At 45.8% G+C, this 71,129-nt stretch overlaps 1 protein-coding gene across 6 annotated transcripts; it reads right to left on the bottom strand.

Moving 5' to 3' along the window:
• Positions 1-42,557: 42,557 nt before the first annotated feature.
• Positions 42,558-53,693, bottom strand: RPP40 (ribonuclease P/MRP subunit p40; the record flags this gene model as incomplete). 6 transcript variants are annotated; one of them, XM_079713973.1, is made up of 8 exons in its annotated part: positions 42,558-42,777; positions 44,112-44,246; positions 44,374-44,572; positions 46,860-46,985; positions 48,287-48,382; positions 49,742-49,810; positions 51,099-51,243; positions 53,556-53,693. In XM_079713973.1, the coding sequence occupies 8 exons, from the start codon at positions 53,676-53,678 to the stop codon at positions 42,579-42,581; spliced, it is 1,092 nt and encodes a 363-aa protein (XP_079570099.1). In that variant the 3' UTR covers positions 42,558-42,578. The 6 variants fall into 6 exon arrangements, with proteins under 6 accessions (XP_079570099.1, XP_079570101.1, XP_079570100.1 ...); XM_079713975.1 differs by having other exon boundaries at positions 44,115-44,246; positions 53,556-53,678; XM_079713974.1 differs by having other exon boundaries at positions 44,374-44,563; positions 53,556-53,678.
• Positions 53,694-71,129: the final 17,436 nt, after the last annotated feature.

Below are 71,129 nucleotides of genomic sequence, written 5' to 3'. Positions count from 1 at the left end.
CAGGGACTCAGGTGTGCTTCGTTCCATAGGGTTTTCACTCCCATCCCCCATCTCTCAATTTCCAATTTTCCCAGGAGGGAGGGAGGACCGTCCCATTACCTCTGAGGAGGACGGAAATGCTGGTCGTGGGCCCTGCAGATTTTAAAGTTCAAGTCACAGGCTCCGGCGACTGCGTGTGTAGTAGCTTGTAGGGGCGCGGGAGATGCGGGATTGTGCCTTTCCTACTATGTATGTCCGGCTAAGGCCTCTCCTTGGCTTGGACCTTCCTGGAACCCTGACACATAAAAGTGGTGTCGGCAATAACACTGAAGCTCCTGAATCAGCCTCTAGGTGTTGGTCTCTTATGACCAGGACACTTGGAAGAACCTACAGCTCCTGTAAGGGAACAGGTTTGGGGAGAAAAGCGTGTACCCAAGTGACTGAAGTTTAGCTTGAACCACTTCATTGCAAACTACCTGTACCTGTGTTAGGAGGTTTAACTGCTTCAAGGGGTAATTGACATGCAATCAACTGCACGTTTCAAGTGTAGGACTTGATGCGTTTTCACACCAGCTTTGGTTTGTTTTTGTTTTTAGATTCCACGTATGAGTGAGATCATACAGTATTCGTCTTTCTCTGACATATTTCACTTAGCATGTACACCGGGGACATCATCACCTTAATCAAGTGTGACCATCTCCATCACCGCAAACTTTCCTTGAGCCTCCTTGTAACCCACCCTCCTGCCCGTCCCCACCCTACCTCTCCCTCAGAAGCCACTGATGCGCTTTCTGTCACAAATAAGCAGATTTGCGGGCTTCCCTGGTGGCGCAGTGGTTGAGAGCCCACCTGCCGATGCAGGGAACACGGGTTCGTGCCCCGGTCCGGGAAGATCCCACATGCCACGGAGCGGCTGGGCCCGTGAGCCATGTCCACTGAGTCTGCGCGTCCGGAGCCTGTGTTCCGCAACAGGAGAGGCCACAGCAGTGAGAGGCCCGTGTACCGAAACAAACAACAAAAACAAAAACCAAAAATAAGCAGATTTGCAACCACGTATCATACCAGTTCTGAGCCTAGCAGGTAAATACGTACCTTCTTTCTGTAGGATGAGCCTTGCATGGCGTGTTTAAAATTCTCAATTCCCGGAGAGCAAGAAAAACAAGAGACAAACGCAGATGAAAGGCTAGTGCGGGGCCACCTCCCGGGAGTCTCCCCCAGAACAGCCCTACCTGCAGGCCAGCCCGACCAGCCTCTGCCCACGTGACGGCAACCCTCCCCTCCTTTCCCGGCAGGCTCTGGGGGGGGGGGGGCGTGGGACTCCTGGCCGGTTCTGGCCCCCAAACAACCAACCCCAGCAAGAGGACGCCGGGAGCCGGCCGCTGCAACCTGCCTCTCGCTCCTGCATCGCTTAGCTGCTCAGCAGGCCGTCCTTCCCTTCTCCCGCCTCTCCCGAAGCTTCGTCTCGGCAGCTCTGCCCCTCCGCTTGCTACATCTTACCTCCACCCGCCCCCGTTACTGCACCACGTCCGTCTGGCCCGAGGCGCAGCAAAGCCAAGACGCTAAGGCGCCAAGTTCTGCAGCAAAGAGGGTTCACTCACCAAGCAGCCAAGCGAGGAGACGGCAGCACAAACCTCCAACGCGCCTCCCGAAACGCCAGCGGCTGGGCTATTTATGGGATGCGGAATAAAGAAGCCCGGGCGGTAGAGGCGCGGGGAGCGTGGGGAGAGGATTGGAAAAAACTGCGGAACCGAGGTTCTGCGCAGGCGTAACTAGGCTACAGGCCTCTGCACGATCAAGGGGTCATCGAGCGGACACTCGCGCATGCCCACTGGAGGGCCGGTGGTCCCATCCAGCCTTAACCAGCTGAGCTCAAACTAGACACAGGTGACTCCAAGGTTCTGGAAAACAACTCAGGCCAACATCTTTCTTTTTAGGCTACGTGCTGCGTGGAGAACACGCCAAGCCTTAAAGCGACCTTGATTAGCGACGGCGGCAGGTGAAATGGGTTTGACTCATCACCCGCGGTTTCACCCCTTTCCCAGTGCCCGCGGCCCCTGGAGCTCCAGGTCAGTGTAAACAGATTCTTCTCCACCCTCAATCGGTTTGCACAAGGATGTCGCTGGCTTGGCTCTGCCCCGAGCACATCACGCCTGTTCCCACCGGCGCCCCACGCTTGCAGGATGCAGGTGGGGCCGGGCACGGGTGCCGCCTGGCTCCCCCTGCTGTACCCCAGGCCCATCCTCTCCAATGCAGGAAGGCTGTCCGGACGCGTGGTGGCCGTGGAAATGGTCCAGCATATGGTTCGTGCCCGGGTTTGGGCTAATGATGAGGAAGATAGTGTTTTCCCACAAAATAAGAAATTACACCTGTGAAAGGCCTAGTTCGCTTCTGACACAAACAAGCATTAGAGCGTTACGGCTCGTTTAGAAGATGTCTATAGCAGGTTTCCTGGTCCACACTGGAAAACCAAGGGGAAAGAAAAAGCATCAGAAAAGTAGGGTTTGACGGCTGTCACCTTCTTAGACGGACAACATTCTGCCTATGTAATGTGTCTCTCTCTCAATAAACCTGCTTTCCTTAGAAAAGAAAGAAACAAAGTAGGGCTTGATAGGCATGTGCAGATTTTAAAAACTCCTTAGGAGACAGGTAAGGATTTCTTCAACGGGACACAAAAAAGACTAACCCAAAAGGGAAAGATCAATAAAAATTTCTTTTTTCCCCCAGTTTGATTGAGATGTGATTGAGACATAACATTGTATAAGCTTATGGTATACAACGTAATGATTTGATACATGCATATGCTATGAAATGATCACGTTGAGTTAACATCCGTCACCACAGGTACATTTTTTTTCTTGTGATGAGAATTTTAAAGATCTAGTCTCTTAGCAACTTTCAAATATGCAATACAGTATTGTTAACTATAGTCACCATGCTACACATTACATCCCCAGCAGTTATTTATTTTATAGTAGAAACAGGCACCTTTTGAATCCCTTTACCCCTTTCTCCTCTGCACACACTACCCACCTCCCTCACCTCTAGCAACCACCAATCTGTTCTTTGTAGCTATGAACTTGGCTTTGGTGTTTTGGTTTTTTTTTTAGATTCCACGTATAAGAGAGACCATGCAGTATTTGTCTTTCTCTGACATATTTCACTTAGCATGCCCGCAGGGTCCATCCATGTTGATACAAATGGCAGGGTTTCCTTCTTTTTTATGACTGAATGATATTCCATTGTATGTTTGTTTGTTTATGACATCTTCCTTACCCATTAATTCACTGATGGACACTTAGGTTGTTTCCATGTCTTGGCTATTGTAAATAATGATGCAATGAACATGGGGGTGCAGATATCTTTTTCAGTTAGTGTTTTTATTTCCTTAAGATAAATACTGAGAAGTCGAATTGCTAGATGATATGGTAGTTCTATTTAAATTTTTTGAGAAACCTCCATACTGTTCTCCATAGCGGCTGCACCAGTTTACATTCCCACCAACAGTGCAGGAGGGTTCCCTTTTCTCCACACCCTCTCCAGCACTTGTTATCTCTTTTCTTTTGATAATAGCCATTCTAACAGGTGTGAGGTGATAGTTCATTGCGGTTTTGATTCGCATTTCCTGACAATGAGTGATGTTGAGCACCCTTTCCCCTGTACCTGTTGGAACCTGTATGTTTTCTTTGAAAAAAAAATGTCTATTCAGATTCTCTGCCCATTTTTTAAATGAATTATTTGTTCATTGCTGTTGAGTTGTATGAGTTCCTTATATATATATTAATTATTTATTTTTGGCTGCATTGAGTCATCATTGCTGTGCGTGGGCTTTCTCTAGTTGCGGCGAGCGGGGGCTAATCTTTGTTGCGGTGCGCGGGCTTCTCATTGCGGTAGCTTCTCTTGTTGCAGAGCATGGGCTCTAGGCGCACAGGCTTCAGTAGTTGTGGCACGCAGGCTCAGTAGTTGTGGCTCCTGGGCTCTAGAGCGCAGGCTCAGTAGTTGTGGCGCACGGGCTTAGTTGCTCCGCAGCATGTGGGATCTTCCTGGACCAGGGCTCGAACCCGTGTCCCCTGCATTGGCAGGCAGATTCTTAACCACTGTGCCACCAGGGAAGTCCTCCTTATATATTTTGGATATTAGTCCCTTATCAGATGTGTGTTTTGCAAATATTTTCTCCCATTCCATAGGTTGCCTTTTCATTGGTTGATCATTTCTTTTGCTGTGCAGAACCTTTCCAATTGTAAAATTAGGAATTCTTTTCATCCATAAGAGTGAAAAGGTAATTCAGAGGAAGGAGCATTTCATAATATATATAAAACAGACAAAGGACTGGTATCCAGGATATGTAAAGGATTCCTACAAATTAATAAGAAAAAGGCTGATAACCCAATTGAGAAAAGGGCATAAAAGACAAACAGCTGGAAATGGATGGTGGTGATGGTTACAGCATAATATGAATATACTAATACCACTGAACTGTACACTTAGCAATGACAAACTTGATGTTATGTATATGTTACCACAATAAAGTAACATAGTCAAGTTAATTGAAGAAAGAAAAGAGCAGGGACTTCACCAAAAAAGAAATACAAATGGCCAAGAAATATACAAAAAATGCCCAACCTCACAAGTCATCAGACAAATTTAAACCACGGCAAGAAATCAATGCACACCTACCAGAATGGCTAAAATTAAAAAGACCGTTAATGCCAAGTGTTGGGGAGAATCTGGAGTAACTGAAACACTCATCCACTGCTGGTGGGAATGTAAAATAGCACAACCACTTTGGAAAACTCTTTGGCAGTATCCACTAAAGCCGGGCATATCCTCCTACCCAGAAACCCACTCCTGGGCATAGACCCAACAGGAATGTGTACGTACTGCCACCAATGATGTGTACTAGGACATCCACAGCAGCGCTCATTCCAATAGCCTCAAATGTCCATCAACAGGAGAATGGTGGACGCATACCTCATAATATATCTATAAAAGGGATTCTTACAGCAATGAAAATGGATTAACAACAGCTATGCATAGCTGATGAATCTCACCAACATAATGTTGAGCAAATGAAGCCAGATTCAAAAGAATGAATACTACATGATTCCATTTACATGACATTAAAACCAGGCAAAACGAACCTATGGTGTTAGGAGTCAGTATAGCGATTACCTTAGCGCTCGGAGGTGGGTGCCTGGGGGGAGGGGCTGTGGTAGCACTCCATCTCTTGACCTGGGGGCCAGTGATCCAGATGTGCTCACTTCGTGACAAGACATCAAGCTGTACTCTATCTGTGGCTTTTCTGTATGTACGTTACACTTCCACTTTTTTAAAGTTTATTGTAAAAACCTCCTACTGGGCTTCCCTGGTGGCGCAGTGGTTGAGAGTCCGCCTGCCGATGCAGGAGACGCGGGTTTGTGCCCCGGTCCGGGAAGATCCCACATGCCGCGGAGCGGCTAGGCCCGTGAGCCAGGGCCGCTGAGCCTGCGCGTCCGGAGCCTGTGCTCCGCAACGGGAGAGGCCACAGCAGTGAGAGGCCCGCGTACCGCAAAAAAAAAAAAAAAAAAACAAAACAGGATATGACAGAAAAGGAGGAGAGCCGTCGGGACGGACAAGCGAGTCCCGGGACTGAGAGGCAGCGCAGCCCCCAGGGTCCCAGGGGGGCTGGAGGGTGGAGCTTGGAGCTGAGGCGAAGGGACCTGCAGTGCGGTCTTGGAGGGCCTTGGCACCAAGTTCATGAGCTAGAGTTTCATCCTGTAACACGGATGGGATTTTTCTTTTTTCCTCCGGTATGCGGGCCTCTCACTGCTGTGGCTTCTCTCGTTGCAGAGCACGGGTTCTAGGCACACGGGCTCAGCAGTTGTGGCTCGCGGGCTCTAGAGTGAAGGATCAGTAGTTGTGGCGCACGGGCTTAGTTGCTCAGCGGCATGTGGGGTCTTCCCGGACCCATGTCCCCTGCGTTGGCAGGCAGATTCTTAACCACTGCGCCACCACGGAAGCCCACTTGTTCGCTTTACACATGAGGAAACAGGTTCAGAGGGGCCAAGGGCCCGCCCATCATCACAGAGCCTGTGAGTGTCTGGGCCCAGGAGCAGCTAATGCTCCCCAGACGCCACCGCTCCGCCCCCAGCACCCTGACTCACCAACACCAAACTGAGATAGAAACGGGCCATGGGGAGTGCAAAGCAGTGGCTGCCGGACTTCGTTGCATATTAGAATCATCTGGAGAGCCTGGAAAACTCTGGATGCCCACAAAACCATTTAAATCAGCACCTCAGGGCTGAGACTCAAGCATCTAGGGTATTTGGCCCAGGACAAGTAGCTTGGCTCTTCTATGCGTGGAGTGGGGATGGGCAGGAGGCTGACCTGGAGAATCCAGTCCATTCTGCACCCTGGGAGCCCACAATCCTGTGCGTGGAAGTGGTGGGTGGGGGTGGTGGGGTTGACTGAGGCTGCTGGGCAGCTCGGGATTTAGGGCTTTTTCAAGCAGAGGCTGGACCTACCCCAGAATTTTGATGGTCCACAAACTCTTCTGCATCTGGACGAGCTGGACCAGTCCACCAAGCGATCTCTGTGCTAACACGTAGAAATAAACATCCTCAAGGAGGTCAGCCAGGACAGTGGAGTAGAGAGACCCTGAGCTCACCTCTCACAGTCAGGCCTAAAATCAAAACTACTTGCAGAACCACCATCAGTGAAAAAGCCCAGAACCTACCAGAAAACATCTTCTACAACTAAAGATACGAAGAACAAGCGACACGGGTAGGAAGGGCCGAGTCGCGACGTCGTCGAGTCCCACACCCCAGGCGGGCCACCCACAAACGTGAGAACCACCACAGCTGCAGAGATTCTCCCAAAGGATACCGGGTCTGAGCCCCACCGTCAGGCTCCTCAGTCTGCGACTCTGTGCCAGGAACACAAGCCTCCAGAACCTTCGGCTTTGAGGGCAGCAGGGCTTTCAAGAGTCCCAGAGGGCGGGGGAAAAAGACTTCACTCTTAACGGAACACACGAAACCTCACGAGGGCCCTGGTGATGGCAAGTGACACTTTGGATCTCCCTCCAGCTTACTGGCCTCAGGACCCAGCCCCTCCCCCCCCCACCAGCCTGCAGGCACCAGGACTGAGGTGTGTCAGGCCACGCGACTAACTGGGTGCACACACAGGCTGCCTTAAGACCCCCTTGAGCCCACAGCCATCCCTGGACATGGCCCTGCCCCTCCAGAGGGCCCAGGACCCAGTCCCACATGCCAGCGCAGGCACTACGCCACAGACACCCAGGGCCCTGCGGCCAGAGACCCCAAGGCCCATCTCTACCCATCAGTGGCCAGGTACCAGCCCCAGAATCCCCAGCCCCGCTCACCAGCAAGCCTCAGGACCACCCACCAGCAGGCAGACCTAGACACAGGACATCCACAGCCCCTCAACCTGCAAAATCAGCACACTCACCAGCAGGCCAGCAGCTGTCCTGGGACCAGCTGGGCCCTGATTCGGCCCACTAGCAAATGAAAATAATAACAATGATCCAAAAATCTATGGGACACAGCTCTAAGAGGGAAGTTCATAGCAATACAATCTTACATCAGGAAACGAGAAATCTCAAACAACCTAACCTTACACCTAAAGGAACTAGAAAAAGAACAAAGAAAACCCAAAGTTAGCAGAAGAAAGAAATCATAAAGATCAGAGCAAAAATAAATGAAGTAGAAAAAAAAACAATAAAAAAGATCAGTGAAACTAAGAGCTAGTTCTTTCAAAACAAAATTCATAAACCTTTAGGCAGACTCATTAAGAAAAAAAGGGCCCAAATCAAGAAGATCAGATATGAAAAAAGAGAAGTTACAACCGATACCATAAACACAAAAGGATAACAGACTACTATGAACTATAGTATATACGATACTATATAGTTATATCCCAATAAAATGGACAAACTTGAGGAAATTGACAAATTCCTAGAAAGGTACAACCTCTCAAGACTGAACCAGGAAGAAATAGAAAATATGAACAGACCAATTACCAGTAATGAAACTGAATCAGTAACTTTTAAAAAGCCTCCCAAACAAAAGTCCAGGGCCAAATGGCTTCACAGGTGAATTCTTCCAAACATTTAAAAAACACTTAACACCTATCCTCCTCACACGATTCCAAAACAATTGCAGAGAAAGGAACACTTTTGAACTCATTCTGTGAGTCCAGCATCACCTTGATACCAAAACCAGACAAAGAAACCACAAAGAAAGAAAATTAGATGCCAACATCACTGATTAACATACTTGCAAAAATCCTAAACAAAATATCAGCAAACCAAATGCAGCTACATTAAAAGGATCATACCATGATCAAGTGGGATTTAACCCAGGGATGCAAGAAATTTTCAATATCCACAAATTAATCAATGTTATGTACTACATTAAAGAATAAAAACCATATGATCATCTCAATAGATGCAGAGAAAGCACTTGATAAAATTCAACATCCATTTATGATAAAAACTCTCCAGAAAGTGGGTACAGAGGGAACATACCTCAACATAATAAAGGCCATATATGATAAGCCCACAGCTAACATTATATTCAGTGGTAAAAAGTTGAAAGCATTTTCTCTAAGATCAGGAACAAGACAAGGATGCCCACTCTTGCCACTTTTATTCAACACAGTATTGGAAGTCCTAGTCACAGCACTCACACAAGAAAAAAAAAAAAAGTTAAAAGAAAAAAAAAAAGTAAAAGGGGGCTACCCTGGTGGCGCAGTGGTTGAGAATCTGCCTGCTAATGCGGGGGACACGGGTTCGAGCCCTGGTCTGGGAGGATCCCACATGCCACGGAGCGGCTGGGCCCGTGAGCCACAACTACTGAGCCTGTGCGTCTGGAGCCTGTGCTCCGCAACAAGAGAGGCCGCGACAGTGAGAGGCCCGCGCACACGATGAAGAGTGGCCCCCACTCGCTGCAACTAGAGAAAGCCCTCACACAGAAACGAAGACCCAACACAGCAAAAATTAATTAATTAATTAATAAACTCCTACCCCCAACATCTTTAAAAAAAAAAAAAAAAGGAAGCAGGCAACTATGGAATCAGTCGGCCCAACTCCAAGGCCGTCGTCCCCCTCAACACCAGTCTGTTGCCTTAGCTCTCAGTCTTATTAAAAAAAAAAAAAAAGTAAAAGGAATCCAAATTGGAAAGGAAGAAGTAAAAATGGCATTGTTTGCAGATTACATGATACTATACATAGAAAATCCTAAGGACACCACCAGAAAACTACTAGCACTCATCAATGAATTCAGTAAATATGTAATTAATACAAAATTAATACACAGAAATCTGTTGAATTTCTATACACCCAATGAACTATCAGGAAGAGAAATTAAGGAAACAATTCCATGTACAACTGCATCAGGAAAGAATAAAATACCTAGTAATAAACCTACCTAAGGAAGCTAAAGACCTATACTCAGAAAGCTATAAGATACTGATGAAAGAAATTAAAGATGACACAAACGTATGGAAAGATACATCATATTCATGGATTTAAAGAATATTGTTATAATGACCATATTACCCAAGGCAATCTACATATTCAACGCTATCCCTATCAAAATACCAATGGTATTTTTCACAGAACTAGAATAATTAAAAAATTTGTATAGAAACACAAAAGATTCTGAATAGCCAAAACAATCTTGAGAAAGAAGAACAGAATTGGAAGAATTGTATAGACTTCAGACTATACAGTGCTGCAGTAATCAAAACAGTATGGTACTGGCACAGAAACAGACACCTAGATCAATGGAACAGAATAGAGAGCCCAGAAATAAACCCATGCACTTACGGTCAATTAACCTATGACAAAGGGGACAATATACAGTGGAGAAAAGAGTCTGTTCAATAACTGGTGCAGGGAAAACTGGACAGCTACACATAAAAGAATGAAATTAGTACATTTCCTAATACCATATACAAAAATAAACTCAAAATGGATTGAAGACCTAAATATAAGATCAGAAACCATAAAGCTCTTAGAAGAAAACACAGGCAGAACACTCTTTGACATGAATCATAGCAATATATTTTTTGGATCTGTCTCCTAAGGCAACAGAAATAAAAGTAAAAGTAAACAAATGGGACCTAATTAAACTTAGAAGCTTTTGCAGAGCAAAGGAAACCACTGACAAAATGAAAAGACAACCAAAAGGAATGGGAGAAATTATTTGAAAATGATATGATCGATAAGGGGTTAATGTATGAACTTTTTATGTATTTTGGACAACTCAACATCAAAAATATAAACAACCCCATTTAAAACATGGGCAGAAGACCTGAGTAAGTATTTTTCCAAAGAAGACATACAGATGGCCAACAGGCACATAAGATGCTCAATATCGTTAATCAGAAAAATGCAAATCAAAACCATAATGAGATATCATCTCACACTTGTCAGAATGGCTATCATCAAAAAGACCATTAAGGGATGTCCCTGGTAGTCCAGTGGGTAAGACTCCACACTTCCACTGCAGAGGGCACCGGTTCAATCCTTGGTCGGGGAACTAAGATCTCATATGCCACATGGCACAACCAAAAATAAAAAAAGACTAATAGCAAATGTTGGTAAAGATGTGGAGAAAACGGAACCCCAATACACTGCTGGTGGGAATGTAAATTGGTACAGCCACCACGGACAAAAGTATGGAGGTTCCTCAAATAACTAAAAACAGAACAACCATATGATCTAGCAATTCCACTCCTGGGTATATATCCAAAGAAAATGAAAACACTAACTGGAAAAGACACATGCACTCCAATGTTCACAGCAGTACTGTTTATAACAGCCAAGATATGAAAGCAACCTAAGTGTCCATCGACAGATGAATGGATAAAGATGTGGTATCAGCATATAATGAACTACTACTCAGCCATAAAACAGAATGAAATTTTGCCATGTGCAGCAACTTGGAGGTCATTATGCTTAGTGAAATAAGACAGAAAGACAAATGCTATAGGATATCACTTATATATGGAATCTAAAATATAAAACAAATTAGTTAATACAACAAAAGAAACAGACTCACACATATAGAGAACAAACTAGTGGTTACCCGTGGGGGGAGGGGCAAGATAGGGGCAGGGGATCAAGAGGCACAAACTACTATGTATAAAATAAACTACAAGGATATACTGTACAGTGCAGGGAATATACCCAATTTTATAATAACTATAAGTGAAGTTATTTAAAGGTTTAAATTTGTGAGTAACTGTTGTCTACATGAAACTTACATAATATTGTAAATCAACTATACCTCAATTTAAAAAATGAAGATAAAATATCACCCCTCAGGGCTTCCCTGGTGGCACAGTGGTTAAGAATCCACCTGCCAATGCAGGGGACACGGGTTCGAGCTCTGGTCCGGCAAGATCCCACATGCCGCAGAGCAACTAAGCCCACGCGCCACAACTACTGAGCCTGTGCTCTAGAGCCCGCGAGCCACAACTACTGAGCCCACGTGCCTAGAGCCCGTGCTCTGCAACAAGAGAAGCCACCGCAATGAGAAACCCATGCACAGCAACGAAGAGTAGCCCCCACCTGACGCAATTAGAGGAAGACCATGCACAGAAACAAAGACCCAACGCAGCCAAAAAATAATTAATTAATTTTAAAAAATCACCCCTCTATTAAAAAATAAATAAATACACAAACAGCTTAACTGCTTGGCAACAGGGGAAGGACTGACAATATTCCAGAAAACTCCTCCCTGTGCTCCAGGGAACATTATGATGGTGTCTCTGAAGATGCAGACAAATATCTGCTTCGTAAAAATGGCAGTGGATGATTTGAACATTGGTTTAAAAGTTACCTTTTGCTGTGATTGAAAGACTAAACTTTCCTAAAAGTTGACTTTATGATCTTAGAGCCATGTTATATCCGTAGGTGACTTTGTTTCTTTAAACAAATGCCTGTAGTAAACAAAGGCTAAGGTCTAATGAGTTTTAACATTAATTCCTATTTCCCCCTAAATTTTATGTCATATTCTAAAACTGAACGTAAAAGGATTGAAGTCATACAAACTATGTCCTTCAACCACAATGGAATGAAATTAGATATCAATAACAAATTTAGGAAAGTAATAAATAAGAGGACATTAAAAGGTTAAATTCCTAAACAAAGAATAAACTTTTACAAGAGAAATTAGAAAATATTCAGAGATAAATGAAAATGAAAAACATATTCAATAAATTATAACAAAACACCTATGTTAAAAAGAAAAGTAAACAGATATTAAGTCAATAACATTACACCTTAAGAAACTAGAAAAAAGAAGAGCATACTAAACCCATAGCAAGCAGAAGGAAATGAAACAAAGATTAGAGCAGAAATAAGTAAAATGGAGAATATAAAAACAGTAGAGAAAAATCAAGTAAACCACATGTTAGTTCTTTGAAAAAATTAGACTGATTAAGGAAAAAATACTCAAATTACTAATAGCAGGAGTGAGAGAGAGGACAGTAGTACCAAACTTACAGAAATAAAAGGAACATAAGGCAGCACTATGAGCAACAGTATGCCAACAAACTAGATAAGTGACATGAGATGGGCTAATTCCTAGAAAGAAACAAATGACTGAAACTGACTCAAGCAATAGACAACTTGAAAACACCTATAACAAGTAAAGAGACTGAGTCAGTAATCAAAAACTTCCCACAAAGAAAAGCCCTGGACCAAATGGCTCCACTCATGAATTCTATCAAACACTTAAGGAGGAATCAGTACCACATTCACAGAAAGACAAAATGAAAAGGCAGAGACCTATGTACCAGATGAAGGAACAAGATAAAACCCCAGAAAAACTAAATGAAGATAGGCAACCTTCCAGAAAAAGAACTCAGAATAATGATAGTGAAGATGACCCAGGACCTCGGAAAAAGAATGGAGGCAAAGATCAAGAAGATGCAAGAAATGTTTAACAAAGACCTAGAAGAATTAAAGAACAAACAAAGAGACATGAACAATACAATAACTGAAATCAAAAATACACCAGAAGGAATCAATAGCAGAATAACTGAGTCAGAAGAATGGATAAGTGACCTAGAAGACAGAATGGTGGAATTCACTGTCATGGAACAGAATAAAGAAAAAAGAATGAAAAGAAATGAAGACAGCCTAAGAGACCTCTGGGACAATATTAAATGCACCAACATTCGCATTAGAGGGGTCCCAGAAGGAGAAGACAGAGAGAAAGGACCGAGAAAATATTTGAAGAGATTATAGTTGAACACTTCCCTAACATGGGAAAGGAAATAGCCACCCAAGTCCAGGAAGTGCAGAGAGTCCCAGGCAGGATAAACCCAAGGAGAAACATGCCAAGACACATAGTAATCAATTTGATAAAATTTAAAGACACAGAAAAGTTATTAAAAGCAGCAAGGGAAAAACGACAAATAACATACGAGGGAACTCCCATAAGGTTAACAGCTGATTTCTCAGCAGAAATTCTACAAGCCAGAAGGCAGTGGCATGATAAAGTGATGAAAGGGAAGAACGTACAACCAAGATTACTTTACCTGGCAAGGATTTCATTCAGATTCAATGGAGAATTCAAAAGCTTTATAGAAAAAGGAAAAGCTAAGAGAATTCAGCACTACCAAACCAGCTCTACAACAAATGCTAAAGGAACTTCTCTCAGTGGGAAACACAAGAGAAGAAAAGGATCTAACAAACAAACCCAAAACAGTTAAGAAAATGGTAATACGAACATACATATTAATAATTACCTTAAATGTGAATGGGTTACATGCTCCAACCAAAAGACACAGGCTCACTGAATGGATACAAAAACAAGACCCATATATATGCTGTCTACAAGAGACCCACTTCAGACCTAGGGACACATACAGACTGAAAGTGAGGGGATGGAAAAAGATATTCCTTGCAAATGGAAATCAAAAGAAAGCTGGAGTATCAATACTCATATCAGATAAAAGAGACTTTCAAATAAAGAATGTTACAAGAGACAAGGAAGGACACTACATACTGGTCAAGGGATCAATTCAAGAAGGAGATATAACAATTATAAATATATATGCACCCAACATAGGAGCACCTCAATACAATAAGGCAACTGTTAACAGCTATAAAAGAGGAAATCAACAGTAACACAATAATAGTGGGGGACTTTAACACCTCACTTACACCAATGGAAAGATCATCCAGACAGAAAATTAATAAGGAAACACAAGCTTTAAATGACACAATAGACCAGTTAGATTTAATTGATATTTATAGGACATTCCATCCCAAAACAGCAGATTACATTTTCTTCTCAAGTGTGCAATGAGCATTCTCTAGGATAGATCACATCTTGGGTCACATATCAAGCCTCAGTAAATTTAAGAAAACTGAAATCATATCAAGCATCTTTTCTGGCCAAAACACTATGAGATTAGAAATCAATTACAGGGAAAAAAAACGTAAAAAACACAAACACATGGAGGCTAAACAATACGTTACTAAATTCAAGAGATCACTGAAGAAATCCAAGAGATCACTGAAGAAATAAAAGAGGAAATCAAAAAATACCTGGAGACAAATGACCATGAAAACACGACGATCCAAAACCTATGAGATGCAGCAAAAGCGGTTCTAAGAGGAAAGTTTATAACAATACAATCCTACCTCAAGAAACAAACATCTCAATCTAACCTCACACCTAAAGGAACTAGAGAAAGAACAAACAAAACCCAAAGTTTAGTAGAAGGAAAGAAATCATACAGATCAGAGTAGAAATAAATGAAATAGAAACAAAACAACAGCAAAGATCAGTAAAACTAAAAGCTGGTTATTTGAGAAGATAAACAAAATTGATAAACCATTAGCCAGACTCATCAAGAAAAAGACAGAGAGGACACAAATCAATAAAATTAGAAATGAAAAAGGAAAAGTTACAACAGACACCACAGAAATACAAAGCATCCTAAGAGACTACTAAAAGCAACTCTATGCCAATAAAATGGACAACCTAGAGGAAATGGACAAATTCTTAGAAAGTTATAACCTTCCAAGACTGAACCAGGAAGAAAATATGAACAGACCAATCACAAGTAATGAAATTGAAACTGTGATTAAAAATCTTCCAACAAACAAAAGTCCAGGACCAGATGGCTTCACAGGTGAATTCTATCAAACATTTAGAGAAGAGCTAACACCCATCCTTCTCAAACTCTTCCAAAAAATTGCAGAGGAAGGAACACTCCCAAACTCATTCTATGAGGCCACGATCACCGATACCAAAATCAGACAAAGGTACTACAAAAAAAGAAAATTACAGACCAATATCACTGATGAACATAGATGCAAAAATCCTCAACAAAATACTAGCAAACAGAATCCAACAACACATTAAAAGGATCATATAGGGCTTCCCTAATGGCACAGTGGTTGAGACTCCGCCTACCGATGCAGGGGACATGGGATCGTGCCCCGGACCGGGAATATCCCACATGCCGCAGAGCAGCTGGGCCCGTGCACCATGGCCACTGAGCCTGCGCGTCCAGAGCCTGTGCTCCGCAATGGGAGAGGCCACAACAGTGAGAGGCCCACATACCACACACACACACACACACACACACAAAAAAGGATCATACATCATGATCAAGTGGGATTTATCCCAGGGATGAAAGGTTCCTCAATATATGAAAATCAATGTGATACACCATACTAACAAATTGAAGGAGAAAAACCATATGATCATCTCAATAGATGCAGAAAAAGCTTTTGACAAAATTCAACACCCATTTATGATAAAAACTCTCCAGAAAGTGGGCATAGAGGGAATCTACCTCAACATAATAAAGGCCATATACGACAAACCCACAGCAAACGTCATTCTCAGTGGTGAAAAACTGAAAGCATTTCCTCTAAGATCAAGAACAAGACAAGGATGTCCACTCTCACCACTATAATTCAACAGTTTTGGAAGTCCTAGCCACACAGCAATCAAAGAAATAAAAGGAATACAAATTCGAAAAGAAGTAAAGCTGTCACTCTTTGCAGATGACATGATACTATAGAGAATCCTAAAGATGCCACCAGAAAACTACTAGAGCTAATCAATGAATCTGGTAAAGTTGCAGGATACAAAATTAATGCACAGAAATCTCTTGCATTCCTATACACTAATGATGAAGAATCTGAAAGAGAAATTAAGGACACACTCCCATTTACCATTGCAACAAAAAGAATAAAATACCTAGGAATAAAGCTACCTAGGGAGACAAAAGACCTGTATGCAGAGAACTATAAGACACTGATGAAAGAAACTAAAGATGATACAAACAGAAGGAGAGATATACCATGTTCTTGGATTGGAAGAATCAATATTATGAAAATGACTATACCACCCAAAGCAATCTACAGATTCAATGCAATCCCTATCAAATTACCAATGGCATTTTTTACGGAACTAGAATAAATCATCTTAAAATTTGTATGGAGACACAAAAGACCCCGAATAGCCAAAACAGTCTTGAGGGAAAACAATGGAGCTGGAGGAATCTGACTCCCTGATATCAGACTATACTACAAAACTACAGTAATCAAGACAATATGGTACTGGCACAAAAACAGAAACATAGATCAATGGAACAAGATAGGAAGCCCAGAGATAAACCCACGCACTTATGGTCAACTAATCTATGACAAAGGAGGCAAAGATATACAATGGAGAAAAGACAGTCTCTTCAATAAGTGGTGCTGGGAAAACTGGACAGCTACATGTAAAAGAATGAAATTAGAACACTCCCTAACACCATACACAAAAATAAACTCAAAATGGATTCGAAACCTAAATGTAAGTCTGGACACTATAAAAGTCTTAGAGGAAAACATAGGAGAACACTCTTTGACATAAACCACAGCAAGATCTTTTTTGATCCACCTCCTACAGTAATGGAAATAAAAACAAAAATAAACAAATGGGACCTAAAGAAACTTCAAAGCTTTTTCACAGCAAAGGAAACCATAAACAATATGAAAAGACAACCCTCAGAATGGGAGAAAATATTTGCAAACAAATCAACAGACAAAGGATTAATCTCCAAAATATATAAACAGCTCATGCAGCTCAACATTAAAGAAACAAACAACCCAATCCAAAAATGGGCAGAAAACCTAAATAGACTTTTCTCCAAAGAAGACATACAGATGGCCAAGAAGCACATGAAAAGGTGCTCAACATCACTAATTATTAGAGAAATGCAAATCAAGACTACAATGAGATATCACCTCACACCAGTTAGAATGGGCATCATGAGAAAATCTACAAACAACAAATGCTGGAGAGGGTGTGGAGGAAAGGGAACACTCTTGCACTGTTGGTGGGAATGTAAATTGATACAGCCACTATGGAAAACAATATGGAGGTTCCTTAAAAAACTAAAAGGAATTACCATATGATCCAGCAATCCCACTACTGGGCATATACCCAGAGAAAACCGTAATTCAAAAAGACACATGCACCCCAATGTTCATTGCAGCACTATGTACAATAGCCAGGTCATGGAAGCAGCCTAAACGCCCATCGACAGACAAATGGATAAAGAAGTAGTGGTACATATATACAGTGGAATATTACTCAGCCATAAAAAGGAATGAAATTGAGTCATTTATTGAGACGTGGACGGACCTAGAGACTGTCATACAGAGTGAAGTAAGTCAGAAAGAGAAAAACAAATATCGTACATTAACATATATATGTGGAATCTAGAAAAATGGTACAGATGAACTGGTTTGCAAGGCAGAAATAGAGACACAGATGTAGAGAACAAACGTATGGACACCAAGGGGGGAAAGTGGGGCGGAGGGTGGTGGTGGTGGGATGAATTGGGAGATTGGGATTGACATGTATACTCTAATATGTATGAAATAGATGAATAAGAACCTGCTTTATAAAAAATAAATAAAATTAAAAAAAGAAAAAGGAGGAATCAGTTCCTTCAAAAATGCTTCCAAGAAATAGAACACTTTTTAACTTATTCTATGAGGCCAACATTACCCTAATACCCAAATCACACAAAGACATCACAGGCGAAGGAAACTATAGATCAACATTAACATAAGTGCAAAAATTCTCTATAAACTAATCTGGCACCATATAAAAATCATATACCATGACCAAGTGCGATTTATTTCATGAATGCAAGCTTAGCTCAACACACACACACACAAAAATCAATATACAATATGGATAAAATGAAGGATAGAACTACATGATCATCTCAAATGCAGAAAGAGCACTTGAAAAATCTGACAGTCATCATAATAAAAACACTCAACAAACAGGGATAAGGACATCCCTGGTGGCTCAGTGGTTAAGAATCCTCCTGCCAATGCAGGGGACATGGGTTCGAGCCCTGGTCTGGGAAGATCCCACATGCCGCAGAGCAACTAAGCCTGTGTGCCACAACTGAGCCTGCTGCGCTCTAGAGCCCACAAGCCACAACTACTGAGCCCACGTGCCACAACTACTGAGGCCACGTGCCACAACTACTGAAGCCCATGCACTTAGAGCCTGTGCTCCAAAACAAGGGAAGCCACCACAATGAGAAGCCCATGCACCACAATGAAGAGTAGCCCCCCCGCTCGCTGCAACTAGAGAAAGCCCGCGTGCAGCAACGAAGACCCAACGCAACCAAAAAATAAAATTTAAAAATAAAAAAAAGCAGGGATAGAAGGGATATCCTTAACTTGATAAAGGGCATCTATGAACAACCCATAGCTAACATCATACTTAATAGTGTGAAAGCTTTCACCCAGAAATCAGGAACAAGAGAAAGATCTTTGCTCTTGCCACTTCTATCTATCCAACGTTTTATTGAAGGTTCCAGCCAGGACAATTACACAAGGAAAATGGAATATTACTCAGCCAGAAAAAACAATGAGATCTTGCCATTTGTGACAATATGGATAAACCTCAAGGGCATTTGCTAAGTGAGATGAGTCAGAGAAAGACGAACACTGTATGATCTCACTTACATGTGAAATTCAAAATAAAACAAACCCACCAAGGTCACAGATACAGAAAATAGATGGGTGGTTGCCAGAGATGGGGGTGGGAGGGGTGGGTGAAATGGACAAAGAGGATCAAGAGGTATGAACTTTCAGGTATAAAATAAATGAGTCATGGGGATGTGATGTACAGCAATGGCAACTTAGAGTTAGTGCTGTGTTGTACATCTATCTGCAAGTTGCCAAGAGTAGATAAGGTTGCAGGATACAAGATCAATATACAAAAATCAACTGTATTGCTAGCTATGTATACACTAGCAATAAACAATCTGAAAATTAAATTAAGAAAGCAATTCCATCTACAAAAGAATCAAAAATAATAAAATTATTAGGAATAAATTAACCAAAGCACAAGACCTGTGCACTGGAAACTACAAAACACTGCTGAAAGAATTAAAGGTGACCTAAATAAATAGAAAGACATTCATGTGGATTGGGAGACTTAACATTGTTAACCTGGCAAAATTAAATTTGTCTACAGATACAGTGAAATCCCTATCAAAATTCCAAGTGCCTTTTTTTTTTTTTTTTTTTTTTTTTTTGCAGAAATGGATGAGCTAGTCCTAAAATTCATGTGAAAATGCAAGGGATCCAGGATAGCCAATTCAATCTTGAAAGTAAAGACAACGTTGGAGGTCTCACACTTCCCAATTTCAAAACTTACTGCAGGGCTGCAGCAATCAAGACAGCGTGGGACTAGCATAAGGAAAGACATTGGATCAATGGAATAAAACTGAGAGTCCAGAAGTAAACCCTTACCTCTATAATCAATTGATTTTCAACAAGGATGCCAAGGTCACTCAATGGGGATAGAATAGTCTTTTTCACAAATGATTCTGGGACAACTGGATATCTACATGCAAAAGTATCAAGTTGGACTCACCATCAACAAAACTCAAAATGGATTAAAAATGAAACTAAATCTAAGACCTACAAATATAAAACTTTCAGAAGACATAAGTATAACTTCTCATGATCTTGGATTAGGCAATAATTTTTTTTAGGTATGACACTAAAAGCATAACCAAAGAAAAAAATAAGTTGGACTTCATCAAAAAAAATTTTTTTTAACTTTGTACTTCAAATAACACTACCAAGAAAGTGAAGACAACTCACAGACTAAAGGAAGTTTTTGCAAATTATAAATGTTATGAGGGTCTAGTGTCCAGAATATATAAAGAACTCTTACAATTCAACAGTAAAGAGACAACACAACTTAAAAATAGGCAAAGGATCTGAATAGACATTTCTCCAAAGATACACAAATGGCCAGTAAGCACATGAAAAGATATTCAATATATCATTAATCATTAGGGAAATGCAAATCAAAACCTTAATGAGGAACTTCCCTGGTGGTCCAGCAGTTAAGACTCCGTGCTCCCAACGCAGGGGGCCCAAGATCAATCCCTGGTCAGGGAACTAGATCCTGCATGCCGCTATTAAAGATCCTGTATGCTGCAATGAAGACCCCACAAGCCGCAACGAAGATCCTGCATGCTGCAACTAAAGACCCAGCACAGCCAAATAAATAAATAAACATTAAAAAAAAACATAATGACATACCACTTCAATATACTAGGATGGCTATAATGGAAAAAATAGAAAATACCAAACATTGATGAAAACGTGTAAAAACTGGAAACCTATACTGCTAACAGGAATATAAATTGGTGCAGCCACTGTGGAAAAATAGCTTGATAGTTCCACAAAAAAATTAAACACAGAGTTACTATGTAATTCTGCAATTCCATTCCTAATTATATAACCAAGAGAATTGAAAATACTCAAATACTTGTACACAAATGTTCATAAGCACCATTATTCATTACAGTCAAAAAGTAGAAACAACTGAGATGTCCATTAATGGATGAATGGATAAACAAAACACGGTACAGTCAAGCAATAGAAAGCTATTTAGCAATAAAAAGGAATGAAGTATTAATACATGCCACAGTGTGGCTGAGCCTCAAAAACATCATGCTAAGTGGAAAAAAGCAGACACAAAAAGCCACACATTGCATGATTCCATTTAGATGAGATGTCCAGAATAGACAAGTCCATAGAAACAAAGGAGATTGGTAGTTGCCAGGGACTTAGCAGGCAGTGAGAGCAAGAGGGGTGACTGCCAGCAAGCACAGGGTTTTATCGGGGGAGTGAAAACGTTCTGAAATTAGTGATTTTTGCACAACCTTATGAATGTACTAAAAACCATTGAATATTACACTTTAAAATAGTTAATTTTATGGTATTTCGATTCTCCATTTTTTATTTTATTTTTTTTGCGGTACACAGGCCTCTCACCATTGTGGCCTCTCCTGTTGCGGAGCAGTCACCAGACACACAGGCTCAGTGGCCATGGCTCACAGGCCCAGCCGCTCCGTGGCGTGTGGGATCTTCCCAGACCGGGGCACAAACCCGTGTCCCCTGCATCAGCAGGCTGACTCTCAACCACTGCACTACCAGGGAAGCCCTCTCCATTTTTTAAAATGTACACATCCTCTCAACATAGGGAAAAAGTGGGAAAATATTTAATTGATCCAAAATAAGGAATGAAAATGGACAAATAATAAACATGGTGGATTTGGCTTTTAGCTCAAAGTATTAATGTTAAGTGAAGGGGGACTAAATGCTCGTGTGAAGAAGCCTAGATATACGTACGAGCTCTTCACAAACATCTACAACTGAAGAGTTCAAGGTAAAGAGGTAGAAAATATATACTGTGTAAGTACTAACCAAAAAAAAAACCCCAAAACAACTGGTGTAGCCGCATTACCACCAAAATATCTGTAAAAAAGCATGTTAGAAAAAAAGCTTTACTGCGGAATGACAGCTCACTGAGTTCTGCTAAAAGACAAAACAATTCTAAATGTGTGTACCTACTCACCTATCCTCAATATATAAAGCAAAAACTGACGTTGCTACTCCAGAAAACAGACAAGTGCAAAACCATCAAGGGAGATGTTGGCCCATCTCCACAACTGATAGCATCTGACCTTCTTGCGTCTTCAACGGAGGTGGGATATCCAGTCATGTAACTGGTTTTGTGTTTGTTTTTTTCGAGTTTCCAAGTGTGAGTACGGAGACTTCTAAATTTCCTCCCACTGATCGCGCCTCTGGGGACTCGCACCCTCCTCTTCCGTGGGGACTGGACCCAGCGACTTTTTAAGACAAGTGGAAAACAGCAGAAGTGACGGTTTGTCGTTCCTGAGATCAGACTGTGAGATACCGTGACTTGCTCTTTCTGCGTCCCCCTGCTCACTCTGCGGAAGCCTGCTGCCGAGCTGTGGTGGCCCTGAAGAGCCACCCACGAACCAGGGAACTGAGGGTCGTTTACCACCGGAGCCAGTGAGGAGAGAGGCCCTCTGTTTATTCTCTGCATTTAAACCTCACTTTGGGGAATTCCCAGGCAGTCCAGTAGTTAGGACTCTGCTTCCACTGCAGGGGGCACAGGTTTGATCCCTGATCGGGGAATTAAGATCCCACAAGCCATGCTGCACGGCCAAAAAAAACCCCCAAAAAACAAACAAGAAAGCAAAAAAAAAAAAAAAACCCACACATCACTTTAAGGGACTGGATACACAGATGGTTTTATGCCTGTACAACGGACATCACTGCAACTCAATGTGTTATCAGTGACAGTGATATAGTGTATATTCATATAATGAGTGTTTACTGCTTATAGTAGGAAGCATTCAGCCATCTCTAATTATATTAGAACCATAACCTATTCCATTTTTCAGGTGAGAAAACAGACTTAGGGAGGTTACGTGATTTCCCTAAGGTCACCCCCTAGTAAGGGTTGGAACAGGTACTTGACAGCAACCAAATCACACCCAGGAGTGTAGCCCTGCCCCTCATTGTCCCCTGGGCTCCGCACACCCCAGGGTCCAGGTGCATGTAGCTGGGGAAGGAGCCGGGAGCACCTGCACTCTCACGTCCTCTGCACACAAGCAGCTGAGAACTAGACTTGATTTCACCCGGAAACAGATGTGAACGTGACATTGACTGCCTCTTGAATTTTAGAAGCGTCTGTACATGTGTTACACGTATGCTGTTACAGGTGTCCTTGCTCTCAAGCACTCATGAGCCAAAGTCAGTTTTTAGATCTTTTGTTACATAAACTTCTGCTACTCACCATCTTAAACTCAGGAACCAAGCTCATTTGGAATATGCACCCTCCCTCCTGACTCAAGCCTGGCATCTCACTCCCATTATCCAAACCAAGAACCAAGGAGATTTGGGGGGTGAGGGATAGTTACAAATGCACAAGGGAATTCTCCAGTGCTTCAGTGGTTAGGACTCCACGCTTTCACTACCAAGGGCTTTGGTTCAATCCCTGGGCAGGGAACTAAGATCCCACATGCCATGCAGTGCAGCCAAAAAAAACCAAAACAAATGCACAGAAAATACAAACCTTTGGTTTCGCTATCACATATTTCTAGTAGGTGCCACTAAGAAACGTACTTCTCAAATAAATTAGTGTTAAGTGGTTTCAATTTTACAGGAATGTTTATGTAACTTGTTCTCATAAAATATACCTGTTGGTGGAATACCTCTTTTGTCCCCATCTTGAGAAACGTCACCCAGATTCCCAAAGGGCACCTGCCTGAATATTTGGAAGCCCATGCCCTCAGAGATATGAGTACAAGCCTTGTTCCTACTCACGGCTCCAGTGGGTCCTTCCTTAGTACGGCCTCCAGTTTGCTGGGCTAGACGTCCTCATGTTGAGGCAGGAGCCACTGGCGTACCACATGACCTTTTCAGCTTTCACTGTGAAGCAGACAGTTCACACCTCAGGCCCTTGGTCACCTGGAGTCCACCGCTGGGTGTTTGGGGATGGGGGGACCTTTCTAGTGTCTTGCTTGGGGGCTCAGCATTCTCCCTCCTTTTGCTCTGGGGGTGAAGCTCAGATGGCTGAGAGCTGCGCTGATGAGGCTCTGATCCTGACGTGGGGACCTGTCTGCCTGCCTGATCCTTCGCCAAAGACCTGGGCCAGCTGCCTGGCATCAACTGTTGATCAACAGAATGATTGAGAGAACAGCTTAAATAGACTGGGGCAAACCCCCCACAGCAGCAGGTCAGCCCATCAAGGACCCTCCAAAGCACTCTCCTAGACCCACACAATTTGGGTAAAATGAAAAAAGTCGCTTGACTTACACTTTGCTGTAAATTTGTTAGGAGCAGGCTGTTAGTTGTGACAGTTACCACTTATTTCCTTTGTTACTAGAAAGCTTTATTACCCTGGAGTTTACAGCAGCCTGGAGTGAGAAACTATCATGTAAACAGTTTGGAGAAGAGAAATGACCTGTAATTCTTATTCAAAGTGTGTGGTTATCACAGCAGCACTAGCCTTCAGCCGCCCAAGGGCTCAGGTGTGCTTCGTTCCATAGGGTTTTCACTCCCATCCCCCATCTCTCAATTTCCAATTTTCCCAGGAGGGAGGGAAGACCATCCTATTACCTCTGAGGAGGACGGAAATGCTGGTCGTGGGCCCTGCAGATTTTAAAGTTCAAGTCACAGGCTCCGGCGACTGCGTATGTAGTAGCTTGTAAGGGTGCGGGAGATGCAGGATTGTGCCTTTCCTACTATGTACGTCTGGCTATAGGCCTCTCCTTGGCTTGGACCTTCCTGGAACCCCGACACATAAAACTGGTGTCGTGGGCTTCCCTGGTGGCGCAGTGGTTGAGAGCCCGCCTGCCGATGCACGGGACGCAGGTTCATGCCCCATTCCGGGAGGATCCCACATGCCGCGGAGCGGCTGGGCCCGTGAGCCATGGCCGCTGAGCCTGCGCGTCCGGAGCCTGTGCTCCGCAACGGGAGAGGCCACAGCAATAAGAGGCCCGCGTACCGCCAAAAAAAAAAAAAAAAAAAAAAAAAGTGGTGTCGGCAATCACACTGAAGCTCCTGAATCAGCCTCTAGGTGTTGGCCTCTTGTGACCAGGACACTTGGAAGAACCTACAGCTCCTGTAAGGGAGCACGTTTGGGGAGAAAAGCGTGTACCCAAGTGACTGAAGTGTAACTTGAACCACTTTATTGCAAACTACCTGTACCTGTGTTAGGAGGTTTAACTGCTTCAAGGGGTAATTGACATGCAATCAACTGTACGTTTTAATTGTATGACTTGATGCGTTTTCACACCAGCTTTGGTTTTTTTTTTTTAGATTCCATATATCAGTGAGATCATACAGTATTCGTCTTTCTCCAACATATTTCACTTAGCATGTACACCGGGGACATCATCACCTTAATCAAGTGTGACCATCTCCATCACCGCAAACTTTCCTTGAGCCTCCTTGTAACCCACCCTATGCCCGTCCCCACCCTACCTCTCCCCCAGAAGCCACTGATACGCTTTGTCACAAATAAGCAGATTTACGGGCTTCCCTGGTGGCGCAGTGGTTGAGAGTCCGCCTGCCGATACAGGGGACGCGGGTTCGTGCCCCAGTCCGGGAAGATCCCACATGCCGCTGAGCGGCTAGGCCCGTGAGCCATGGCCGCTGAGCCTGCGCGTCCGGAGCCTGTGCTCCGCAACGGGAGAGGCCACAGCAATAAGAGGCCCGCGTACCGCCAAAAAAAAAAAAAAAAAAAAAAGATTTGCAACCATGTATCATACCAGTTTCGAGCCCAGCAAACAAATACGTACTTTCTTTTCGTAGGTTGGGCCTTACAGGGCATGTTTAAAATTCTCAATTCCCAGAGAGCGAGAAAAACAAGAGACAAACGCAGATGAAAGGCTAGTGCGGGGCCACCTCCCGGGAGTCTCCCCCAGAACAGCCCTACCTGCAGGCCAGCCCGACCAGCCTCTGCCCACGTGGCGGCAACCCTCCCCTCCTTTCCCGGCAGGCTCTGGGGGGGGGGGGCGTGGGACTCCTGGCCGGTTCTGGCCCCCAAACAACCAACCCCAGCAAGAGGACGCCGGGAGCCGGCCGCTGCAACCTGCCTCTCGCTCCTGCATCGCTTAGCTGCTCAGCAGGCCGTCCTTCCCTTCTCCCGCCTCTCCCGAAGCTTCGTCTCGGCAGCTCTGCCCCTCCGCTTGCTACATCTTACCTCCACCCGCCCCCGTTACTGCACCACGTCCGTCTGGCCCGAGGCGCAGCAAAGCCAAGACGCTAAGGCGCCGAGTTCTGCAGCAAAGAGGGTTCACTCACCAAGCAGCCAAGCGAGGAGACGGCAGCACAAACCTCCAACGCGCCTCCCGAAACGCCAGCGGCTGGGCTATTTATGGGATGCGGAATAAAGAAGCCCGGGCGGTAGAGGCGCGGGGAGCGTGGGGAGAGGATTGGAAAAAGCTGCGGAACCGAGGTTCTGCGCAGGCGTAACTAAGCTACAGGCCTCTGCACGATCAAGGGGTCATCGAGCGGACACTCGCGCATGCCCACTGGAGGGCCGGTGGTCCCATCCAGCCTTAACCAGCTGAGCTCAAACTAGACACAGGTGACTCCAAGGTTCTGGAAAACAACTCAGGCCAACATCTTTCTTTTTAGGCTACGTGCTGCGTGGAGAACACGCCAAGCCTTAAAGCGACCTTGATTAGCGACGGCGGCAGGTGAAATGGGTTTGACTCATCACCCGCGGTTTCACCCCTTTCCCAGTGCCCGCGGCCCCTGGAGCTCCAGGTCAGTGTAAACAGATTCTTCTCCACCCTCAATCGGTTTGCACAAGGATGTCGCTGGCTTGGCTCTGCCCCGAGCACATCACGCCTGTTCCCACCGGCGCCCCACGCTTGCAGGATGCAGGTGGGGCCGGGCACGGGTGCCGCCTGGCTCCCCCTGCTGTACCCAGGCCCATCCTCTCCAATGCAGGAAGGCTGTCCGGACGTGTGGTGGCCGTGGAAATGGGCCAGCATATGGTTTGTGCCCGGGTTTGGGCTAATGATGAGGAAGATAGTGTTTTCCCACAAAATAAGAAATTACACCTGTGAAAGGCCTAGTTCGCTTCTGACACAAATAAGCATTAGAGCGTTATGGCTCGTTTAGAAGATGTCCATAGCAGGTTTCCTGGTCCACACTGGAAAACCAAGGGGAAAGAAAAAGCATCAGAAAAGTAGGGTTTGACGGCTGTCACCTTCTTAGACAGACAACATTCTGCCTATGGAATGTGTCTCTCTCTCAATAAACCTGCTTTCACTTAGAAGAGAAAAGAAAGAAACAAAGTAGGGCTTAATAGGCATGTGCAGATTTTAAAAACGCCTTAGGAGACAGGTAAGGATTTCTTCAACGGGACACAAAAAAGACTAACCCAAAAGGGAAAGATCAATAAAAATTTATTTTTTCCCCCCGTTTGATTGAGATGTGATTGAGACATAACATTGTATAAGCTTACGGTACACAACGTAATGATTTGATGCATGCATATGCTATGGAATGAGCACCACGTTGGGTTAACATCCGTCACCACAGGTACATTTTTTTTCTTGTGATGAGAATTTTAAAGATCTAGTCTCTTAGCAACTTTCAAATATGCAATACAGGGCTTCCCTGGTGGCGCAGTGGTTGAGAGTCTGCCTGCCGATGCAGGAGACGCGGGTTTGTGCCCCGGTCCGGGAAGATCCACATGCCGCGGAGCAACTAGGGCCGTGAGCCATGGCCGCTGAGCCTGCGCTCCGCAACGGGAGAGGCCACAGCAATAAGAGGCCCGCGTACCGCAAAAAAAAAAAAAAAAAAAAAAAAAAAAGGATATGACAGAAAAGGAGAAGAGCCGTCGGGACGGACAAGCGAGTCCCGGGACTGAGAGGCAGCGCAGCCCCCAGGGTCCCAGGGGGGCTGGAGGGTGGAGCTTGGAGCTGAGGCGAAGGGACCTGCAGTGCGGTCTTGGAGGGCCTTGGCACCAAGTTAATGAGCTGGTTTCATCCTGTGACAGGGAAACACAGATGGGATTTTGTGTGTGTGTGTGTGTGTGTGTGTGTGTGTGGTATGTGGGCCTCTCACTGCTGTGGCCTCTCCCGTTGCAGAGCACAGGCTCCGGACGCGCAGGCTCAGCGGCCATGGCTCACAGGCCCAGCCGCTCCGCGGCATGTGGGATCTTCCTGGACTGGGGTACGAACCCGTGTCCCCTGCATCGGCAGGCGGACTCTCAACCACTGTACCACCAGGGAAGCCCACACATGGGATTTTAAAAAATACCTTTGGGGACTTGCCTGGCGGTCCAGTGGTTAAGACTCTGCGCTTCCACTGCAGGGGGCCTGGGTTCGATCCCTGGTCGGGGAACTAAGATCCCGCCAGCCACGCTGTGCAGCTAAAAAAAAAAAATTCATTAAAAAAAGATATCTTTGAAGTGAAGTCAGCAGGACTCGGTGTTCGGCTGGGGTCGAAGGAAAGAGGAGTCAGTGACGGCTCCGGAGCTGCTCGTTCGCAGAAGGGGAGTGGAGGGCTCGAGAGGAAACCAGGTGCGGTGGGAGAGGGCGCCTGGGAAGGGCTGCGTCTGAGGTGCCTGTGGAACAATCTAGCAGATGTCCAGCCAGCAGTTAGATGCGCCATCGGAGGCTCGGGGAGACTGCAGAGATGTGAGCAGGCGGGTGCAGCCAGGACGTGAGAGAGGCGTTCAGGGAACAAAGGTAGACGGAGCAGTGACCGTCACCGGGGGCCCAGGCCCAGGGGCCGCAGAGGAAGAGGAGCCACGACGGGGCCTCAGAAGAACGATGGGTCCATCCGGGCCCGCAGAGCGCAGTGCCCAGGGGCGGACAAGGACGGACCGTAAAGGGCCTTGCGTTGGTCTGCGGGGACCACCACAGCAAGTCCACAGCAAGTCCACACGGACCACAGTCCGCGACTCAGACAACAGAGACGTTTCCTCTCAGTGTCCTGGAGGCTGAGGTCCAAGGTCAGGGTTTGGCAGGGCTGTTTTCCGCTGAGGCCTCTCTCCTGGGCTGCAGACGGCCATCTCCTCCCTGTGACCTCACGTGGTTGTCCTCTGTGTGTGTCCCCACCTCTCCTTATAAGGACTCCACTCGTACACGATTGGGGCCCAGCCCCATGACTTCATTTTATCTTAATCACCTCCTTAAAGGCTGTCTTCAAATACACTCGCGTTCTGAGGTGCGAGGGTTAGGACTTCAACACAGGAATTTATTTGGGGGGGGGCGGATGCAGTTCAGCCCATAACAGGCTACTGGACTGGCAATTAGGAGGCAGCTCAGGGGCTCAACATGCACCCTGGGAGGGGCTGGGGAGGAGCCCGGCTGCAGAGAGGGGAGGTAAATGGGCAGCCTGGGGGATGGAGCACCAGGGTCAAGGCTGGGGGAGATGGCGCACAGTAAAGTCGGCAGGGAAACGTGGCCGGAGGGAGGGAGGGAGCGAAAGGTCAGGGCCACAGGGTTACCGTGTGTGGAGCAAGTGGGCTGGGTGGGAGCACTCCAGTGGATAGGCTCAGGCTCCGAGACAAGGGCCCAGAGGCCCCCAGAAACGCAGACCCTGGTCACCCTCACTCCCGCCTCTCACGTGACCAAGAGAAAGGCTGGCGCCTGGAAGGAGCACCACAGGACTCCGTCACTGTGATTTAACAGAAGTTTTGATTTTGTGCCTGAAAAGATTATCCTCTCCTTAGCCTCAAGATCTTTTCTAAATTAAAAAAAAAAAGTTTTCTTTCCGCGTATATGACATTGCCAGAGTCATTAGATTCATTGAGAAGAAAGTAGAAGGGTGGTGGCCGGGGGCTTGGGGAGGAGGGCGTGTGTGGTTTAATGGGGACAGAATTCCAGTTTTGCGAGAAGAAAAAAGTTCTGGACGTGGATGGTGGTGACGTGTGCACAGCAGTGTGAATGTACCTAAGGCCACTGAACTGGGCACCTGAAACTGGTTAAGATGGAAAGTTTTATGTTGTGTATTTTACCACAATGTAAATAAATAAATATTTTTAAAAGACTTCTATAGAGTTTGTTTTCCTCCTTGACACACATATTTGAATATCAGGGACAAAATGTCTCCAGCGCTCTTGATTAGCAAAATGTTTCTTAAAATGCACGTGGCAGGGGCTTGGTGGCGCCCAGTCTAGGAGGCGAGAGAAGCCTGCAGGGAGGGTGGAGGGGTTTGCAGTCAGTGAAGCGGTTCTTTCCAACAAAACATTCGATTCAGCTGCCTTTCATTGGGCACCTGTTATTGCCAGGCATGGAGGGAGGGAGGAGGTTTGTTTGTATTATTTGCATTTCTCGTGCTTTGCTTTTTCACAAATGGTACCTTGGCCCCTGGGGGACAGCTGAGTGTCTGGGAGGCTCCACTTTGGGGTGCTGCCCTGATCTCTGATACAGTCAGGCCCTTCTCCCCCATATCCTCATCTCAGAGGTCCCAGTGCCCTTCAAGCCTGAAGACAAAAGACAGGAACCTACTGGCGGCAGCCGCTGGAATTCCAGAAAACTCTGAATGAAAACAGCAGTTGCAAAATGGAATGGCTTTGCACACTGCGGCTGATTCTTCGCCGGTGGTCTTGGGTTTGGGCAGGAAAACTCAGAAATCTGCTGCTCGAGGATCCAAAGGGAGGCATCAGAAAACAATGGGGAGGCTCTGCCCCACCCCCTGAAGCCTCAGGGCCCTACTTGGCTGTGACCGAGGAAGCTCAGGCCCCAGAGCAGCGAAAGCAGTGGCTGGGGTAGCTCTGGCTTCAGCTGAACTTGGCTGACCGGCATCCTGGGCCGGATGGGTGCTCTTGGCTCTGGGGTCCCAGGGAGTCGAGGCTTCCTCTCAGGCACACCAGAAACGTCTGCGTTATTTCTCAAGCAGGTCAGCAGACTGTTGTGAGTGCCAGGTCTCCGATGGAGTGGATTTTGGATGCAAATCAAATATTTAAATGGATGTTTTCCCTCTCTGGCTGGGCCCTCACAGCTGGTCCTGTGCCTTGTTTTTACATGAAATTCAGCCTCCTTTAAATATGCATTTCTTTCCTCCTGAAAGTGCCTGAGGCAGGAAGGTAGCTGCTTTGAAAGGCCCCAGAGAAGGGGGAGCAGCCCCCAACCCCGCGGCTGAAAGTGAGCTCGTGCAGGAACAGTTCTTGTCCTGCCGGCTTCGCTTCGGTCTACGCTGTTGGTCACACAGGCCTTGGTTTCAGGCCAAGTGGCAACTAGCTGTCTGCTGTCTCTAGGGAAGGAGGAGGCGGACAAATCAACCCCCTTCGGCCCCTTTGTCAGTTTCCTGGGCTAAAGGACAGCAAGGAGGTGACCACGACCTTCCCCAAGTGCTGGGAAGTCTCCATCGTGGTGAAAACAGACACTCTGCTTCCTCTTGAAAAACAGCATCTTGTGAAAGAAATTTTTACCCATAAGCTCACCTCAGATATGTTAGGTATTTCAGGTGGCTCGCCTTCCGCCCTCTGCTTTACCTACAGAGGGTCGAGAAACGTGAAGCTGCTTTCTCCACAGCCTGTCCTGGCATCTGGGCCTGCATCACGAGTGTCTGTTCCGGCCAGTTGCTGCCAACACCATGGACAAGTGGCCGATGGAAGTGTATCCCCGGGCAGGTGTGGATTCGTCCACTTCCGTCCCACGGATCCCAGGAGCCCAATGGCCAAAGCCCAGCCCTGAAAGAGCAGGTGGGACTCTCACCTTCTGGGATGGCATCCAAGAAGGGCCCAGTGGTCCTCTCGCTCCCACCATCCCGGCTGAGGACTGGAGACCCCTCCCACGACGGGCCTGGCCAGACGACCCTTCGAGGGGCTCTGATCCAGGAGCTCTGACCCCCAACACGCTCCTTTCTCCCCCATCCTCCTGCCCACTGTGCTTCCCTCGGGAGTGGGAAGCAGAGACCTGCGGCCACTGGGTCTCTGCTTCATTTATTGCCAGGGAAGGGTCCCCCCCGTTTTGTTTTGTTTTGTTTTACACCATCACACTGGAGTATCGACTACCCGGCGTGCGTGGTGTCCGCTGTGAGCTAAGGACCAAGCCCCGCGCTCGGCCGCTGCCAGGGGTCTGTCTCACTGACACCGAGGCTGGTTCCTGGGAGTCAGGAAGGCAGCACAATGTGCCTCCCGTGCCGGTGAGGACGAGGGCCTGGGGCCTGCGGCCTGGGGGTGACAGGTAAGGAGAAGCTCTGTCAATGCACAGACTTGCTGAACCGGGACCCCATTCCTGTCCCTACGCATGGGGTCGCTGGGAACCAGGTGAGCGATGCCCGCAGGTAAACCGCTGTGATTTAATCTCCCTCACTGCAGGCACTGGTCAGAATTCGGTCCTTAGATATCACACGCGGACCCGCACGACGTAGAGAAGAAAAGTCCAGGACACTCAGCAGCCCCGAAGCCAAGCCTCTCCAGGCTGGGAGCACTCCACGCTCAGCGGGTTCGCCCTTTAAAACCTGAGGGGCTGTGGGAGGTGAAGGACAGCTGTTGTTCGGTGGGTACAGAGCTTCCGTTTTGCAAGATGAAGACTTCCTGGAGATGTGCGGCCCAGCAATGTGAGCGTAGCTGACGTAACTGAACTGTACACTTAAAAACGGTTAAGAAGGTAGATTTTATGCTGTGTTTTTTTGCCACAATTTTAAATTATTTTTTTAAAGATCCGAGGGGCTGCAGCCCAGCTTGTAGGGTCGGGGCTGACAGTCACTGCTCCATCTTTCTGTCCTTGTCGGGGGAACCACAGTTCAGAGTTGGCCTCTCTCAGAAATCCATGGCCCGCTGTATCCAGGTTTTGGAATCACATCCCCGTCTTTTGCCCGAGAGCAAGTGAACCACGCAGTAGGAGCATTTAAGAATGACCTCCACCTCTTTCCCTGAAACCACTGCTTACCAAGTGACCACCAGGTGCCTCCCCCTCGGCCCCTCTTAGGACTGAGACCCACAGCTTTGCCGGCCCCCAAGCCTCAGGGTCCTTCCCCACTGTTAGTCTGCGTGGACCAAAACAAAGCACCACCAGACGGAGTGGCTTAATCCACAGAATTTATGTGCTCACAGTTCTGGAGCCTGGACGTCCAAGATCAAGCTGTCACACGGCTGGTTTCTCCGAGGCCTCTCTCCTTGGCTTGTAGACGGCCGTCTCCTGTGTCCTCACAGGGTCTTCCCTCTGTGTATGTCAGTCCTAATTTCCCTTTTCAACAAGGACACCAGTTACACTGGCTTTAGGTCCCACCCACGTGACATCATTTTACCTTAATCACCTCTTTAAAGGCCTAATCTCCAAGCACATTCACCTTCTGAGGTGCGGGTGGTGGTAGTGGAGTTGAAGAGTTAGGACTTCAACATGTGAAATTTGGGAGACGCCCTTTGGCCCATAACGACCACCTCCCTCCAGCAACCTCCTGACACCCCCGACCGTGGCTTCCTTTTCACTGACCTTGAACCCCAAGGGGCACCTCTGAACTTTAGGAAGACTTCCAGAGGCAACCTGATGGGATTCTGAGGGGCCCAGTCCTGACCAGCCCAGGGCGCCCAGATGAAGGGCACTTACCCGACACTTCCCTTCCAAATAAAGTTTCAAAAGGCACCGATAATTCTTCCGTTCAGAAGTCTTAGAGGGCCAGGAGTTTCCATCTGGGATGATGAAAGAGTTCACGGATCAGTGGTGGTGGTCACACAACAGCCCCCTTGTACGGAATACCACTGAGCTGGACGCCTATTGCTGGTTAAGCTGGTACATTTTATGCTGCGTATATTTTATATGTAGTTGTTCTTTTTTCAAATTTTTTTGGCCGCACTACATGGCATGTGGGATCTTAGTTCCCTCACCAGGGATCGAACGCTGGCCCCCTGCAGTGGAAACGTGGAGTCTTAACCACTGGACTGCCAGGGAAGTCCCCTTTTATATGTTGTTGTTAAAAACAGTGTTAGAGATGCAGAAGGGTAAAGACCAGGCCCACTAGTCTAACACATCAGCAAGAAATTAGCCAAAGACTACAGACTTGTGCAGCCATGAACTTCCTCCTCAACTTAATTGCAATTCACTTAAAAAAACTCTTTACTCCTCCCTGCGAGCCTTCAGGCGGCCTGTGTTGTTGATGCCTCAGCTCCCCAGTGCGTGTTCAGCACGGTGGGGGGGGATGGGGAGGAACAAGGTATGCTCTGACCTGATCTGCTGAGAAACAGGTGTGCGACCTGGGCCAGGTGACTGCACCTCCTCACCTGTAAAGCAGAGACAATAACACCTATTGCTAAGGTTCTGTGATTATTACACGAGCTATCAAGTGTGTTAATAAGTTAACTCTCACTAGACTACAGCACCTTGAAAGCAGGGAATATTAAATTAATAAATGAATTAGCCAACTACTGATCAGTTTAACAGCCTAAACATCACTGCTCAAAATTTCAAAACTTATATGCGAAGGGCTGTAAACGCAACATGAAACGCTAATTGGTAAGCTTTGCTATTAGCCTGAAGGGGAAAGAAGGATGCTTTTCAGGCAAAAAAAAAAGAAAAAAAAAAAATAGTATCCCATCATGCCTGTAGTCCAGCTGTTACTGATGACCCCCACCCCAGTGAACCCCAGCTCTCAAGATCCATGTCCTTGTAAAGCTTCCCACATTGACTCAGGGCTTGGCCATGAGACCAACTTTGGCCCATGGGCCGTTAGCAAGTGAAGTTTTCGTAAGCACTTTCACAATGGGACTTGTCTTCTTTTTTTTTTTTTCTGTACGTGGGGCCTCTCACTGTCGTGGCCTCTCCCGTTGCGGAGCACAGGCTCCGGCCGCGCAGGCTCAGCGGCTCACGGGCCCAGCCGCTCCGTGGCACATGGGATCTTCCCGGACCGGGGCACGAACCCGTGTCCCCTGCATCGGCAGGCGGACTCCCAACCACTGCGCCACCAGGAAAGCCCGGGGCTTGTCTTTTTGGAACGTTCCTTCTTAAAGCCCAGTCACCTTGCTGTGAGGAAACCCAAGCAGCCACATGAGAGGTCCATGTAGGAGAGAACTGAGGTGTCCAGCTAACAGCGCCAGTTGGCCTCCAGCACTGACAGCCGGCCATGGCAGTGAGCCCATCTTGGACCTTCCAGCCAACTCACCATCAGGGGAGACAAGACCTCCTGATCAACTGGCAGTGTCATGAGAAATAATAAATTACTGTTGTTATAAGCCACTAGGTTTGGGGGAGATTTGTGACCTCACAATGGATAACTGAAGCAGTTCCTTTGTGTCCTCCCAATCTCAAACATGAATAAGGGAATTTGTTTAAAATCTCCAGCTACACAAACGTAATTTGCGATTTTGATTTCACTGCTTACTTAGCTATCTGGCCTAGGGAAGATTTCTCTAGGCTTATCAGCAAAACGTGAGTAACACCTGCTGTAAGAGCCTTCAGTGGGCCAGACAGAGAAAACAAACTATGGTTACCAAAGGGGAAATCAGGGAGGGATAAATTAGGAGTTTGGGATTAACATATACACACTACTATATATAAAATAGGTAACCAGCAAGGACCTACTGTACAGCACAGGGAACTATATTCATTTTTTTGTAATAACCGACAAGGGGAAAGAATCTGAAAAATAGATATATATATGTATAACTGAATCACTGTGCTGTACACCTGAAACCAACACAACATTGTAAATCCACTATACTTCAATTTTAAAAAAAAAGGTATTTAGCGGGCATTTGCTGATGGAACGCATACAGAATGCTTAGCCTGCCTGAACACACAATTAGTGCTTAGTGAATGTCAGCTATTATTATGAAATCAAATATACTGGCTGGTACTTTTATTCTGAGAACTTCAGAATGGACTCAAAATGAAACAGGGGCAAAGTTTACCAGCTGAGACACAGAGGCAAGTTGGGGAAGCTCAGTAGGCGTTATATGCCCACAACTTTCGCTCAGGAACAAAGACATTGAGCCCTGTTAGAGGCTAAAAGAAACATGACAAATTCTGGCTGCTTGTGAAGCCGAAAGATTGCCCTACATTCTCAAGCCTCCCAGGCTTATCTGGGTCCCTCACCCGGAAGACTGTCAGGCAGTTTGGCCTAAAAGCCGAGAGACTCACTAAGATTTACAGAACGTGATACCTGGAGGCTGGCAATTGTTATCTGAAATAAGACCCAGATGTGAGCGCTTCATCAGTAAAAGGAAAGGGCTCCAACTTACCTCATTAGTTGAGGGAAACAAAGAAAGTCTCCAGGAATTGTACCTTTTTCTGTGCCTGTTGTTTTCTCAGAAGGAGCTCACAGATGCTAAGACTGATAGCTCCGATTTCCAGACCCCGAATTTCTGACCATTTATACCTTCTCACTGAGGCCGTACCTGCTAAAGGCGCTCAGGTGATGGTGACGGATTTCGACAGCTTCTGGCACTCAGCGGCTGATACAGATAAAGAAGGAAATCCAGTCTCACCCCAAGTCCAACCACTTTTCCCCACGAGTCTTCCCCGTCCTAAACTAAGGAGAGTCAGTCCGTTGCAGTAATGAACGAACCACTGTTCACAAATGGGGCACGGGCTATATTTACGAAAACGGTTGTTTCTATAAAGCAGTGCATTCTCCTGAGAAGAGTTTTCCTTTCATCACTGGAGGAAAATGGCTCGTAGCAAGATCTTTCCAAAGACAGCTGGTGTCCTGCCAGGCAGTGGCTTCACAAACTGTTCAGCTGGGGCCCAGCAGGTGAGGGGGTGAAGGAGAGTAGCCCCAAGCCCAGGAAGTCCCCTGCAGGCTTTCCTCCCCGGAAGGTCCCGGCTGATCTTCAGGATGCTCATCCAGCCCCATCAGCTGTCATAGTTACCATGTCAGCTTGAGCCAAGAGCTGGTCCAGGCAGAGACAGCTGTCCTCCTGAAGTGTCTCTTCCTCAAAAGGAGAAAACCTGTCACCAACCTGTTCTGCTCTCACAGCCCCCATTGTTGCCGAGTCCAAGATACGGAGAGGCGAGCTGCTGAGGCGAGAAAGAGCGACTTCATCTGGAAAGCCAACAGACTGAGGTGGTGGTGGCCGTGTGCCCCAAAGATCCATCTTGCCTGAGTTAGAACGCAGGCTTTTATATTAAAAGGGGACGGAGCAAAGCCAAGCATTTCCTGGCTCCCATCGGCCTCTAGAGGGGAGGTGTTCATTTCTTCCTCCCAGCAGTCCTTCACAGGTGGGCCTGGGCAGGATGTTTCCCGTGAGCTAAACAAAGGTATGTTAGCTTAATGCTCATGACCTGGGAGGCAGGGTTCCCAGAGATGGGCCATGATGCATAAACTAAGCTTATAGGCAGCATCCCCTTTGGTGATTAACTTGTAGCAAAAGCAACAGAATACAAAGGTTAAAGAAACAGACCCAATATGGAGTCAGATTTGTTCTTCCCTGTTCAGCACCAGTAACCACTGAGTGGAAACCAGGGGCTCGACAACAGACCAAAGTAACTCACGATGGAGTGTGACGTGCCAACTTGACTGCATCATGGGGTATCCAGATATTATGGCTAAACGTTATTTCTGGGGGTGTCTGGGAAGGGGTTTCTGGATGAGATTAGCACTTGAATCAGCAGACTCAGTAAAGCAGATTAACCTCCTCAGTGTGGGTGGGCCTCATCCGCTCCTTGAGGGCCTGAACAGAACAAAAAGGCCGAGAAAGGAATGATTCTACTCTCTCCGCCTGACTGCTGACCTAGGACATGGGTCTTCTGCCCTTGGATGGGACTCGCACCATTGGCTCTCCTGGTCCCCAGGGCTTCCGACTTGGACGTAACTACATCAGCGGTTCTCCCGGGTCTACGGCTCACAGACGGCAGCTGTTGCAGGTCTTCTCCTCCACCATTGCATGAGCCAATTCATCATGATAAATGCAGATGGTCCCCCCGGGGTTCGACTTAGGATTTTTCAACTTTACGACGCTGTGAAAGTGATACACATTCAGTAGAAACCTTGATCTTTGCATCTTGATCTTTTCCAGGGCTAGCGATGTGTACACAGTAAGATATTCTCTTGTGATGCTGGGCTGCTCCCAGGCAGCCATGCCACAAACAGGATGAACAACTGATACACTGACAACCATTCTCTACCCAGACACTCTGTTTCACTTTCAGCACAGTATTTAATAAATTACATGAGATATTCAACATTGTATTATACAATAGGCTTTGTGTTAGATAATGTTGCCTGACTGTAGGCTAATGTCGGTGTCCTGAGCATGTTTAAGGTAGGCTAGGCTAAGCTATGAGGTTTGGCAGGTTAGGTGTATTAAATGCATTCTCGACTTAAAATAATTTCAAATTGTAATGGGTTTATCAAGATGTAACACTATCATAAGTCAAGGAAGATCTGTATTTACAATATATATTAATATACATATACACAATATATTATATATAATATGCAACATAATTATCTTCATTATATATAATATGCAAATATTTATATTATATAATAAATACTATGTATTCATATATTTCATATTGATATAAATACTATGTGTGTGTGTGCGTGTGCGTGTGTGTGTGTATATATATATATCCTATTAGTTCTGTCTCTGGAGAATCCAGGGAGCTTTGTGATGAAAATGGCACATGGGTTTCGAGGCAGCATACCAGAAGGAGGAAAAAAACTCCAAGCTTGGGCAACAGGAAAACAAGACAAATATTTCTTCAATTATAAGAGATGAAAATAATCATCTTCGATCTCTGGTCATTTCTTTAGAAATGTGTGGGTCACACTTGGCTTCCTGCCAAGTAATTTAGTTTGATTTATTACGATGAATATAGCAGTAACTTTGCACCCAAGGAATAAAACTTTTCCCCTAATCTGGATTCTGAAGAATATGCTTGCAGTGGTCTTTCTGGTCCCCAAGTCCCAGTAAATTACACAAAAAGAATTTGAGCACAATCTTAGCTCCTTAAAAGGGAGGGTTCTGGCATAGCTTTTTTGGTCGGTTGCTGTGTTACCGTTTCCCCTGCTTCAAACTTAAGAAAACTGCCTTGATAATTTGTAGGTCTTTCTTTTTTTCCAGAAACCTCTTGAGACTTGTTCCCTAAAGATCCACAAGTCTGTTTTCCTATTCACATAAATTCCTCAACTCAGTCTTCTACAACCCCTCTTGTATACCAGATTTTTATTTTTTAATTTTATACGGAAAATAGTTGAACATGGTATTAACCGGCAGGTATAGTTTGAAAAAATACTAGTCAACCCCGGATTACTCCAAAGGATTAACAGCAATAAATCTTATTTCCAACGTCAATTGGCACCTCCTCAATTAAGTCCGTTATTACGAAATTTCCTCACAGTTGGCAGGCACCCTTACAGATCACGAGGGGGACACACTGAAAAACCCCTCCTGGCTTCCTACTTGGGCTGGGTTTACATCATGTTGAGGGAGAAAGAATGGGGCAGCTGGAGGCTTCTGGTGCTCTGTTGTCAAGTTCCAAGACAGCCCTGGAGGCTACTCTAGGTCCTTTGTAGTTCTGCAAAAATTTTAGAATCAGCTTGTCAACTTATGTACACACACAGAAAGTAGCCTGCTGGGACTATATTGAATCTACATTGAATCTGTATTTTGGAATGACATTTTTTTAAATAAAATTATTTATTTTATTTTACTTATATTTTTGGCTGTGTTGGGTCTTTGTTGCTGCGCGCAGGCTTTCTCTAGTTGTGGCGAGTGGGGGCTACTCTTCTTTGTGGTGTGCGGGCTTCTCATCGCGATGGCTTGTTGCAGAGCACGGGCTCTAGGTGCGTGGGCTTCAGTAGTTGTGGCACACGGGCTCATTAGTTGTGGCTCGTGAGCTCTAGAGCACAGGCTCAGTAGTTGTGGCTCGCGGGCTCTAGAGCACAGGCTCAGTAGTTGCGGCACACAGGCTCTAGAACGCAGGCTCAGTAGTTGTGGTGCATGGGCTTAGTTGCTCTGCGGCATGTGGGATCTTCCTGGACCAGGGCTCGAACCCGTGTCCCCTGCATTGGCAGGCAGATTCTTAACCCCTGCACCACCAGGGAAGTCCTGGAATGACATCTTAACAATACTGAGTCTTCTGACCCATGAACAAAGTATATACCCCAGGTTATTTAGGTCTTCTTTAATTGATCATAGCAATATTTAAGTTTTCAGTGTACATGTCTTTCACATTTTTTGTCATTTATTCCTAACTACCTAGTATTTTTATGCTATTGTAAATGATTTTTAATTTCACTTTCTAATTGTTCATATACAGAAATATAATTGATTTTTGCACACTGCTTTGTATCCTGCAACTTTGATAAACACTTATTAGTTCTAATATCTTGTTTACAGATTCCACTGAATTTTCTACATAGATCATGTCATCTGTGAAAAAAGGACAATTTTATTTTTTTCTTTCCAATCTGAATGTTCTGTTTCTTGCCTGACTGCAGCCTAGAATCTCCAGTACAGTGATGAACAGAGACATCCCTGATTTCTTCCTGATGTTAGGGGAAAAGTATTCAGCCCTTCACAATTAAGTCTGATATCAGCTGTAGGGCTTTTGCAGATGTCTTTTAATCAGATTGGGGAAGTCCCCTTTATTCCCAGTTTGCCAGTTTTTAACAGGACTAGACGGTGGATTTTGTCAAATACATTTCTAGTATTGATTGAAATGATTATGTGAATGTTAAATCAACCCTGCATTCCCAGGATAAATCCCATGGCCATATTACCTTTTTATTATATCATAGGTTTCAATTTACTAAAACTTTTGCTTAGTTTTTGCACCTATGTTCATGAGGAATGTTTGTTTTGTAGTGTTTTCTTTCCTTGCAATGTGTTTGCCCAGCCAGGATGCCTCAGTAATTTTGCTACCAGGGTAATGCTGACCCCATAGAATGAGTGGCAGTATTTGTGTCGAATTGGTATTATTTCTTCAAATGTTTGGTAAAACTCACCACTGAAGCCATACCATTGGGGTTATAAGGTTTTACCTTTTTTTTTTTCTTTGCGGTACGTGGGCCTCTCACTGCCATGGCCTCTCCCGTTGCGGAGCACAGGCTCCGGACACGCAGGCCCAGCGGCCATGGCTCACGGGCCCAGCCGCTCTGCGGCATGTGGGATCTTCCCGGTCCGGGGCATGAACCCGTGTCCCCTGCATCAACAGGCGGACTCCCAACCACTGTGCCACCAGGGAAGCCCCTACCTGTTTCTTCTTGAGTGAGCTCTGGTAATTTGTGTCTTTCAAGGAATTTGTCAACTTCACCTATGTTCTTGAATTTATTGGTATAAAGGTGTTCCTATTATTTTAACATCTGTGGGATCTTCAGTCATGTTACCTCTCCCATTCCTTATATTGGTAATTGGTCTCTTTTTTCCCTCACCAATCTGGCTGGAGATTTATCAATTTTATTGATTTTCCCAAAGAACAAGCTTTTGGATGAATTTTTCTCTATTTTATTTCATTGGTTACCACTTCGATCTTTATTATTCCTTTTCTTCTGCTGCCTTTGGATTTAATTTGCTCTTCTTTTACTGTTTCTTAAAGTGGAAACTGAGGTCACTGATTTGAGACCTGTTTTCCTAATACAGGCATTTAAAGCTACAAGTTTCCCTTTAAGTACTGCTTTAGCAAGAACCCACAAATTCTAGTTTTTTAAAAAAATTCATCTCAAATTACTTTCTAATTTCTCTTTAGATTTGTTCTTTGACTTGTGAGTTATTTTGTTTCCAAATACTTGGGGATTTTCAAGGATCTTTCTGTTACTGATTTCTAATTTAATTCCATGTGGCCAAATAAATTATTTAGCTTTTGAGAATTATTATTCTGCAGCTCACTGAAACATTTTAAAAAGTGGTTCTTGATAGGTCTTCCAGAAATTTAAGTAGTTTTCAGTTGGTCCTTATCAGCCATATTGCTGGGGGAAAAATAATTCTTCCAACTTTTTTTTTTACTTTTATTTTTTGGCCACACTGTGTGGCATGTGGGATCTTAGTTCCCCGACCAGGGATCGAACCCATGCCCCCCTGCGGTGGAAGCACGAGTCCTAACCACTATACCGCCAGGGAAGTCACTTTTTTTTTAAATTGAAGTATAGTTGATTTATGATGTCATGTCAGTTTCAGGTGGACAGCACAGTGATTCGGTTTTACATATATACACACACATATATGTTTTTCAGATTCTTTTCCCTTATAGGTTACTGCAAAATTCAACTTGTTCTTTATGAATATATAGTATCCAAATATCCCTCCTGGCCCAGAAGCAGGAGAGTGAGCACACACTCAGGAACCAGCTGATCTGAGATCAAGTCTTGAATCCACAAGCAGGTGACTTCAGTAGCTTAGGTACACTCTGTTCCCTCACAGGACTGATGTGAGAATTAAATGAGGTAGCAGATGAACAGCACTAATGCAGGAACTGGCTCTGTAAGTATGATGTTAAGGATTTCTTGTTATTATGATGTGAAAAACTCACAATCACAGCACACATCTTACCCAGTGGTTCCATAACCCCCGGTCCCTGGCCATTGTGGCCCACGTTACCACGCAGCAGCCCACACCTGGGCTCAAAGTGACAGGGAGAAATCGACTATGAGCTTCCACCTGACAGCAAGCCTGTCACAGGACGGGCCCGAGTCCAGAGCAGATGCTAACAGATGCTGATCTGAGAAGTGTCATCGTCACCCAAGTCTGAGTGAACACACAGTCCTTATACCGCCGAGAAATACGGAAAACATAGACATAAAACATAAACATAAGCATAAACATAAACAAACATGACTTGAAACTCTGTGCTTGTTATGGTGGACAGTCATCATTTGCCCCAACAGCCAACTGAAGCCAATAGTCCTGATTACTAAAAACCACAAAGTTGTATAAATGTTCTCCTCCTTTTCGAAAACCGTGTTCATTTTCTCTCCAGGAAACAGGGCTGTCTGCAAAGCCTTGAACCGACAACGTCACCCACGGGGCCAACTTTGGTTCATCAAAGTAGCGACTGAAAAAGACAGACACTTCTTAACAAACAGGAAGGGTTAGGAACGGTCCCATTTATTGTTTCTACTTATTCAGGGTAAGTGGTATTTCTGATGCTCCCATGAAGCTTTGACCTTAGCTTTCATTTATAAAAATTAGGAGACAGAAATTAAATTCCTGGTGCTATACTGTGAATTCAGTAAAGGTTCACCAACATGCAGCGCACACAACAAACTTCAGCGGTTCCTACCCTTGTTGTGGAAGAGCATATAAGATTTAAAGAACAAAAAAATCCCCACGAAGTGTGTAAGAATCGTTTCCCTCCCGTGAACAGTGCTGCTTTCGGAGGCTCTGTAAACTGAAACACTGCAGAATAATTTATCGAATTTCTTTTTTAAAATCCATCTAAGTTTTAAAACTTCAACCTTCTTACTGAGGAAAAGAAAAGTACGAAGCTAATAAATGTGAAAGACGATGTTGGATTTAAAAAGGAAAACCCTCAACACTTAAATCTTAGACATTTTTCAAGTGAAGACTCAGAAGGCATGATGCTCACTTTATATTCTTTTCAATACGGGATTTGAGCTTCCTCACATTTTATTTACAGAACACCTCCCAGAATGAAAATCCAATACTACTTTATACAACCTGTGGCATGTTACCGGTGCCCAGTGATTCACGGATGTTAGAGCCAGGGCAGATCTTGGATATGATTTGGATTCAGAGGTGGCCAGCTCCCTTTCCCACCCATTTCAAAGTGAAGCATTTTGCAGAAATCCAGTATTTAAAACAGATCATAATGTGTTCCATAGAGTTCTGCTGTTTTCTTAAGTGATATTGTAACTTCAATTGCACAGAACTGGTCTGGGGGAGCGGACAAGAAAAATGAGCAGTTTGTTCTCAAGAAGCACAGTAAAGCTCTACTCTCTTCTTTTCAAAGCACAAGGACAGGCTTCCCTGGTGGCGCAGTGGTTGAGAGTCCGCCTGCCGATGCAGGGGACACGGGTTCGTGTCCTGGTCCGGGAAGATCCCACATGCCGCGGAGCAGCTGGGCCCGTGAGCCATGGCCGCTGAGCCTGTGCGTCCGGAGCCTGTGCTCCACAACGGGAGAGGCCACAACGGTGAGAGACCCGCGTACCGCCAAAAAAAAAAAAAAAAAGACAAGGACCTGGCAACTTCACCAGGGATAATTACATCATGTAAGATGATGACGTTACTGCACGTGAGCCCCAGCAAGGGAAAAGGGGACACGTTGTGAGAGGGCCCCGGAATCTGGATCACTAGCACTGCCCCTAAAACGCTACAGAGGTGGAGACAAGCAACACATAAATGGAAAAGGCTGTTCTTTTTTCTCACCACAGCTGTTCCAACAGGAGACGTATCTTCTCTGGAAGGATGAAACCAGTGATTGTACACAAGTAAGCTTTCGCCACCACTGTGCTTGGCTGAGGACAGCAGTAGGTTGATATGAAATTATCAGGCTCATTATTTCTGTAACCAAAAAAGAGAAAGAAAACGCATTTATATCCACTACACGATCACTTTCAAAGTACTAAACCCCTGTTGAAAACGAGAAGGCAGCCCAAGCCCTCCAGGACCCGGGAGCCCTCATACGCACAGCTCGGCGTTACTGAAGACGGCGCCCAGCCACTCGAAGAGCTCCCGGGCGCTGCAGGCCGCCTCGGGCTTGCCCCCGAGCTCGCCGCTCTGCAGCACGGGGCACTGCAGATCTGTCACCGTGCTCAGCGCTATTTCTGGCTGATGCTCCCGAATCCGGTAATTGGAAAAGTATGACATCATCATTGATCCTTCCGCACCTTCAAACACACCAAATAAGGCCACTTGGATAATGTAAACAAGTCCAGTGGATCCGTGAACCCACCCCGCTCCCACTTGAGGGTTTCAGGAAGCAGGCAGGATGAAGGGCCAGCGGCGGTTGTAAAAAGCTTTATTCGAATTAAAATCATCTAAGTTGCCTTCACCTCCTTGGGCCAAAGTTCTGTCAATGTTCATCTTCTGTCACTTTTTCTGGAAAATCATAAGGCTTTCAGATTCAAGCCATACTAGTCTCAACATGTGCTCTACTAAGCAACTTTTGACTTAATAAATAAAACCCAAAGCATTACTTATGGTTAAATAAAATTAGTGAACTCTACAGAGCAAGGAGCATATTTGCACACTCTCAAAGAAGGAAACAGAAGAGGAGCTGAAGAATCTCAGCCCAGCTTGTCTTTCAAACCCAGTAAGATCCAGTGTATCCTGAAGGATTTTCTAATAGCCCTGGAAGACGGAAACAGTGGCCCTCTTGGAGCAGAGGGCAGGACTCTTACTGCCCAGTGGATGAGAAATAATGTCTCCCCCCATCCCCTCCCTCCCTCCCTCCAGGGCAAAGGTCAGCAGGCTCACTGCCCAATATAAAAGATTTGAATTCCTTAGGCTCCAGGTTCCCCTCCTGTAATGCAACCCCCTGCTTGCACCAGCATCACCTGCCCACCATGCGTCACCCTGCAGGAACCAGGACTTGGTGAACTGGAGCAAACGCTGATGCTCTGGCCACTGCTACTGCTGGGAACAATTAGGTTTTCTGTCTCTGACCCAGGGGTCTCGTGTCTCCTGCCAGAGCCCACGAGAATGTGCTGGCTAACTTCTTAGCTTGCTAAGAGGGTAAAATCTCAGGTGTTTCACGGGTCTTGACAAGCCCTTAAAATACTTCGGAGTCTTAGGAACACAGTGGTCTCCAGAACCCACTGCATAGGAGGTCCTCAGTAAAGACTTCATACAACTGAGATGTCAGCCTCTCTGCCCTCTGTGTCTGCACCACACACAGAAGCACCCAAGTATTACAGACCTAGGCCTCACCCAGGCAACCCTGTAGCACCCAGTGACCATGAACCTTCCAGGAGGAGCGGACAGATGGACCTATTTCCAAAATGGACCTATGGGCTTCCCTCTTCTCCAAGAGAGAACTACACCATTGTAATTGTGATGATTTGATTCATTTAATCTTGTTTTGGGCCAAAGATACACTTCTAAAAGGAGCGAGGTACATGGCAGTTGTAAGCCGATTAAAATGTTTGGTGAACATGAAACTCTGAACTAAATGTATTCTTCTAATCAATTAAAAGGCACAACAAATTTAATCTGACATTTAATGATATGCCTGATTACTACCCTGCAATAACGAATAAGCAGTTTGTGTCTATCAGTATAACTGGTGTTATTATTTTTTTGTTTTTTGAGGTACGCGGGCCTCTCACTGCTGTGGCCTCTCCCGCTGCAGAGCACAGGCTCCAGATGCGCAGGCTCAGCGGCCATGGCTCACGGGCCCAGCCGCTCCGCGGCACGTGGGATCTTCCCGGACCGGGGCACGAACCCGTGTCCCCTGCATCGGCAGGCGGACTCCCAACCACTGCGCCACCAGGGAAGCCCCTAACTGGTGTTATTTTAAAACACTCCAGCCAAGGCTGTTGGAGGGAAGCTGGAGGAGGGAAAGGGAGAAATGGACAAAGGTTAGTTGCCCTGACACCACCCTCAGGAGCTCCTGATCAACACACAACCCAAGGAGGTGGAGACGGACGGCTGCATGCTGAGATGATCCCGGACTATGGCGCTCAGGGATGCCAGAGGGGCCAAAGCAGGCCTTAACAATGTTTACAGGTTTCCCCCCATCCCAAAGTAGTGTTCCTACAAAACCTTTCATTAAGTCGAAATGGCATAAAGCGAAGAAGCAATTACCTTAAGACACATCTTGCTAACAGATGCATGAAATAAACGCTCAAAGACACAGTTCAAAGCTCTGCCGGCTAGAGGCTAAACGCTGAGTGCCATTCTGGGGGAGGGAGCTGGGGGTGCCACTCTCGCTGCTGGGGTGCACACTGCCTCTATAGCAGCTCGCTGCAAAACACACGCTGTACACTATTTTTGCTTTTGTAAAAGTAAAGGAGCATAAAGTGAACTTTCGAAAAGTGGGGGACACCTGTATCCATCTACGTACACAACGTCCCTGACTGCTGGGATGAATCACCATTCCATCCCCACTACTCCCCTTTAGTTAACCATTAGATTTCAAAACCACTCCATCATTACCCATTTTATTTTTCATACCTGTCTGATGCCACGCCAAAAGAAAATCAAATTTCAATGGTTTCTTTTCTTTGAAAGCCCAAGATATTCTTTTATACTTCTTAGAGTCCAGTTTAGAGGATAAATCCATCAAATCAATGGAAACAACTTAAAAAAATGGAGAGGAATAAACAGTTCATTCATAGACACACAGCTTGCACTGTGCAAAACATGCTAGATTAAAAACATCAGGAGTTTTAGAAGTTTTATGGATAAAAAAAGTTATTTTGTATTTCTTGCCCTCCCTTTGGGTTACCAAACCAAAACTCTGCCTCTGATGGACATTTCTGGCATTGAGAGATAATTACAACAGGTGTTTTTTTAAAATTTATTGTAAAAATTTATTTATTTTTATTTATTTTTGGCTGTGTTGGGTCTTTGCTGCGTGTGGGCTTTCTCTAGTTGCAGTGAGCGGGGGCTACTCTTCGTTGTGGTGCACGGGCTTCTCATCGTGGTGGCTTCTCTTGTTGCAGAGCACAGGCTCTAGGCGCGTGGGCTTAGTAGCTGTGGCTCACGGGCTCTAGAGCGCAGGCTCAGTAGTCGTGGCACATGTGCTTAGTTGCTCCGTGGCATGTGGGATCTTCCCAGACCAGGGCTCGAGCCCGTGTCCCCTGCACTGGCAGGCAGATTCTTAACCACTGCACCACCAGGGAAGTCCCACAACAGGTGTTTTAAATTCACATTTTTCCTAGTCAAAGACCAAGGGCAGAGATCAACTCTAACCTAGCTGTGGAGGTGGCAGCCGTAACTACTGATGTTCAAGCCAGACCATCAACAGGACTACATCTCTTCACTCATGGGTGAATTTCTACTAGTCATCATAAAACTTGGGAAAATTAAAGGAAATTCTTTACTAAGAACAAGTTGCAACAGATGCAAACTGGTATATATAGACTGGTTAAATAAACAACAAGGTCCTACTGTAGAGCACAAAGAACTATATTCAATACCCTGTGATAATGGAAAAGAATATGAAAAAGATACTTTTTTTCATAATGGAAAAGAATATGAAAAAGAATATATATATATGTATAACTGAATCACTTTGCTGTATAGCAGTAATTAACACACTATAAATCAACTATACTTCAATTTAAAAAAAAAAAGAACAAGTGGGTTCATCACTTTGAATTTGTGACCCAAAACATATGTATCTAATGGACCATGTCCAAGTCTGTGATCTTTTCAAGATGCAGCCGACAGCTGAAGACAAACAGATGCACAGCAGTATCTATCTCATCCTATCTGATGCCCACCCGAGAGCCCCCGGAGTAAGGAGTTTTAAAGACAAGAAAAAGCCACACTTCTTCTGAACAAAGAGAACAGAGGCAATTCAAACATTTAAGTTCAAATTGCTACAGGAACACTACTACCTTGTTAGAAACCGATGGAGTGAGCATAATACTTACTAAATTTCATGGTTTTTCTGCCAGAATACTGAGATGGACGACCTTGAAGTCCAGTTTCTTCATAAGTGTCTTTATCCAGTGATAAAATTAATTTCCCTATAAATCAAATAATAATTCCCATAAGAGATGTTAAAAATATAATGTGTTCTCTGACTAGAGAAAGGAAGACAAATTGAGCAGTTAAATACCAGTGCACACAAGGATCGTATTTATAATACAAGGATATTATTTATTCATACATGTATCTTACTTATAATACAAGGGTATTATTTATAATTATATGTACAAAGACATCATTTATTATAGTGAAACTAGAAACTATCTAAATTTTTATTAAAGAAAGAATAAACAAATTATGGTATACTTCTTCTTTGGAATATTTTCAAGACATTAAAAATAGTAAATTAAAACTGTATGTACTAGGCTTCCCTGGTGGTGCAGTGGTTAAGAATCTGCCTGCCAAAGCAGGGGACACAGGTTTGAGCCCTGGTCCAAGAAGATGCCACATGCTGCGGAGCAACTGGGCCTGCGTGCACCACAACTACTGAGCCTGCGCTCTAGAGCCCGCGAGCCACAACTACTGAAGCCCTCGCGCCTAGAGTCCATGCTCCGCAACAAGAGAAGCCACCACAACGAGAAGCCCGCGCACCGCAACAAAGAGTAGCCCCTGCTCGCCGCAACTAGAGAAAGCCCGCGTGCAGCAACCAAGACCCAACACAGCCAAAAATAAATAAAATAAAAAAACAACAAAAACCCCCCAAAAACTGTATGTACTAATAGGGAAAGATGTCTAGGATATACAGCCTGGGAAAAAAGCAAACTGAGAAACAATGGACTATGACATAATATATATATATTAAAAAAAAACCTGTATGTGTTTATAAATTCATAGAAAATGTCTAGAAGAATGAACACCTACCTGCTAACAAGAGTGCCTGCTGAGGGGCTTCCCTGGTGGCGCAGGGGTTAAGAATCCGCCTGCCAATGCAGGGGACATGGGTTCGAGCCCTGGTCCAGGAAGATCCCACGTGCTGCAGAGCAACAAAGCCCGTGCGCCACAGCTACTGAGCCTGCGCTCTAGAGCCCGTGCACCACAACTACTAAGCCCGCAAGCCACAACTACTGAAGCCCGCATGCCTAGAGCCTGTGCTCCGCAACAAGAGAAGCCACAGCAATGAGAAGCCCGCGCACCACAATGAAGAGCAGCCCCCGCTCGCCGCAACTAGAGAAAACCAGCGCGCAGCAACGAAGACCCAAAGCAGCCAAAAATAAATAAATAAATAAAATTGATTCTTTAAAAAAAAAAAAGAATGCCTGCTGAGAATGGCAGTGAGTTTGGAGGGACGGGGATGAAAGGGGGGACTTTCACTTTACACACATCCGAATGACTTGACTCTTTTTTACCGTTTGTGTTTCCTCCATAATTAAGAAAGAAGAAAAAATGAGTGTGGTTACCGTTTGGTAGCAGGGCCACAGTATTATCCTCGTCAATATTTGTGTTGTATGTTAGTGCGTAGCACGCACCTGTAAGAGAAAACCCAGAGGAGAAATTAAGACAAGAAAAAAATCACACCTGCAAGAAGTTAGTGGATTATTTTCACAGGATAACAAACCTTCCGGGTCACTGCTCCAGCTCACTCAGCCAAGCTGGAGGACACGCAAGGCCAAGCACAGCTAGTTCACGCCCCTGCCTAGGGCCTGTCTGTGCAAGCTGGCTACCAACGAGCAGAAAATGGACTCAGGATGGAGCGCATACATCCGGGGATGCTGGTAGAGGGGCACAAAGTGGAAGAGCAGGTGTGCGTACACACCTGAAAGGCAGAGTTCCAGATGAAGACTCAAAATGTGCCACAAGCTTGTGTGAAGTCAAGAAAGCTACTCAATCTCTCTGAGCCTCAATTTTCTCACCTGTAAAATGGGGGTTGCAGGCCTATTTCATAGTGTTGTTGCCAGGGTTAAGTCGGGTCAGCTATGTAAAAGTCCCTGCCATGGCCAGTGTCCACACTGTTAACAAAATAGCCTCAGACTTTTTTTTTTTTTTTTTTTTGACCACACCACACAGCTTGTGGGATCCTAGCTGCCTGAGCAGGGATCAAACCCGGGTCCTCAGCAGTGAAAGTGAGGAATCCTAACCACTGGACCGCCAGGGAATCCCCCAGCATCATGCTTCAGAACCGAAGAAAGGAATCATGTCCGTGAGACCAAAGACAAGACGTCAGTGGCCCTTGTGCAGTGATGTATATAGTGAGGGTGGATCCCTAAAGACACGCTGAAATGGTTTCAGACAAGTGGCTCCTAGGATATAACTGGAACAAGCCAATCCACCCAGCAGACACAGATGGGAATGAGGTGCGCAGGCGAGGCTGAGAGCCACAACGTCTAAGCGGAAGACGCTGAACCCCAATCAGCACCTGACTCTGGGGCCAGCAGCTGTGGCTGCATCAGGAGACCACCCTCTGCAGACAGCTGTCATGGGGACTGCAGGGAGAACATCAGTCTGTCTCTGCAGCCACACACCCAACGGCATGACATCTGAACACGGCGGTCGACAGACTTTCCTCTCCATTAACCCTCATACGACACACTCCCACACAACACCTGTGGACCAGCGCAATCAGAAACCACCACCTAATGAGGGCACACAGAGTCGGCTGAGCTACTGCAGGACGGAGGGAGGGATGCACACACCTGACCACGCAGACTATCTCCAGCAGTCCTATTCAGAACAAGAGAAGGACCCTGGTATTGCTATGTGATCTCCCTGGACTTCCTCACCTCCCCGCGTTCATAGACACTACACGGCTTTTCTTACCTTTCTTGACAAAAGTATTGATGAATTCGTGTGCAATTAACTCATGAAGAGGTAAATCCTTCACAAAGTAATAGGGTCCAGAGTCCATGACCAGGTCTTTCAGTTCTTTTGATAGTATCCCACATTCAGGAATCAGAAATGAAACCTATTGGAATGTGCAATATAAACAAGTCTTATTTTTTTAATTGAAGCATAGCTGACTTACAATATTACATTAGTTTCATGTGTACAGCATAGTGATTCAGTATTTTTGCGGATTATATTCCATTATAGGTTTAAACAAGTCTTATTTTCATGTAGATCAACACCCAGGTTTTTAGGGATGATACATCATGAAGGCTGCTAACCATTCCTCCACAGCTTTCAAAAAAACTCTGAAATTAACTTACCAATCTCAGAGTGGGAGATGGGGATGGACATATATACACTATGGATACTATGTATAAAATAGATGACTAATGAGAACCTACTGTATAGCACAGGGAACTCTGCTTACTGCTCTGTGGTGACCTAAATGGGAAGGAAATCCAAAAAAGAGGGGCTATACGTATACGTATAGCTGACTCACTTTGCTGTACAGTAGAAACTAACACGATATTGTAAAGCAACTATGCTCCAATAAAAATTTTAAAAATAAAAATAGAAAAAACAAAAAAAACCTTACTAATCTCAGGAAAAGAGAAATTTGACAACTCAAGTTTTCCATTTCTGTATTCAAGCTTACAGTACAGGAAAGGTGAATGAGCAAAACAATTTTAATGGGAAGCTCTTGCTTACGGTTTTTTAAAAAATAATTTTTAAAAATTAATTTATTTTTGGCTGCGTTGGGTCTTCCTTGCTGCGCACATGCTTTCTCTAGTTGCGGTGAGCGGGGGCTACTCTTTGTTGCCATGCGTGGCTTCTCATGCGGTGGCTTCTCTTGTTGCAGAGCACGGGCTCTAGGCTTGCAGGCTTCAGTAGTTGTAGCACATGGGCTCAGTAGTTGTGGCTCGCGGGCTCTAGAGCGCAGGCTCAGCAGTTTTAGCGCACGGGCTTAGCTGCTCCGCGGCATGTGGGATCTTCCCGGACCAGGGCTTGAACCTGTGTCCCCTGCACTGCAGGGGATTCTTAACCACTGTGCCACCAGGGAAGCCCTTGCTTGTATTTCATCTTTTACAAATGAGCAATATATTTTATGTCCCGTTCCTATCACTACATTAATTTTTAGGGAAATATAGTACAATTGAATATCCCTAGATCTGTGTATCCTAGTACCGGGCTGGAATCAAAGGAACTGTCCCTTAGGGTATAAGGAATTTAGGGACACCAATTATTAAGAGGTTACATGGAAGCAGAAGTCTGCTGGATGTTTACCCTTTACAGATAGAAAACTCTACAGATGGGACGGGAGAGATAAGGTACACATCCCCGACTGCTGTCTGTGATGAACTTTCCATCCAAAGCAGAGATAGTCAACCTGACAGGTTTCAAACGTCACCCAGGTGCTCCACACCTTGAAAAACCACCCTCCCGAAGCTGGGACACCAGTTTGTCCCTGAACGACCAGGGTCACCAGTTGTGTCTGAGAAACTAGCCAGTCAGGCCTGAGTTGAGATTAGGCTGGTCGATTTAAAGCGTAAAAGGCTTAAAGCATTTTCATTGTAAGGTTTATTCTGAAGCCCTCTCCACTTAAATGGGTTGGTGAAGCCCGCCCAGCATACACTACCTGGGAATTAGGGATGTTCTCTTCTACTCTCAGCAGATCCTGGATAAACTGATAATTAACCTCACCGATGCTTCAACCACCACATTCGCGAAAAAGGCGCCCGAGAGGGTGACATTTTCACGAAGCAACAGCGAAAGCCGCTCTAAAGTTGTGCATGCGAGCAGGGAAGCCTCGGCGAATTTCTGCAAAAGCTGCCGAAATGGTGCACTCTGGCTGGACAACGCAGAGGCAGCAGGCAAAAGGGTAGGTTTCTCAGGTATCAAACTAGCGCCCATAAGCGGTTCAGAAGGGAAAGCAGCTTCCCGGACTCCGTACGAGGCTCTACAATGACCCGCGAGCACGCGGCGGGGGAAGGAAGCCGGGGTGGGGAAAGGGCGGGTCCGTCCCGGGTTGCGGGTCACACCCGTCAGTCCCTCGTCCCGGCCCCGCCCCTCCCGGGACGCACCCCACCCGCGGCGGTTCGGGGCCGGAGTAAGTGGCCAGAGGCGCGGCGAACTCTGTCAGGCGCACGCCACCCTGCTCCTCCCTCCGAAGGCGGAACACCGCCCCGCGCCGGTGCATCCTGGGACTTGTAGTCCTGAGGGGGGGGAAACCACAGGCCTGGAGCGGCTAGAGACTACAATTCCCAGCATGCCTGGCGAAAGGCCCCGCCCCTCCGCGCGCCGAGGGCGGGGGAGCAGAGCGCGGCTTTCCCCAAGCCTCCACCGCCGGCGGGATGGTGTGCGGTCGGCGGGCCCGGGATGTGGACTCACCCTGTAGTTGTGATAGTGCGTCTCAACGAGATGCCGGTGGCGCGACTTGTCGTGGCCGAAGTTGGACTTTTCGCAGACCAGCAAGTGCCGAGGCACCTCTCGCAGCCGACACAGCATGGCCATGGTCTTCCTCACGCAGGCCCTGCCAGGGTTCGGCTCGCCCCGCCTCTTCCCCGCGGGCATGCGCATTGCAGGCACGCCGCACGTGTTGAGGCGGTCCCGGGTAGGGGCGGGGCTAGTGCTGGGGGCGGGCCTAGACTTCTGGCAGAAGCTCGCTGATGGTTACCTGCAAGGTGCCCTACCTGAAATTAGTTCTCTTGCCAGAATCCTTCCTCTAGGCCCCAGGTTGCTCCTTCCCAAATTGCTAAGGAAGTTTGTGTCTAAAGGTATACATAATACCTTTAATAGGACTCCTTAAGACCCCTTCAGAACCACTTTCAAGATGCTTTTAAAAATATCCTTTTGGAACCGATTTTAATAATTTCTTGCTATTGGAGGTTACAGTGATAATGCATTTTTCCATCTAAGTTTTCTGATCAACTCCAAGTGCTGTACTACTGCATGCTTCTCGAACTGGAGTATGCACAGTCCCAATTCTATGCAGAGAGGACGCAAAACAGCAGAATATTTGTAGTACAGCCTTATGGAGCATCAGTTTTACTATAAGATTTGGAAGAATAGAACTTAAGTAATTTGGAAGGTATTTACAAATCTAAAACTAAGACAGACTGGAAAGTCCTCTGCCATTAATGTCAGTATCCTGTGCCTTAGATGTCAGATTATCTCTGTAAATACTCTAAGGAAAACCTATTTTCCATTATTTTAAATAAGAAAAATATTAAGGACTAGCAAGTGGATCAAAAAACTACCGATTTCCTAAATCACAATACGGCACCTACATATAACTTATAAATATTGTATTAGAATGTAGAATGCTTAAAGCATTGCTTCTTTTTTTTTTTTTTTTTTTTTTGCGGTACGTGGGCCTCTCACTGTTGTGGCCTCTCCCGTTGTGTAGCACAGGCTCCGGCCGCGCAGGCTCAGCAGCCATGGCTCACGGGTCCAGCCGCTCCGCGGCATGTGGCATCTTCCCGGACCGGGGCACGAACCCGTGTCCCCTACATCGGCAGGCGGACTCTCAACCACTGCGCCACCAGGGAAGCCCAAAATATTGTATTAAGTTTTGAAGGCTTAGTGTAAATTCTATACCTATGAACTTCAGCTGGAAAATGTATGGCGAGATAAGTAGCTGCTGTGCATTTTGGGTGTTGAGAACTCAGAGGTGTTCTTACAGGGAAGCATGACGAGGATATGATCTGCAGGGTGTCCTGTGTTATGAAATAGAAGGCCAAAATCCTATTTATTTCACAGATGAAAGCTGCAACTTCAAGTCAGTTTGGGGCTGAGGAGTCCTTTCTGCCTACCTCCCCAGAGTTCTGCGTGCGTAATGTCCCTTGCCGATCACATTCCTCCCTCCCTCCCTCCCCACTGGGTGGTTTGTCAGCGGACAAACACGCCTTCGTGTTGTGCATTACACAAGCAGACCTCCTTTGACCACAGGTCGCTCTGCGTTGCCGCTGTTTCTCTGCCCCATTAGGGCTGCTTCTCCTCACATTCTCTCCGGAACCCGTTTCATTCCAGCTTTTCTCCACAATGCTTCACTGAAATGGCTCTGCAGCCCCTCCCCACTGTCTCCACCCTACAACCACTGCCAGTCACAGCCTCCCGGCCGTCTTGCCCTCCTACAGTCCGTCCTCCACTCAGCATCCAGACTGATCTCTGGAAAATGTGAACAACATGATATATGCAACCCCCGCCCCCACTTAAACCCTGTCACTGGCTTCTCGTTGCAGTTGAATAAAGGTTTAGTTAACCTGGCCCCTGCCAACCTCTGCGGCCTCATCTGCCCTTGCTTGTTCATACCATTGTATCAGATTTTCTGGTTTCTAGAGCTCAAAGCCCTACTAACATCTCTCCTCAGACCCAAAGTGGGGAGAGACGGTGTCAAGTCCAGGGAGGGAGCAGAGTGGTGCAAGCAGGAAGCTTCCAAAGCTCAACCTCTGCGCGTCCCAGCTGCTGCTTGGTGTGGCCCATTCCCCCTGTCCAGAGATCAGACAGCAAAGGAGGGAAGATGGGGCCCCCAGAGGGTGGAGCCCAGTGTCTTCAAATCTGTCCACAACCTTGACCTCCAGAGTTTAGATTTGGAGGGAACAGATTAAAGACAAACTTCTTATGTTGCAATCTGGCCTTGGGCCCTAGTGGTCAGACTCTGGTTGCCTCTTTCCTCCTGTCAGGTGGGGCACTGAGTGCAGTTAAGCACCAATCACAAGCATACATGATGACAAGAATTTCTGTATAACTCAAGAGATCCAACTTTAAACAAGGGGAGAGGGAAACCAGCACCTATTGGGTGCCTACTGTTTGCCAAGTCACTTGTGATGAACATATCATTGAATCCTGGCATCCTGTCTGCAGTGGGCGTATGTATTAGTTAGCTACTGCTGCATAAGAAGCCACCCCAATACTCACCTAGCTCAGGCTGGGCTCAGCTAGACAATTCTTCTGGTCTCAGCTGGGCTCCTTCGTGCATGTGTGGTCAGCTGCAGGTTGGTTAGGGGGCTCTGCTTCTGGTGAGGAGCTGGCTGTTGACTGGGCACCTTGGTTCTACTCCCTGAAGTATCTCATCCTCCAGCAGGCTAACATGGGCTTGTTGTCATGGAGACGGCAGGGTTCTGAAAGAAAAAGCAGAAGCACCTAAGACCTTTTAAGCTGAGGTCCCAAGCTGGCCCACTGGCATGCCCACTGCATTCTACTGGCCAGCCCTGATGCAAGGTTTCGAGGAACAGATTCTACCTCTCAGTGGGAGCAGCTGTAAAATCACATTTCAAAGGGCTTGGATACAGGGAGGGATGAAGAATCACTGCCGTTTGTGCACTCAGTACAAGGGTGCCTTTTCTCGAAAACGAGGTTTATATAGCTGTTCCAAGTCTAGTAACTTGTCCAAAGCCCCACAGCTACTGAGTGGCTGGGCTGAGACTGGGAATCAAGTCCACCTGTCTTCAGAGCCCACCCACTGCCACTGGACCCACTGCTGATGCAGCCTCCCTAGCCATTCGAGGTTCTGGAGGCGGACACTTCTGCAGTAGGAACAGACTGTGCAGAGATTTCAGTGTCTAGTACTCTTCACCTGTGGGAATAATCCCTTTGAGAGAGTGATGAAGTGTCTTGGAAAGACTTGGAATAACTTGGGGAAATGGCCAAGGGCTGAGTTGAGGAAATCAGGCCCCAGCAATTTTGTTTTCATTACTAATCACAGGAGAAATTTGAAAAATACATAATGCACTCCACATGTTGGCACATTCTTCTCATCTTTTTTTGGTACTTGTAGGCTATTTATGATTTTCAACGCAGACTAAATCAAACTACCATGTCTAAAACCACCTCTGACTCTGAAAGCAAGTGACACAGAAATAGATCTGCTAAGAAGACATTTCCTCCTGCTGCTGAGTAAGAAGTAGTCCTTTGCTTTTAACAGGGCGAAGCTGTTTTTGGAGACCCTGTAGTACACACGGAAGTCACTTGCAGCTAATGCATCGACAGCCCTGAGTCAGTGGTTCTCACCCCTGGCTGCACAGGACCATCACCTGGGGGGCTTTTAAAATTCCTTAAATCCGAGTGCAACAGACCAATTAAATCAGAATCCCTAGAGTGAGACCTGGGCATTGGTATTTTTTATGGCTCTCCAGGTGATTACAGGGCCTGGTCAAGGCTGAAGACCATCACTTTAAACCCACATCTTTGGGTGAACTTGTTCCAAATGGTTTATCAAGTAAAAGCGTTTGCTGCTGGGTCATGGCCTTTCAGCCTCCCCTGCACTGCCTACTTACCATCCTTGGCATCCCTTCCACTAATTTTATTCCTGATTCAACCCAGTTCTGCAGGTTCTGAGTGCACACTGTGCACGGGGTGCTGTACTAAGAGTCGTGGTCCTGGTGAGCTGCTCTGGAAAAAGTATCGCATCATAAAAAATAAAAATCACGCCACCTACCAAACGGAGGCAAAAACTGGAAGACTCTCAGGGGTCACCTGAGGGTTAGGACGTGAATACTTTGGAATAGTAAAATCCATCTGATGAGACCATCAGTGAACATGTCCCGCTTCAAAACAAGACAAAACCCTGCTGTTATTCTGAGATACTGAGTTAGGATTTTTGTGTAAATATGCAGCATTTAAATTTTTATTGGCATGTAACATGCATACAGAGACATATGCAGGAGTCATTCACGGGCAGCTCGATGGGTCATTACAGAGTGAACACACTTGTGTGGCCAAGAGCAACACCAGCTTTGCTCTGGCCTCCCTGACACAGCCCACCATCACTTCTCCCTCCCTCCTCCACAAAGAAACCAACACCTCACCGGCTAACACTGTAGACTAATTTCTGTTTTTCATAAAAGCATTTTGTTACAGAAAATTTTAAACATTTACAGAATAGCAAAATGCTGTGAGACCTGTCACCCAGCTGCAGTGACTACTAATTATCTGCCAGTTCTCTGTCATCAATACCTCAAGCTACTACCCACCCTTCACTTTTCTTTCAATTGTTTTTCTTTTTCATGAGGTAAGAGGTACATACATTGAAAGGCACAGACATTCACTGTGAGAAATAAATGCACCCATGTATACGTCACCCCTTTCAAGAACAGAATATTTTCATCACCTCCAGAAAATTCCCTCAAGTTCCTTCCCAGGCAATTTTTTTCTCCCCCCACAAGCAAACGCTCTTGTGATTTTTTTCACCACGGGTTCATTTTGCCTGTCATCCTACAATAATGTGTCATGGCCAGCTTGTCTCACTCAGCAGTGTGTTTATGAGATTCATCCACAGTGTGTGCCCCTGTAGTTTGCTCCTTTATATTCTGAGTTGTATTCTCCTGTATAAACATATCACAGTTTGTTGATACATTTTTCTATGTATGGATATTTGGGTAATTTGCTGGTTTTGGCTACTGTGGCTCAAGGGTCTATGAGCATGCTTGTACAAATACTTTTTGTATTCCATTTAATTCCTTTACCAGCATTTAAGCGCCACCTCTTTGCATTGTTTTAGTGGTCGTTCCAGGGGTTACAATATGCATCTTTCACATATTACAATCCACTTAGAACTAATAGTGTACTATTTTCACACGTGGACAGTATAAAAACCTCTCTGCAGAGCAGGTCCATTTACCTCTCTGTATCCTTTGTGCTACTGTTGACATACATCTTACGTCTACACGTTATAAACCCCCACAATACAATGTTATAATTTTTGCTTTGAATACTCATAGGTCTTTTAAAGAAAATAAGAGAAAAAAGTTACTCATAAATATTTGGAGGAAATATCTGAGGCAAATATGTTGTGTCTCCTTTAAGTTTCCCTCAGAATGTTTGCATTCAGGACCAAATCTTGCCTACGGTAATTATTATTGGGGTATCCTCGTGACGACTGCGTCCTCTGGGTGATAATCCAGTGCTATCATTATTTATTTTGTTGCTCATATTTTTCCAGCTTGAGCCATTGGGAGCTCTTCCAGGTCAGCTTTTTTTTGACATTTCCATACTTTTTTTAAAAAAGCACTTTCTTAGTTTCCGGCATTATTAAGATGCTCTAGGCTCATCTTGTATCTTCCACCTCAGTGCTAGAATTAGCCTTTTCTCCAAGAAACCCTGACTCTTTTTATTGGAAAATGGTACAGTAGTCCCCCCCTGAGCTGTGGTTTCGCTTTCAGCAGTTTGTTACCCGTGGCCAACCACGGTCCAAAAATATTAAGTGAAAAATTCCAGGAATAAAAAATTCATGTTTTAAACTGGGAACCATTCCGGGTAATGTGATGAAATCTCTCCTGTCCGGCTCTGTTCCGCCTGGGTTCCCCCGCCATGGACATCGTCGGCTCCTGACATCCAACCATCCACATCGTCACGGCTGAAAATCCAGGATGACAGGAAGCAGACGATCCTCCTTCTGACATATGGTCAGAAGGTCAGTAGTAGCCTAATGCTATGTCACAATGCCTACGCCATTCACCTCATCGCACAGACACAAGAAGAAGGGTGAGTACAGTACGATAAGATATATTGAGAGAGAGACCACATCCACGTAACATTTTTACAGTATACTGTTCTATTTTATTATTGGTTATTGCTGTTAATCTCTTACCATGCCTAACTTATACATTAAACTTTATCATAGGTGTGTAGGTATAGGAAAAAAATCGTAATATATGTATAGGGTTCAGTAGTGTCTGTGTTTTCAGGTCAGCGAAGAGCTGCGGTGCAGACTGTGCACTGCAAGCCCTGCAGGCAGGCTTCACCATCCACGTGATCTTTCCTGTGTGTTCTCTTCTCCAACCAACTACACAAACTATGCAGATTTCACATTAAATAATAGAAAAAATGGGAAATAACTGCAGCACTAGCACAGTGCCTACTAGATGAAAGACAGTAAAGGAATGGTAGTTTCTTTTCCTTCTTTGTTTTTCTGCAGTGGGTTAGAAAGGCACAGTTTCCCTAGAGAATGTTGACTGAGACGTCGCTCCAGCACAAGGAACCAGGGCTAAGGAGCAGCTACTGGCAGCTGTATTTGTGAGCTGCCTGAGCTGATTTATTATTTTATTTAAAGTGATTTATTTATTTATTTTTGGCTGTGTTGGGTCTTCATTGCGGTCTGCGGGCTTCTCATTGTGGTGGCTTCTCTTGTTGCAGAGCACAGCCTCTAGGCATGCGGGCTTCAGTAGTTGTGGCACTCGGGCTCGTTAGTTGTGGCTCACGGGCTCTAGAGCGCAGGCTCAGTAGTTGTGGCGCACAGGCTTAGTTGCTCTGTGGCATGTTCGGTCTTCCCGGATCAGGGCTTGAACCCGTGTCCCCTGAGGCGGATTCTTAACCACAGCACCACCAGGGAAGCCCTGATTTATTATTATCACAATTACGTTTTGACAGATCTACTCAGTACTTCATGTGTGTGAAGCCCTTAATAGCAGATCTGGCTACAGGAGTGGTTGGCTGCACCATATAGCTGAATTCGTAGACAAGTATTTGGAGTGACTTGTCAGGGGCTGGTATGTAAATCAGTGCCAAGTGTATGTAAGTAGGTCTCCAGGCCCAAATTCTGCCTCGTGACAACACAATCCACACCACAATAATCACACTCACTACTCTGAACATCTGAGGGCACTTGCGTGTAGAGACATTCACATCAACAGAGCAAACGGCGCTCTTGGGGGGCGGGACACACTCGGGGTGTCCATGTGGCCCAGGTTCCAAAACGGACTGGGGTGACAAGGCTGCTGTCCCTGGAACTGAAAGCTTTAACAAAGGTGGTAAAGAAGTGAGAAAAGGAGGAACCTGCTGCCTCAGGCCCAGCCGATCTCTAGTCCAGACAGGGTGGAGAGGAGAAACGGGATTTGCCCTAGATAAGCATCTGCAGGAAGATTTCAAAGCAGCCGTGTGAGCCCTGGAGAGGGAGCCACGTGGGTGAGCCCTCATCTGCAGAGTTGCCAGGACGGCCCTGTGCAGATGTTAGTGATCGGATGGAAGGAAGTGAAAAGCGTTCCTTCTGACAACATGTCAGGCCCCTGCTCTAGAATCTGTGACCGTTCTGTCCAGAATAAATGTCCTTTCGGTCACCAGCACAGCAACTTGGGCTTCCCCTGGGGCTAAGTGTAAGCCCTGGATGCAGTGGGTCAGAGCTCAGAGGGACTGGGCCCAGTAAGCGCCCCACTCATGGTCACGTGACATAAATAATGCCGTATTTAGCAATCCTGGACGAAGGTAACCATCATGTCAAAAAAGCATGTGCATCTTCTAAGTTGTCATAATATATATATATTTTTTGGGGGGGTACATGGGCCTCTCGCTGCTGTGGCCTCTCCCGCTGCGGAGCACAGGCTCCGGACACGCAGGCTCAGCGGCCATGGCTCACGGGCCCAGCCGCTCCGCGGCATGTGGGATCTTCCCGGACCGGGGCATGAACCCGTGTCCCCTGCATCGGCAGGCGGACTCTCAACCACTACGCCACCAGGGAAGCCCTGTCATAATATTTTGGCAAGCAGCCTTACAGAAATGTATCTATGAATATTCCCACTGATAGTAAGAAGTCACATTTCCAGTTCCTTCCTGATGCTGAGTATTGTGAGTTTTTTCATCTCTGCCAATCTGATCCTTTAATATGTATGCTTTTATATTTATTTCTTATTAGTGATGCTTAAAATCTTTTCATATTTTAATTAGAGTTTTAAATTTCTTTTTTAAAACTGCCTATTCTTGATATTTTTGTATTAGAGTATTGATTGTTCCGTTACTAATTTGTCCATCACATACATTGCGTATATTGGAAATATTTGGTCATGGTGCTTGACAATTAACAATCACTAAACAATTTTTATCACAAAGCATACATCGTGGCATTTTCTTAAACAAGTGGACATTTTTTTTTCATGGTTAGCTTGAAAATGTGTGCAAAATAGTTCTACCTGATACTTGTTTTTTAGAACCTGTTCCTTAAGCTGTAGGAAGATCACTGCACCTTACAGTAAACCACCAGAAATGCTTGTGGTTCCTATTTTTCAGCAACAGAGTGAGTCTTGGGCTCCTGAAGCTTGGAGGGAGGACACAGCTGAGCGCAGCCCCTTCCCAGGGAGGCAGGCAGAGCAGCTGGGGTCACGCGAGTCCCCGTGAGTCCCCGCCTGCCTGCCGCTGGATGGCAGAGGGGGCAGCACCCAGCAGACCTGTCACGTGCACTTAGCATCAGGGAGCAAAATTAAGAAGGCATCACTCTGGTAATTTCATTAGCCGTAATATTCAAACCGGAAACATATTTGCTTGAAGTACCCTAGAAAGCAGTATGTCAACAATTCCTGTCCCCTTTGATGGAGGGAAAAAAAAAAACCCAGATTTTGAGACGCCCACCAGAGAGGGTGGCCCAGGTGGCTGAGTTGGAAGACCTTGAGCTCACCTCCGCCCACAGACACATCAAAATTACAGCTACTTACAGAGCAACTATCTATGAGAATGAGCTGGAGACCAGTAGAAAAGATTTCCCACAACTAAAGACATAAAGAAAGAACCATGGTGAGATGGATAGGAGGAGACGCAATATAGTCAGACACATGCCCCAGTTTGGTGACCCACAAATGGGAAGATTTTCAGAATTGCAGAGATTCTCCCAGAGGAGAAAGGGGTCCAAGCTCCATATCAGGCTTCCCAGCCTGGGGTTCCTGCTCGGGGAAGATGAGCCCCCAGAACATCTGATTTTGATAACCAGTGGGGCTTATGTTTAGGAGAGCCAAAGGGCTGTAGCAAACAGAGACTCCCCTCTTAAAGGGCATGTGCAAAATCTCACACACTACAAGTCCCAGTGCAGAGGCAGTAATCTGAAAGAAGCCTGGGTCAGACCCACTTACTGATCTTGGAGAGGCTCCCCGAGAGGCAGGGGGCAACTGGGGCTCCCCTGGGGAGTGAAATGTAGGGTGGTTAGAATGCGTTTGAACTGCAAAAACACAAACGTGTGGAGTCTAAACATGCTACTAAACAACCAGTGGGTCATTGAAGAAATCAAAAAATACCTGGAGACAAATAAAAATGGAAATACAATGATCCAAAATGTCTGGGATGCAGCCAAAGCAGTTCTAAGAGGGAAGTTTATATCATTACAAGCCTACCTCTAGAAACAAGAGAAATGTGCCAAAACCAACTTTCCCGTGCAGAGGCAATCATGCATTTGTTTTTGTAAAATAGAGATTACACTCTATGCTTTTATACACCCCTTTTTAAATAACCAGTGTTACTGTAATCACTTCTGAATTCTTTGAAACAATTTCAATGGCTATATAATATTAAATCAGAAGAACACGTCATATCGTAGGAAACAAACTTATGGTTACCAAAGGGAGAAGGAGAAGGGAGAGACAAATTAGGAGCATGGGATTAACAGTTACACACTACTATGCATAAAACAACAAGGATTTACTGCAGAGCACAGGGAACTATACCTAATATCTTGTAATAACCTATAATGGAATATAATCTGCAAAAAGAAAATCACTCTGCTGTATACCTGAAACTAACACAATATTGTAAATCAACTGTATTTCAAGAAAAAAATATAAAAACATGTTATACTTTACTTCCCCATATTCACTGGACATTTAGGTCACTTTCCAATTAAATTTATATTTATTTACACAATTATTTGATGAACATTTGTCTGACTCACCAGACTGCAAACTCTTGTGTTTGTTTCGTCACTATTACATTCTTATCCTGTAGCAGTATCTGAGCTATACCAGGGAGACTACAGGATCTGGTGAACGAATGTGCCTATGCTTCGATTCTTGGTTCAAATCACCCTCAACCACAAAACATTCCTGATCTACCTCAATTGTACATCGTGGTCTCTCTTCTGAAATTTCCTTGTGGTTCTTTTTCTGGAACTCCCTTGCAGGAAAAAGAGGGAAATGCTGTTTCATGAGCACTGTTATATGCTGGGCACCGTGCTGGTCATATTCAAGGAGAAAGTCCATGCTCCCAAAGGGTAGCACCTCAGCCTAGAGGGCATGCCGAAAAACCCACCATGAGGGGCTTCCCTGGTGGCACAGTGGTTAAGAATCCGCCTGCCAATGCAGGAGACACGGGTTCGAGCCCCGGTCCGGGAAGATCCCACATGCTGTGGAGTAACTAAACCCATGTGCCACAACTACTGAGCCTGCGCTCTAGGGCCCACAAGCCACAACTACTGAGCCCGTGTGCGCCACAACTACTGAAGCCTGTGCGCCTAGAGCCCGTGCTCCGCAACACTAGAAGCCACGACGATGAGAAGCCCGTGCACCGCAATGAAGAATAGCCCCCGCTCGCCACAACTAGAGAAGGCCCGCGCACAGCAACGAAGACACGACACAGCCAAAAATAAAAACAAATAAATTAACTTAAAAAAACAAACAAAACCCACCACAAAATCTTCCATCAAAGGACCTTCCAGAACTCTCTGGTGGCCTCAGCAAGCAGTCTGACTCTGGACAAAGCTCAGGTCCACCCCGCCTGAGATCTGTCCCCTGTGCCTGGGGACGGTCTGAGAGGACAGAGGCCAAGCACATGGGGCTCAGGAGATTGGCTGTGGTGGCTGATCCCTGGGCAGGGAGACGTGAGCTGGCATCTCAGGAGTGGATGCACTAAAGCGAGCACTAACAGTCTGACTTTATCAAAGGCGGGTTAGAAGAACTTCGTAACGGCAACCACTAAGAGAGGGAAAATGGGAAGGAGGAATGCACGAATGGTAAGTCATTAGCTCATCTGGAGAAAGGGAGAAGAAAGCGAGATTCTGAGACTTTCTTGCCTTGTTCATATACTGTGCTTATTCTCAGAGAGACCTGCCCAGAGTAAAAACGTCACTCCCCAGCCCTCAAACTGCAAGCCAGAGAGGTGTGAATCATCACACACTCACATCAACACAGGCCTTCATTTCCTTCCCCCTTAAATGACATTTTTTTTTTTTTTTTGGCTGTGCCATGTGGCTTGTGGGATCTTAGTTCCCCGACCAGGGATCCAACCTGGGCCTACGGCAGTGCAAGCACCGAGTCCTAACCACTGGACTGCCAGGGAATTCCCAAATGACACTTTTAAAACTAGTGAATTTCTCAGATTTTTAACCTCACACATGGGAGACACAAGGTTTCAACACTAAGAGTGAATCGAAAATAATGCAAGATTTTACTTCCCTTCACATCGTAAATTTTGTGTAGCTTTATTTTTTTGGTGCAATAATGCACATCTTTAAGCAGCTGAGCAAGTATTTAATTACATTTTATTAATGATTTTAGGAAAATGATATAGAACTTCTTAAGGATGAGTGTGTGAGAGACTTAGGCGGGAGAGGAAAGGTGGTGGCTGGAGGGTTCAACATCCAACCAGATTTGATTTTAGAGATAGGATAACTTTCAAAACTTAAGCAATTTACACGAAAGACTTCCATATGGATGAAGAGAATGATTCTGGAGTATACACGAAACATAGAAGACATCTACCTAATGGAGATGAAGTAGATACAACAAAGGTTAGTACAAAATTTGCTCTCTATACATTTCCCTTTCTGAATGCTGTCGCCCACCACCCCTGCACTGTCCTAACCTTGGCTCCTTCAAGGCACCAAGGCCGGGATCAATTATGATAAGAGAGAACGATAAATAAACACAAGAACTCCACCCCAAACACCCCCCCACTCCCACCTCCATTTGCTCACACGGTTACCTCCCTTCTGCTCAAGTTCAAGTCCTCCCCATCCTAAGAGACGTCCCTTAAAGGCGACATCTACAAACTCTGCAAGAACACATGAAGCCTAATGCACAATGCTATGGGATCTGTAAGAACCTTTTTTCATACAGGATCTTAAAAAGACATGAGCATCATGAAAACTGCAAATCACATGACATTGAAATTAATACTGATGTCAGAAGAGTAATTGGGGCGACGATGATTTTGTACAGGTGACCCAAGAACAGATGCTCTACGAAATCAGGAGAAATCTGTTCCTTTTCCTCCCTTTGAAGCCCAAGAGTGGGTCAGATCCTCCAGGAAAGACCTACACTTGCTGATAACCCTGACATTTATAATATGGATGAGAAATGACTCTTAAGTAGCTTTCACTAAAAAATTTAGCTAGTTTTCCTCTGAAAACCACCATTCTTAGAAAGCACAAATTTCTCAAGTGTCGAGGGACCAAAAGATGTACAATTACTTGCCAATCGATGTTTCCTAGTCCAGTCAAGGAGTCCTTTCTCTCAACCAACGTTCCATCTATAAAAATAGTTGTTGGGGCTTCCCTGGTGGCGCAGTGGTTGAGAGTCCGCCTGCCGATGCAGGGGACACGGGTTCGTGCCCCGGTCCGGGAAGATCCACATGCCGCGGAGCGGCTGGTCCTGTGAGCCATGGCCACTGAGCCTGTGCGTCCGGAGCCTGTGCTCCACAACGGGAGAGGCCACAGCAGTGAGAGGCCCGCATACTGCATTAAAAAAAAAAAAGTTGTTGACTTTAATAGCCATGCCAGTCTCTGCACTGCCTTAAGAGGTCAGAAGAATGCAAAGAAATGAGAGAAGAAAGGGCAGATGCTTTCCAGCCATCAGGTAGAGCTGCACTTTGAGAGCTGAAGGGCTTTCAATACCCAGCACACAACAGACGAGCTGTGGGTAAAACTGAAGTTGTCAGTTGGTCACCTTCCTTCACTCTCCATTTGTGGGTCTTCTCATCATTAGGGCTTTGCAGCTTCCTCCCTCCAGCCTGCCTCCAGCTGCGTTGACCTTGGAGAGCAGTGCATCCTCAGGGAGAATCAGAACTAGGAGACCTGCCAGGTGGCATCCCGGCCACTTGGGTGCTGACGTGGCCATCCCCAGCGTGTACTCTGAGCACTTGTTTCTCAAGATGCTCAGGTGAAAATCTCCCCAGACCATCTGGAAAATTGAAGACTTTACCCTCTCTAAAGATGCACAGTGGATATTTGCATCTTCTGAACCAGTTTGACCCTGGGATCTATTTATCACGTGGCATTTATTAATAACCAAGCACCTTCTGTCCTGCAGGGCATCTGAAATCTTCTCAGTTAAGGTCTATGTTCCGGGCAACCCAGGAAGGCACGTGGAGCGTGCTGTGTGCCTCTGCTGGACCCCAGCAGCCCAGAACTTACCTCCACCTACCTTTCCAAGTAAACAGAATACTGTTTTCACCACACACACGGCTCACTGCTAAATGCACTCCTGACACGTACATTCTGCTCTGTCAGGGCCGGGTCTCCGAAGGCCCCTGCGATCCTGTCCTTCCTCAGCCAGCTCACGTCCACCCACCCACGCACTCAGTCCTCACTTCCTTTAGGAAGCTTCACCTTCCCTCCATTCCCCACAAACTCCCAAATCCCCAGGCTGGGTTCAGGGCCCAGCCTCTACACTTATCTGCACCATTCACCAACTACAAGTAAAGAGACGCTTCTTTATTACTTGCTGGGTGCTGGGCACGTAATAAACACTTGTGAATCAATCTCCAGCTAAGTACTGCTCCTGGAGGACAAGCAGTATGTTTTATCAGCTTTCTAGCTCTAGCACCATCCAAGCACATAGTAGCTGCCCAATCAATACATTTGTTTAACAAATATTTATTATCCATACTTACATACCCAGCTCCTAATATTCCCTCAGGAGTCAAAATATTCACGACTTGGATAAATTAATTTGTACAAAATAAGAAAGGATTGGCCAGGGGAAAGGGGCTCTTCCGACTTAACAGGTGGCTTTTAAACAGACAGCTCAGGCCGAAGGCATCGCTCCGTGTCTGCTCTGCAGCTCGTAAGCAGCGGACAGGAGCAGGGAAGCAGCCCTGAGCCACCGCCCTCCTGTGAGATCTGGGTCGGGCTCCTCCTGATGCTGTGGCTCCTGGGGCGCTAGTGCACCCCGGCCTGCAGGGCCCTGTCCCCTGAGCTGAACGGGGCTCCATCATGCTCAGCGATTCCAGCACTCTGGACAGCTCCATTTTTCTTTCAGGTTTTCAGGTAGAATTTGTGCTTGGGGCCCTGCCCTGCTTGTGCAGAGAAGGACTCAGGGGACTGCAGACAAGTTAATTCACAAGGAGCTCTGAAAAGTGCTGCCCACCATGGCTGGTTGTCTCATCTCTCCCACGACCGAACTGGCCACTCGAGAGACACAGTGTCACCAACCAGAGGCCACAGCCCTGAGCCGGGGAGGCTGTGGAGCCCGAGGTTTAGGGCACAAGCTCATAGGCCGGGGAAGGACGGCAACTGTGGTTGGGTCGGCTGAGGGCGGGGCTTCATGGGGACGGTGCAGCCCTCCAGCTGGGGTGTCCTGTGGCCCAGGAGTGGACAGGTGGTCATCACTTCATTATGCTCAAGCCCATCAGTGCGCCCTGGACCGATTCCCACTTGCAGCCTAGGCACAGCACTGACTCAGTCTGCCAAGGGGGGGGTGTCTCCCTCAGTGTTGTTTCTCTGAGAATGTCTATTTCCCCTGTACTTTTTTTTTTTTTTTTTTTTTGCAGTACGTGGGCCTCTCACTGCTGTGGCCTCCCCCGTTGCGGAGCACAGGCTCCGGACGCGCAGGCTCAGCAGCCATGGCTCACGGGCCCAGCCGCTCCGCGGCATGTGGGATCTTCCCGGACCGGGGCACGAACCCGTGTCCCCTGCGTTGGCAGGCGGACTCTCAACCACTGCGCCACCAGGGAAGCCCTCCCCTTTACTTATGAAGGACAATTTCACTGGATACAGAATTCTAAGTTGGTGAGTTTTTTCTATTTTGCTTGCATGATTCGTGAGACAGATGGAATTTTACTTTGTCCCACTAGAGGTAAGGTCTTTATTTCCTCTGTTTTCTTCAAGATTTTCTTTGTCCTTGATTTTTCTGCAGTTAGAATATGTCTTAGTGTAGATTTTTTTGGTATTTGCCTGCATAGTGTTCTCTGAGTTTCCTGGATCTGTGGTTTGGTGTTTATCATTAATTTGGGGAAATTCTCAGCCATTATTACTTCAAATATTTCCTCTGTTCCTTTCTCTCTTCTCCTTCTGGTATTCCCATTATGTGTATGTTACACCTTTTGTAATTCTCCCACAGTTCATGGATATTCTGTTCTGTCTCTTTCATGCTTTTTTAATAGGGGAGAACAAATCTGACTCCATATTAGACCTGTTTCTTTTACTTTATCCTTTGTGGTTCTATTGCTTTTGCTACAAGTTAATCACTAAAGGGATGTTGCCTGTAACTTAAAGTATACAGAATGGCCCATTTCCTGGAACCTGGCCTCCCATGCCTGACTGTTAAGCCAAAATACCTTTGTTTAGCTCACAGGAAACATCCTGACCAGGCCCACCTGTAAATGCCTGCAAGAAAGAAGAAATTCCCCGTCTGCTGGCTTTCCAAATAAAGCCACTATTCCTTGTCCCAACACCTCGTCTCTCGATCGATTGGCCTTTCGTGCGGTGAGCAGTGCAAGCTTGGACTTGGTAACAATTTTTTCTCTTTGATTTTCAGTTTGGGACTTTTCTGTTGGTGCATCTTCAGGCTCACTGATTCTTTCCTCTGTCATGTCTAGGTTATAACGGACCCATCAAAGGCATTCTTCATTTCTGTTACATTGTTCTTGATTTCTAGCATTTCCTTTTGATTCTTTCTTAGAGTTTCCATCTCTCTGCTTACATTACCCACCTGTTCTCACAAGTGTCCACTATCTCCATTAGAACCCTCAGCTTATTAATCATAGTTATTTTAATTCCTGGTCCAATAATGCCAAAATTTCCACCATATCTGAGTCTGGTTCTGATGCTTGCTCCGTCTCTTCAAGCTGTGTTTTTTGCCGTATAGTACACTTTGCAACTTTTTGTTGAAAGATAGACATGATGTCCTGGGTAAAAGTAAATACGCTTTTATTGAGAGGCTTTGTTTGTATGGCTAGAAGTTAAGCTGTGTTTGCTCTTTGCTGTAGTTGTAGGTGTTAGGGGCTAAGATTTCCTCTGTGTCCTTGTTTTTGTCTCCCCTATCATCCCTGGGGTTTCCTAGAGTCTTTTTCTTAAATATGGTTTGCAGTTCTTTCTACTGTAATCTCCTGTGATTCTACAGGAGCCCTTGGATGTGGTGGTGAGGTGTCTATCAGACCTCACCATTCATTGAGCCTGTGTCTAGGGCTGTGACTTGCAAGGGTGCTTCTCAGCCGACCACTCCACTCCCCTGTCCCCACTCAGGGGACACAGGAGGGTAGGCTGCAGTTGGGCATTTCCTGTCCACCAGGACTCTGAGGCTCTGGTAATTCCCAAGGTGGTTGGGCTCTGGTGAAAGTTTCCTTGAGGAAGGGCTTATGACATGGCTTATATTAAAAAAAAAAAAAGGTACAAGTGAACTTATTTACAAAACATGAGTCATAGATGTAGAAAACAAACTTATGGTTACTGGGGGGGAAGTGGGGGTGGGGCAGGGATAAACTGGGAGACTGGGATTGACACATACACACCACTGTAAATAAAATAGATAACTAGGGGCTTCCTCGGTGGCACAGTGGTTAAGAATCCGCCTGCCAATGCAGGGGACACAGGTTCGAGCCCTGGTCTGGGAAGATCCCACATGCTGCAGAGCAACTAAGCCCATGTGCCACAACTACTGGGCCTGTGCTCTAGAGCCCACATGCCACAACTACTGAGCCTGCACTCTAGAGCCTGCAAGCCACAACTACTGAAGCCCGTGAGCCACAACTACTGAGCCTGAGCTCTAGAGCCCGCGAGCCACAACTACTGAAGCCCGCACGCCTAGAGCCCGTGCTCCGCAACAAGAGAAGCCACTGCAATGAGAAGCCCGCACACTGCAAAAAAGAGTAGCCCCTGCTCGCCGCAACTAGAGAAAGCCCGTGCGCAGCAACGAAGACCCAACGCAGCCAAAAATAAATAAATAAATAAATAAATTAAAAAAGTAGATAACTAATAAGGACCTACTGTATAGCACAGGGAACTCTTCTCAATATTCTGTAATGATTTATATGGAAAAGAATCTAATAAAGAGTGGATAG

The sequence above is a fragment of the Hyperoodon ampullatus genome, assembly GCF_949752795.1.
Source record: "Hyperoodon ampullatus genome assembly, chromosome: 10".
NCBI lineage: Eukaryota > Metazoa > Chordata > Mammalia > Artiodactyla > Ziphiidae > Hyperoodon > Hyperoodon ampullatus.
This window is presented reverse-complemented; position numbering and strand designations above follow the sequence as displayed.